Consider the following 72,089-nt stretch of genomic DNA (forward strand, 5'->3'; position numbering starts at 1 on the left):
GTGGGTGTGCCAAAGTCAGGTAAATATTTATCCGGATATCATTGTAAGTGTTGTGTACGCACTTGCATACATTCATACCCTTGTCAGTTGTGCTAATAGGTTTTCCGTACCAGAGAAGAATGCCTGTAGTTAGTTATTGCAAGAGTTTCAAAAAGTCCAACATTACTTTTCACATACTTGGATAGTCCCTCCATGCAAACATTGGGTCAGAACAAATATATCAGAAGCTGTAAGGTTCAACCCTTTTCATGCATAATACGGCACACTGGCCCCCTGACTATTAGGTAATTTTTATGTGATTGGAAGGAGTCACCAACGGTAATCAGTGTAAGTCGCGCCCAGGTCAAACCTCATATTTGTGATTTCGATTTGAAGAGCGCATTGGATTGTGTGAAAATCAATGTTTATCAACACAAATGTCGAACATTCGCAGCGCGACGACTACCGCGCTTTAAAGCTGGGATGGCTATTGCACTTCTTAGGGTTGACACAGATAAGGTCTTACCATTCAATCTCCAGCAGGAATCCTTGGCGGATATAAATGAAACCATTGTAAATAATCATAGTAATGAAAGTTCCAGTAGTCTTGGTCCCAAAAAAGATGGGACACAAAAACTGTGCATAGACTATTGTAAACTAAATTCAGTGACTGTCCAGGACAGCTTTCCTCTCCCAAGGATTGACGATGCTTTGTAATCACTCTATGGGTCGAAATGGTTTTCTTCATTAGATTTACAATCAGGTTATTGGCAAATTGAACTTGCGCCGGGGTCTAAACCATACACTGCCTTTTGTACGAAAACTGCGTTATACCAGTGGAAGGTGCTTCCACTTGGCTTGACCAATGATGTAAGCACTTTTGAAAGAATTGTGGAGCGTTGTTTTAGTGGTTTGTTATGGAAAATCTTAATCTTGTATCTAGGTGACATTATTGTATTTGCCAAAACGTTTGAGGAGGAGTTAAATTAGTTTTTGATGGGCTACAACAGACAGGGCAAAAACTAAAACCTAACAACCTAGCTGTTTGCCCCTGTAGTTGAATTTTTGGGTCACAGAATTTCGGAATATGGGGTTGAGACAGATCCTGAATAGGTGGACGTAATACGGCATTGGCCTACACACAGTTCTGTGACAGAGGTTCGTTCTTTCATTGGTTTGGCCTCATACTACAGATGTTTTGTTAGGGGGTTTGCAGAACTAGCACGACCCTTGCATGAGTTAATGAAGAAGAACGTTGTCTTCGATTGGACAATACAATGTCAAAATGCCTTTGATAGTCTGAAGGATGCTTTGACATCTGCTCCCGTTTTGACATTTTCATCTGTAGATGGAAACTTTATACTAGATACCGATGCTAGTGGTTGTGGCATTGGTGCTGTTTTGTCCCAGATACAGAACAGGAAGGAACGGCCCATTAGTCATGCAGGTCCGGCTTTGTCAGCTGCAGAGCGCAGATATTGTGTGACCAGAAGAGAGTTGTCAAATACTATTATTTGTTAGGAAGAAAGTTCACACTTAGGACAGATCATGCTTCTTTAACATGGTTAATGCGATTCAAAAATCCTGAGGGTCAGCTGGCTCGAATTATTGGATTGAATCATTGCAACAATTTGATTTCACCATTGTCCATAGTCCGGGCAAACGTCATGGCAATGCAGATGCATTAAGTCAAGCACCTACTTATAGATGTAAACAATGTGGTCAGATGCATGCTAGTACTAGTGTCTTTAAATTTGATTCAGATTCGGATAATCGATCTAGTCAGAAAGCTTCCTCATTGAACCCATCAGCTTCTGAATATGTACTGGTTGGTCAGGATGATGTAGGAGTCGGTAGTTGAATGGTATGAATCCAAGCAGGGAGGTTAGACGAATTGGCAGTCAAATTTTGGTGCAATACCCGACATGGAACAATAGTGAACAGCATCAGTAGGCTGGTATGAGTATAATTATAATTTCAGCTGTTGAGCATGACATCTGATATCAGAGCATATATCAGGTCGTGTGATGTATACGCACGTCGTCAGATGCCACAAAGACGTAAGAGAGCCCCCTTACAATCCTACCTGGTTGGCTACCCAGTGGAAAGGACAGCAATTGACATCCTTGGTCCTTTCACGGAAAGTTTTGATGGTAACAAGAAAGTGTTAGTTTTTGCTGACTACTTTAGTAAGTGGTTGGAGTGCATTCCAGTGAAGGATGAGAAGGCAACAACAGTGGCTAAAGCACTGGTTGATATGTTCACTATGATTGGTATGCCTATGTACATTTCTAAGACCTACACTACACCACGCCACCCTCAAAGTGACGGTTTGGTTGAAAGACTTATGGAGGTTATTGTTGGATCCATTAAGACTTATCTTGATCCATTGGCACAACAACAGGACTGGGATCACTATTTACCCTATGTCGACATGGCTTATAGGTCATCTGTTCATTCCTCTACAGGAAACTCCTAATTTGTTAATGCTTGGCAGAGAGGTATGTTTGTCGGTGGACTTAATGTTTGAAAGTAATGATCCTGATGCCAGGGCACAGACAGACTATGTGACAAATATGAAATCTAAGTTGCAAAAAGCGCATGACTGGGCTAAAGAACAGGTGGCAATAAGTGCCCGTGTCCAGAAGAAACACTATGATCGGCACTTGGACAGACAAGGTTTTCAACCTGGAGAATTTGTATGGTTGAAGAAAGAAAGAAAGAGAAAGGGGTTGAGTCCAAAATTTCAGCTAAACTTTGAAGGGCCTTACTTGGTTATAAGTCGACTTTCAGATGTGGTGTACAGGATTCAAAGTAGCCTTCGCAGTAAGTTTAAGATCGTCCATTATGAGAAGCTGAAGAATTATTAAATATCCTGGTTTAAGCATGTGCCCATAGTTAGCTTGGATCAACGTATACAAAGTGGTTTACCAGAAGAGAAACTGTTGGACGCTGCTGCCATTGTTGAGGAACTGGTAATTGATCCAAAGACAGATCAGGTGGACGAAACTACACCTTCATCAGAAACTCATAGTGAGATGTGTGAACCGGCAGGAGTTGCTGGTGACCATTCAGAATCTGTAAACCTATATGTTGAAACTACTTTCGAGCCAGCATTAGAATCACTGCAGCCAATATCCAAGACAATTCTGATTCTGCTGATGATGGAAATGTAAAAGTGGATGCTACTAGGAAAGAGACATGCACTGCAATTTTAGAACCACCTAATGTTTCGCAAAGATATCCAAGAAGAGAACGTAAACCGACCAACTATTATGGATTTGGAACTATCGGAAGAATTAACCTATATGATGATGATGTTAACCATATTTGATTTGTTTAGCTATTCAAACTCATGGACAACGGACATTGGTACATTTTAACTCTGAACTAAAAACTTGAAACTGTAATATGAAAGAGCATTGATTATGAAGCAAATAATGAATCAGAATGATATTACTTTGTTATTGTTGATTTTTGTAATGACTAAAACCTTACTTTCCAGGTACTTGTAGTTCGATCACATATGTAAGTAGATTATAGAATCATTTGTAATTTCTGATAATTTTATTTCATACTTTATTTCACTGTTTTGTACTCATAGTTGATTGTATAGTACGACGCAAACACAGGATGTAGTTTGGTCTGGGAGGGAGGAATGTCATTATTTAGTTACTCGGAGGTTCGTATAATTTCGTGTATATTCGAGAAACGTCTTTTCGCGGGAACATTGCAATCCATATATGGAAATAGTACGCGTACAATTTCTCTTAGCCTATTGTGTGCTGACTGAAGTCACGTGATCGAATTATGAGGTCATCTTTATTATTCGCTTAGTTTTTCTTTAGTAAGCGTGTGTTGTAGTTTTGAAGCGGTACGATGAAGTATACAGTTCTTTGCTGTTTCATTCCTGAATGATGTGTGTGTCTTCATTGATTTCGTCCCCGTTACGGATGGGAGTGCACTGGTTGCTTGTGGTAGTCAAAGCGAGATTTGTGTTAGTGTTGAACGGGTGTCGTCCGTGAGAGTCGATATCGACCATTGATTTGCCGCGAACACCGTCAGTTTGTTACAGGGTGATATAACTTGTGAGAGGCAATCCCTGAAATACCCAAATATTTCTCTTACAATATATACTAACTATATCAATTGACACGTGGGTTGATATTACGTTGAAATAACAAAATGATGATAAATGATGACATGGTTGTTGTTATGTTCACAGGTAAGTAGACAGTATAATTCAACATTCACACATCTATTCAATATAAAAAGGAATTATAATCATGCCAGTTTTGAATTGCCGGTAAATAAATAAAATTTAATTGTATGTACAGAAATGTAAGTTAGGTAATATCAAAACTAATGTAATATCATGTTTCTTAAAATTTAAACGGATAGAAAGTAGATAATAATTGCAAATGTTATGTTCAAGTCGGCAAATGTATTTTTTAAACAACTAGCATTAATTTTGCTGGTCTTATGATTTCTGTTTTTACTGGGGCTGGCACAAACCGGCAATAACTTACACACTGTCGCAGTAACTGAGAAAGATGTCCATTAACAGGACATCTATGTATCTTTTGTGGTACTCTAGTGATCTACAGTGTACAGTTTTTGTAACGTGCAATCAAGTGTCTAACAGGAAGTGGCCAGTTCATCGGAATTTGTGATTAGCTTCTTCATTACGTATTCAAATATGCAAGCACCTATCATCTGGCTTACTGCCTGCCAGTCACGTGAACGTTTTTGTTGCCTTATATTCAAATATGCATGAATTGCCAGGTTACAATAAACATACAGTTTTTCAGGGGTCCGATGTACGTATGAGACACAATCCTCATATATCGCAATACACTAGCCCTGCATCTGGGTAAGGCCAAGCCACATATACTTTAGCCGTTTATAACAAAAACATCACGTTGAGGGGGCGGTGGTTGTCCCAAAACCTTTTTATGTGTATATTTCAAGTTACATGTCTTCCAACTTTACGTGCTCGTTTGGAGAAGGCCCCATACGATATAACATTGTGATATAACATTGTGTGTGTCATTCTAATGCACTAACAAATCTTCACATTCAAACATTGTTGCCCAATAGTTCTGAATTCAGCGCATATCACGTCGGCACGTTCAAATTAAACATGGAAATAAAGACTCTACTAAATACAATTTAACTGATGGGCACCAATATAGTGCAATAAAATCATATGCATATATTAACAGAGACAGGAATACACATCAGTAAATCTGATATGAGGTAACACATGAATTACGTGAAACCATAGTTATGTACAACAAGATTTGTGCTTGGTATGGTTATTCGGATTTGGCAATTTCCTTTGCCTCTACGATAAAATGGCCGAAGACTAAATGAGCAGTAATTTTTGTTTCGTAATTTCCGAGTTCTATTCGAAAGGGAAATGTACGTAGGAATAAAAGAGTGATTATATGTTATTAGAAGTAATTATTCTGGTATCGCATCCTACGACAACGCGATAATAGGCGCGATATTATGTAATTTGTGTGTAATAACCTCTTTATCATATATGGTTGCAAAATCTGTATCTGCTTTAAAACAAATTCAGATGATTTCATTGCAAATATAGTTATTCCCTTAGGAAATAGATGTGGCGTGCATTTTGAGCAACACGCAGACACAAACTTTTGGTCAAGATTTATTAACATTTCATAGTTGATTTTACAATCACTCAATTACAAATTGTCAGAGCAATTTTGTTGCTTCTGACCCCTTATGAAGTTTATTAAATTATTTTTGATTTTGGATATACCAGTCCAAATAATGAAATGTCTGAGTGAACGTAAATACAAAGATATATCGTTCCAAACGTTATGCGGTAATTTGCTGTGTTCAGTTTTCAATTTCAAAACCCCCTTGTTTTCTCTTTTATTACTTGTTTTTAGTGGTCCGTTGAACACTAGCTAGAACATGCCAATATGCAAAATATACGGTTGGTCAGTTTGAATGAACAGTCGTGTGTACATTGTGGGCGAGTTGTCAAGGCGTGTAATAAGTTCAGGACGCACATTTGTCTGTTTCACTGAAGGGTTAGATGGGCAAAACGTATGTATGATTTTGTTACACACAACATTGTTCCTCAGCCGTCTACTCCTAATTCAGCAACATTCGGATGATTTTAATGTAACTGAAAATTGGAACTTCATGGGGCGGAGATCCGGGATTATTATGCTCTGATCATCAGTTATATATATATGTTAAATTCAACCTATGTAATTATTTGCATTCGTTACTATAGTAACGGGTTTTTGCCTTTTCTTTGCATAATCGATGAGATCATTCTAGTCACGATTCGTTCTCATGTTCAGTAGATTTAAAATCACAACCTATCGAACATGAAATTCGAGATTCAGATATGCGGGTTCGACAATTTCGTATAAAAATTTACGTTTACCGCAATCCGCAATTGATTTGGAAGTCTAGGAACAGGTTCTGTAGCAGGTATACTATGTTTTCTGACTTATACTGCAAAAAACATTGCATTCATTTTGAAGTCATTTGCGTAATTCTGAAATTTGACCCAATATAGAATCATAGTGTCTTTCATTACGCGCTTTGTATTTTGCACCCTGCTGTGGGTCATTCACATTTGGAGTCTACTTCTAAACACGGAAAACTGATGTGTTCATTTAACCACGGGATACATCGTTAAATACGCTATCGGCGTATTCAGGCAGTTAAAACGCTGGAATAATACAATGTGAGATACGTGGTTATATCTAATATATCATGGCAGTTTGGTGCAATAAAACAGTGTAATATTTTGTTTATATATTCACACTATGTAATAACAAACCAAATAAATTATTATTTTGAATTACATTAATTTCAACATCCTTGGCAGGTTCAGCTAAAAGCGATATAAAGATATATATATATATATTGGATCACATTTCAAACTCTCCCAACCTCCACTTCTCGGCGCAAAATGTGAAATATGTACATGGGAATATCAAACCAATGAAATTCGCGTCCTTACAATAGCAGGATTATTAAACTAGTGTGTTAATTTCATGGAAATTACTATACGAGTTTAATAAATCCGATATTGTAACGTCACTCATAGGATATCCTCTATTACTATATATATTCTAGAAGTCAGTGAATTTATTATCTATTTTGGAAACAACGACCTTGTAAAGATGCAATGTTAGATCTTATCTATTTCATCTATTACAACTGGAAACGTTTGACGAACCATGTTTGATTGCGCAATGTTTTGTATAAATTACAGTGTACAGTCACAGTTATATTTCCTTGGCGCTCAAACAGCTAACTGAATTCTAAGCAGGGGTTATATAGGTAAGGGTAATAGTGGCTGTGATATCTACAACTAGTTGAGATATGTCACAAATGATGTATACATCTGTGTAGTGTAACAGTAGTGTAGCCAGCTAATACTTTATAACACTGAATCCTTTTTGAAAACTTAGTCTTTATCAGTGTGTTTTTATCTATTCAAACCCTGAGTGGATTAGTCTCACAGAAAGGAAGAGCAGCCTCGTCGCTTTCTTACATTTTAGATCACAAAAGGTAAGTGATGGCATATGTTTTTATTTACAATGAATACACGCAAAATTATTAATGGGTATTTGGTCAGCATTAAATTGTGATTTCGTGGCGATATTACATGTCTAACCGAATTCTTGTGTCTTATGGGGAAAAGGCAAGGATGTGTATACATACGTTATCACATACTTGTATATTGTACGTACATCGATTGTAAACACATCAAGTACAACATTGTAGTTAGTCATCAGATGTCTGGCAAACATTTATTATCAAATAGCAATAACACAGTGAAGCTCAGGCATCGAATGATGACACAGGATATTAAAACGGCTTTTTTTGTATTTAAAACAAAAATTTTATTTGGATCTTTGTAAAGAAAATTACACATCTCATATTCCTGCTTTGTACAATAAATTTATGCAAAATAAAATCCACAAATTATGAAGCGACCTGGACCATTTTTTTCAGTAAATTCCCCCATTTCTTAATATGAGTATTTAGCTTATTTCTTCTAACAGCTATATTATACTCAATTTCTTGAAAATACTGTACATATTTGTTGTAAGCAATAAAATCTGGATTCTGATTATTATACTTACACAAATATATGAAACGTTTTGCAACCAAAATAAGGAAATTTGCTAAGTATGTATAAGATTCATCCCCAAGTAGTATTTGTTGTGCATCCGGAGATGCATGAAGACCTAGATTTCTACCCAAAGCATATAACAAGTGTATGATATATTGAATTCTGGACATTGTCATAGTTTTAATGATTATTATCTTCCCTGATAAGGTCAGATCTATGGATTTCCAAAAGTTGAGACTTTTTTTCATATTTTCTATTACATTGGCTAGATTAAGCTTCAAGGATGCATCCATTTCATGTGAAAATATACACCAACAATCTTATCTAGCTGAGTTGGCCATCTGATAGGGAGTGGTTTTGACATGTTGTTCTTACATTTTCCTAACCACAATGCTTTATTTTTATCCATGTCAATCTTTAGACCTGATGAAAGTGAAAATGTTTCAATCAAATCTAGTAACTTCATCTACAAATGCCACATATTTCACTTCAGTTTCTGCACATGTGATACCACTAATTTTATTTTTTAGAGCGTACCGAAATTAACAGCATTTCACGTGCTACAATAAAAAGCATGGGTGTCTCACTCCCTTGTGTAAATCAAAATAACCTGTGCTACTACCTTTGTTCATAACACAACTCATAATATTAAAATACAGAGTTTTCATCCACTAAATAAAATGTTCACCAAAGTTAAAGGCTTCCAAAGATCTAAACAAAACGTGCCATTCCAGAGAATCAAAAGCCTTCTCAAAATCAACAGTTAGGCCACACCGACTTAATTTTATGGATGACATCCACGCGCGCATTAGTTTTCGCCTGTTCTCAAAAAAAAAAAAAAATCTCCGACGACGAGTCAGCACAGATCGGTTTTCTGTCCGGAACTTGCCGACTCATATTGTCGCAAAGCGCCGGCTTGTCGTAAAACTTTTTTTGGACTATCTAAAAACGTGCCAATTTTGTCGTAAATGATCTTCTGCACATGCGTATTGCGTTACCGGGAATACGTGAGTATAACAGTTCAGAGGAAAAACTGAGGGATTGTTGTAGACTGGTACGCAATTGACGTCGTCCAGGGAGATGTGAAGTTTACACAGCTATACGAGAGATTGGTTAAAGCTAACCCCTACTGTGTAGAGAGGAGCAAGCAAGGACTTTTCTGTATCATTGCAATTTTTTGTTAGTTATTGTCATAAAGTAGTGATATGTACATTCCGCCTTGACTTGACTGAAAATGATGTTCATGTTGTACCTTGAATGCAGTGTTTTTGACTGAAGGTACTTCATCATGACTACATGTACTAGAGCTTGTCTGAAATGGATATACCTGTGACAGTAATACAGTACGAGATGTGTATATCAACATGTGTCTCCTACAAATAAAGACGTCTTGTTTTTTTGATACATTGTGTTCTGTGGTTCAATTCGTAATAGCAGCTCCGTAGTCCTGTGGTTTTAGCAGGATTTTTTTTTACAGCATTTTTTTTCGCCCTCTCGCATTAGTTTTGGGGTCTCCAGAGGATGTCATTCATAAAATTAAATCAGTGTGGCCTTAAAAGAATTCCTGGTAAATTACATTCATCTGTGTAGTCCATTACACCATCGATGAGTCGCACAACATCCCCAATATCCCTATTTTTGACAAATGCCGATTGTGTCTTATGAATTATAAATGGTAACACTTTTTCCAATTTTATAATCAATATTTAACAATGATATTGGTCTCCAATTTTTTTATAAACTGTCTATCTTTACCCTTTTTTCCAGCAATGTTATCACGCCCTGTCTCTAAGATGGTGAAAATTCACCCTTCTCTAAGGCAAAATTAAGGGAATTAACAACATATGTACCAACCAATGGTTAAAACTCTTTATAAAAATCTGATGAAATACCATCATTGCCAGAACATTTATTTGATGCAAATGACTTCAGTGCAACATATGCCTCATCCAGGGTAATGAGACCCTCACAGATATCCGATTGCTCTGTTGTTAATTTTGGGATATTAGAATTCTGAAGAAAATCTATACCCATCCCAGGATCGGAACCTTTAAGAGTGGAGGAATACAATTGCTCATAAAATAACCAGATTTCTTTGTCAATTTTGGCCGGATTGCTGATTAATGTATTATTGCTTCCAATAATTTTATTGATCTGAGATCTCGTTTGATTTTCAAGCTGCAAAAAATAATTATTGTTTTTCTCACCAAACTCCAATTTGAATGTGACATAATAATACATCCTTCTGCAGCATAATTATACTTGTGTTGCAATGCATCCCTGACACTCTCAATTTGTTGGGCATCTACAGTTGTTTGGTCAACAATGAGATTCAATTCACTTAGCTCTTTTTCTAGTTGGGCTACCTTTGACCTGCGTTCCTTTGCTTTTCTCTTACTGAACTCAATTGATGCCTGTTTGATCTTGTATTTGATCCAATCCCATTTCACTCCATCGTCTGTTAGATCACTGCCTTCAGTTACCCAAGTATTAAATTTATCGTTGATTAATTCAAAATATTCAGTATCATGCAACAAACTGTTATTTATTTTCCAATATGATGGTCCCCTCTTAGTTTCATCTCAGGATAATTCCAAAATTATTTCCACATGATCTGAAAATGCGCAAGATTCAATATCTGCTTGTAATGTGTCACAGATTAAAAAAAATCTATCCTACTTTGAATAGTTACTGGGTGAAAACGTTTCCATGTATATTCTTGCTTATCTATGTTCATTACTCTCCATACATCGATCAAATCGAAAGCCTCAGAGTTCAATGGATTAAGTCCAAGGTTTAGGATTTCCACCCCGTCTATCTGATTGAGTGTCTAGAGCATTGTGGTCACCACCCCATACAAAATGTGCATCCGGATCAGAAGCAAACTGCCTGAGCTTTTCAATTATTTCTTTAAGAAAGTTCACATGGTTTGTTTGGTCATTGGATGCGTACGAATTGACAAGTATAATGTGTTTCTCTGCTACATGAGCATCAATAATCAAGTATCTGCCCTCTGGATTCGCACACACATTTTGCATGTCATAATCACTATTTCTAACTATTGTAAGAACCCCTCTACTGCTGTTAGTCCCATGCAAGAACACTATGTTAACCAGTATCTGTCTATCCCAATATTTTGTAAATTTATTACTACTATATGTCTCTTGTAACATTATAATATCTGCCTTAGTATTAGTTAGCCATCTAAATACAATCTTCCTTTTATTGTAGTTACCAAGTCCCCTCACATTTAGCGACAATATTTTCAAGTTAGACATTGATTGCATAATAAATTGCATTTCCTTTGTATTACGAATATTAAGCAGGTTTTAAAAAGGTTTTGTGATCCATAATATTTGTAATTTTTTAAAACACAACACAAAAACACCAATAACATTGGGGTGACGTTAACCTCCATGCTAACAAGAACCCAAACAACTAACCAAAAGACAAACAAACCCAAAAGGCAAGTCCTTACCATAATAAGGACTAGCAATACCCCCACAGAGGCCTAATCAACAAACCCATAAACATCATAAAATGCTAATCAAACAGACGAATGTTACCATTAGCCCCAGACAAAACTTATCCCTTCAAGGGTAAACATCTACTTTGTTTTAACCCAGCATACATAATCTTTAATGTTACCTGTCCCGTGAACATTGTTTGATAATTGGTTCTATAGTTTGCTCTTAGAGGGTCTACTGTCCAACTATAACATTTTTCAGCGAGTTCATGGTAATGCTGTGCTCTTGATTTCAACCATGTTAAACTCTTTCAAACAACAATTTCAGTCATTCTGTTCTTCATATGGTTTCTCATCAATAAACAGTGTGCCATTCTGGAACCTTGGTTTTTTCCCCTCGCTGTAGGCTTTCTCCATAATTGTTAGCATTTCCCGCCTTTTATTTTAATCATGTTGACACCAATCTTTCTTCACATATATCGCAGATTCTCCCAATACTTTTCTGAATTTAAACAGTATGCTCCTTCTAACCGGACGATATAAAAATTTGGCTATGACAGGACGAGGTCTTCTTTGCTTGTCGATTTTATGCGGCCATGCTGGGACCCGATGGGCATTTTCGACGGCGTGTGGATCCATTCCAAATTTATCTTGAACTATTTCCCTGATCTTTTTCAATTCTTTGCCTTCCCCGTCTTCCTGAATACCATAAAACCTTAGATTGTACCCATGCGAATACGGCAACATTTTGATATTCTCGTTTTGAATCGTTCCGTTCTCACTGCGCAGATGTTTCACTTCTGCTTTCAGGTCCTTCATCTCTCGGGTAATTTCATGAATCCCCGTTACATTTGATGTCACTGACTGGTCTAAGTCTCTCTGTTTCTGTTCTATAGATTCTATTCTCTGGACCAACTTAGCCACATCTTTGAATCCTTCAACTACAGTATGTTTTAGCTTACTCACATCTTTAAAACCCTCGGTCACGATTCTTGTTAGGTTTTCAATGGGCCGAACGTCATTGCGTCATCACTCGATTCGTTTCCTACGCCATGTTGGTCTCCTGTGGCAAAACTGTAATCTTCTTTTGGTCTACCGCTTTCTTATCTTTATCTTTTTCTTTCCACCACCGGGCATTCTTGTTCTTGGTATATTTATAGTACCGCTAAAGTACTTTACATCTGTGAGAGAATATTTCTCTCGTATGAATTTGTAAATATCCGGGAGCTAACAGCAGACTACCGAAGCTACACGAATAACATCACGTGACCATTAATCTAAAACGGTTTATTTATCTTTATCTTCAGTTTATATATGTAAGTATAGGCTAAAAACACACAATATCGAAATGTATGTAACCTCAGGCGCTTCAAGCAATATTATGTAAGTAGTTTAAGGGCTAATTTTATACGCAAAATAAATTTTTCAAATCAATAGTCATGGAAACTGTTACTAAAGAACGTCGATTTATGTTGTCTTCAAGTAATGAACGGAATCGAAATTACAGACATTACAGACATTTACGCACATGGAAATATATTATTCGAATCAGTGTGTTCGTCTCCAGATACCAAGCAATATTTTCGCAGACAGGCATTGATTTGATTCTTTCAAAGCAACAATAACTTATTTAATTGATTGAAAACAAACAAAATATATGTTCTGCCATTTTAATTATGGAGACATTGTAACTGAAAAAAGAATTATTATCCACTAACCTGTGTCGTCACACACGTTTTAGTGAGAAATTTCTTTCTCTGTGCCTGCCAATTTCAGGTAACTTGGTAGAGACGATTTCATTAAGTGTAATAAAGTACTTAAAACATGAATGGAATAATAATCTGTTTAAGACTGTGGGGCGAGATCGCGAATTAAAATCATTTTAAATGAATCACCTAAACTAATAGAGTTTTATTACTTATTTCTACGTATTGGCCAAAATAACCAAATCCCTTGATTTATATTTATTTATAAGCAATACAATTGGCGTTGCTATAGAATTAACATTCATTATTTTGAATTACACATTTAAATATCGTAATATTTTATTGTTACATTCAGACATAGGTTACACTATATGAGATGTGTTTTCAGGGCGTAACTCCCCGATGTTCTGATGTATTAATTACATTATATAATGGCTGATTTAATTCAGATTATAGTAGTCGGCAAAGTCAACATAATTCCCCATATAATAATTCTCTAATTTCCTCCACCTCTTGACACCATCACTCAGTAGCCAGCACCACGCCTGCTTTACGGCTTAATTTCTCTAAATTACTCAACAATAACAGCAGTGAAACTTCAGGGGCAGAAATTATAACATGCAGCGGAGAATCGTTGGCCAGTAACTCAATTACTTTTACTTCATTACGGCTTCAAATCACCAACAGTTACGTCATCGCTACTCCCGCTGTGATCTTTATCAATGAATAAATTGGGAAATCACTGGCTTCTATACATAATGCTTCGTATCTTGACATTTGTTTTAAATGTTGGCATACAGTACCATACTCTTGAATCAACGATTCCATTTGCCAGAGTTATCGTTGTATACAGTTTCATTCTCTGTTACGCACACGTAATTTGCATATGCCGAGGCGCATAATGACTACATTTTATGTGGTTATCAATAGTCACTTTTATATAATAGTCACTTTACATATTACCCCCCCCTCCCCCAAGCAGTGTTTGCATGTATGCGCATATTCCTTTGTCTGTTGGCATGATAACTAACAAACGTGTCTTTGATGCAAGGACAAATCCATTGGTATATTGGTATAGATGTTGGCCCAGGGAATAGTAATTTCAAGAATAACTTTTTTTTTTATTTATAACGGAAAAGGTTATTGATTGATTCTCATAAAAAGTTGATGCCCTGGACATACGAGTAATCGAAAATTTATTTGATACCATGGTAACGGTAATGAGTAATATTAATTGAAAGTAACCATATGCAAATTAATAAGCAAAATAGTTAAAAAATATGATAGAGAAAGAAACGTTGTTTTGATATTGACAATCACAACGCAATACACATGGCGGTACCAGCATGACGTAATCGAAATAAGTCAAGAAACCCATTGTACGATATAACGCCCCGCTACGCCATGTCTAACCATGTAACATTACTCTCCGCCACGCCATGTCTTACTGTACTACATTACTCTTTGCCATGCTATGTCTTCAAGTTACCATGTCACATTACCCTTTGTCACGGCATGTCTTACCATGCCACATTACCTTTCGCAGCAGCATGTATTACTGTGCCACATTACTCTTCACCATGCCATGTCTTATCATGCCACATTACCCTTCGCCACGACTTACCATGCCACATTACCCTTCGCCACGCCATGTCTTACCATGCCACATTACCCTTCGCAATGGCATGTCTTAACATGCCACATTACCCTTCGCCACGCCATGTCTTAACATGCCACATTACCCTTCGCCACGCCATGTCTTACTGTGCCACATTACCCTTCGCCACAGCATGTCTTACCATGCCACATTACTCTTCGCCATGCCATGTCTTACTATGCCACATAACCCTTCGCAACGCCATGTCTTACTGTGCCACATTACCCTTCGCCATGTCTTACCATGCCACATTACCCTTCGCCACGCCATGTCTTACCATGCCACATTACCCTTTGCAACGGCATGTATTACTGTGTCACATTACCCTTCGCCAGGCCATGTATTACTGTGTCACATTACTCTTCGCCACGCCATGTCTTACTGTGCCACATTACCCTTCGCCACGGCATGTCTTACCATGCCACATTACTCTTCGCCACGCCATGTCTTACTATGCCACATAACCCTTCACAACGGCATGTATTACTGTGCCACATTACTCTTCGCCATGCCATGTCTTATCATGCCACATTACCCTTCGCCACGACTTACCATGCCACATTACCCTTCGCCACGCCATGTCTTACCATGCCACATTACCCTTCGCAATGGCATGTCTTAACATGCCACATTACCCTTCGCCACGCCATGTCTTAACATGCCACATTACCCTTCGCCACGCCATGTCTTACTGTGCCACATTACCCTTCGCCACAGCATGTCTTACCATGCCACATTACTCTTCGCCATGCCATGTCTTACTATGCCACATAACCCTTCGCAACGCCATGTCTTACTGTGCCACATTACCCTTCGCCATGTCTTACCATGCCACATTACCCTTCGCCACGCCATGTCTTACCATGCCACATTACCCTTTGCAACGGCATGTATTACTGTGTCACATTACCCTTCGCCAGGCCATGTATTACTGTGTCACATTACTCTTCGCCACGCCATGTCTTACTGTGCCACATTACCCTTCGCCACGGCATGTCTTACCATGCCACATTACTCTTCGCCACGCCATGTCTTACTATGCCACATAACCCTTCACAACGGCATGTATTACTGTGCCACATTACTCTTCGCCATGCCATGTCTTACCATGCCACATTACCCTTCGCCATGTCTTACCATGCCACATTACCCTTCGCCACACCATGTCTTACCATGCCACATTACCCTTCGCAACAGCATGTATTACTGTGCCACATTACTCTTCGCCACGCCATGTCTTACCATGTCACATTACCCTTCGCCACGCCATGTCATACTGTGCCACTTAACCCTTCGCAACGACATGTATTACTGTGCCACATTACTCTTCGCCACGCCATGTCTTACCATGCCACATTACCCTTCGCCACGCCATGTCTTACTATGCCACATTACCCTTCGCAACGACATGTATTACTGTGCCACATTACCCTTCGCCACGCCATGTATTACTGTGCCACATTACTCTTTGCCACACCATGCCTTACTGTGCCACATTACCCTTCGCCACGCCATGTCTTACTGTGTCACATTACCCTTCGCCACGACATGTCTTACTGTGTCACATTACCCTTCGCCATGCCATGTCTTACTATGCTACATTACCCTTCGCCACTCCATGTCTTACTGTGCCACATTACCCTTTGCCACGCTATGTCTTACTGTGCCACATTACCCTTTGCCACCATGACGCCATGTCTTACTGTGCCACATTACCCTTCGCCACGCCATGTCATATTATCAATCGCCACGCCATGTCTTACTGTGCCACATTACCCTTCGCCACCGTGACGCCATGTCTTACTGTGCTACATTACCCTTCGCCACACCATGCCTTACCATGCCGTATTATCATTCGCCATGCAACGTTTTTCTAGGCAGCACTCTTCCTTGGTGGTCATAGTTAGTCGCTCGATTATTACACTGTCATGGGAGACAATTCTGTATTTGCTTATGAATCTCGTTAATTCATTACTTAATCTCAGCAGCATGGCAAACGTTGAAATTTTGCTATATATGTTTCTTCAAATCTGCAGTGTGTTACCATAGCAATGAGCTACAAGGTGAGTTTACTGTTTTGAAATGAGTTTGGTACACTGTTCAAAAATGAGGTGTGCAGTATTTTGCAAAACGCTGTATCAGTAGTAGAAATAATGTGTTTATGATCGTCTCAAGTTTTGTCTCCAACTTGTCTCATACTTTATCTCTCATCCGCTGTCTGTCTTTGTTTACTAATATGATGTTATTATGAGAATCCCGAAAAGTACGCACTTAGGCAGTAAGATGATTAAATCGACGAATACATAGCGGTCAATGTAATTATTAAGTGCCCGAGTGCATACTTTGCGTGATAACCTTGTTGCCCGAAAATCCAACGAAAAGTATTCGTGTCTGAGACATTGTTTAATTGAGTGCTGTTATTTATAGCGCCCTGAGGTTTGTAGTTTGAGTCTAAATTACCAATGATCGTTAAAACTGACGTAACATTTCTACGTGTACCATTTCGTACATCATGATAACACAGCTGAGGTTTCCGGTGGGATTGTAAAAAAAAACATAATTGTTATAATAACTGACACTAAGATGAACCGATGTCTTAAATGTCTACATGTCACATGAATTTAATTTCGATGTGGAAAAATTAAAATTTAAAAATTAAAGAACAAGCCAAACGTGATCGTCTAAGATTGTGAGTTATACAGTAAAACTATTTCTTTTTGAATGAACATGTCAAATCAATCAATCAATCTTCAAGATTAATGAAATCAGTTGCATTTTTCATTAGGATTCTCGAACTGTGTGGTATTGTAAAGGTTTCCAGTCAGAGTTAAATTATCTAAGCAGTCAATGTTCTCAAGCCTCGTCCATCGATACTTCACCTGTGCCAAGGACATTCCATGAACTTGAATGCCCTTACAAAGTTGAGCATAATTCTATATATATTCCATCCGATTGCGATTTAAATCAAAGCTTCTTTGTGATTAAGGGTTTCCTAGGAACACATAACATTGTGAGCGATAAGTGATCCAATCAATGGCGATTACCAATGAACTATTGAGTAGAATTCAAGTATTGAACATTGAGATAATCAACCTTGATAATTCCTAAGCGACCTTATTAAATTTGTTCATTAGCGATTCTCCAATTATACATTTGACTGTCTACTTAATTACTGTTTATTTGAACGTTTAATTATACGCATTATACAGGTTAATATTTGATTCTTTAGTGCACCACGTCTTCACATAGGCATATTGTTGTATTTTATAATAATTTCTATTATTTACATAGATGGAGGATTATACGAGTGTATGTTTTTATAGCGTATACATATCACATAAACTAGACATATGATACATATTTGTATCATGATGCGTGTTTTGAAGCACGAGCTTTTTCAGCGTCTGGTAATAAAAAATAGTAGGTATTTCACAAATTATGCTATTCTATAAAGCAAATTCCAAAGGCCAGATGATGTACGCATATATGAAAGACTGTCTAATTGTCAGTCTAATGTGACAACTTCAGTATGCATATTTCAACGTCATTTTGTAAGTTTGTGCAAACATTCTTCTTAGGTATGCAAATTATTCCATGACATAATAAACTTATAAGGCTCAACATACAATTATTGCAATTTTATGGATATAATTTATATATATATATATTTTTTGGTAGTTAGGTAGATAAATTATTTCCAGGTTGATATTACGTAACGCATTTGACAGAACTTGGTTGCAGACACATGTTCCATCATTTTCGTTTCCATCGTATTTAGTGTCGCGTACGACTTGTTTGCCACTTCCGTGTCACTGAGAATGTTCTAGAACCGTACTGTATCTGGGTGGAATATTCTAGATTTTTAGAAACTGGTTGAATAGGTAATAGAACACTGTAGAGGCAATAGAAGGTAATGGAACATTCTAGAAATTTGTAGTAAGTTCCAGACTCATTATGTAAGCTGATGTAATGGTCTATTTATAGACAGTGTGGGTATATATAGGGGAGTTATTCAGCACTGAGATCAGATCGGAGATCTCGTTGAATTGTATTGGAGTTTAAGTATCTAGTTATTGGAGTAGTGGAGTTTTACCGCTTTATTGTACTTGATGTTTGCAGAGTATAATAATACCAGTACCAGTTGAAACCTCATCTGTTGGCTCCGTGTTCGTATGTTATCATCGCCGCCAGGGAAGTCTTTCTGTTACTGTTGCCATTTTGGTATTTGAACCATCACACCTGTACTATACCAAATACGGTAATATTACGTTGCGTGTCCGGGAACAGTGAAGACATATAGAAGAAAACATGGCCAGCGAGATGAAAGATATGTCGAAACAAGAGTTGATGGAATGGGCGGATGAACTGGGAATGACTAGAGAAGACAAGAGGGAATTTATTTTGGAGCAACTGAGTTCTCAGCGGGCTGACAAACAAGCGGCGAGGGAAGAGAGAAAGGCAAAAATGGTAGTGGAAGCAGAGGTGAGGAAAATGGAGATTGAGGAAAGAAAGGAAAAGTTACCGCTGGAAGCGGAAGCAGGCGAAAGAGAATTTGAGTTGAGGAAATTAGAGCTGCAAGCAGCAATGCCGGGGCTCCAACAGGCTGATTTTGGCGGTCAACGAAATGTGGTCAGTGATGCAAAGTCACCAAAGTTGCCTGCATTTGTTGATGATAAGGATGAACTTGATAGTTATTTATTGCGGTTTGAGAGGTTTGCAACGAATGCGAGTTGGCAGAGAGATGGATGGGGCACAAAATTGAGTGCGCTGTTGACTGGTAGAGCACTGGAAGTATATTCTAGGATGTCCGACAGTGATGCAGTTGACTATGATCGTGTGAAGGTGTCGCTGTTGACAAGATACGATTTCACAGAGGATGGGTACAGGAAGCGATTCCGTGAAATCAAACCTGAAAGTTCCGAGAGTCCTGACCAGTTAATTCTTCGGCTTAAGAATTATTTTGCTAAATGGGTTGAGTTGTCAGGCACTGCAGCAACATATGATGGTGTTACCGACCTGATGGTGAAGGAACAGTTTATTGGTGCCTGTACAAGAGATCTTGCAGTTTATCTTAAAGAGTTGGCAGTAATAGCAAAGCAGTACCTAGTGGCACATGGTCGACAGTTATCCACGAAGGACCAGGTGAGGTTTAATGATAATAAGACTGCCATTAGAAATACTGATGTGGGACAGGGCAGTAGTATCCGGTGTTTTGTATGTCAGGGTGTTGGTCATCGAGCAGTACAATGTCCATCCCGCGTTACTGATGTCAACCATGACAAAGGTAAACAGTGCCTTCAGTGTGGTGCCATGGGACATGTGACTAAGTTCAGCCATGGTGGACAACACAGGGGTCAAGAAAGAAAGAGTGTCATACCCAGCACTACTACTGGTACAGTTGCAGTGGTTAAAGAGGAGTCTAATATCAGTACTAGCTGTGCTGTTAAAATTAACAGTGATGTGCCTAAAATGATTGAGAAGGACCATTTGTTATTAGCATCGAGGGAGCAGTTAAAGGTTGTGAATGGTGCATGTATGAAACAGAGTGGTGTTGTGGAGGACAGGACTTTGCCTGTGGGTCAAGGGAAGGTTGGTGACACAGCTGTGACCATGTTGAGAGACACTGGGTGTAATGGCATTATAGTCAAGAAGAGCTTGGTACCAGATGACCAGTATACAAAAAAAGATGGGTCATATATTGATGGTTGATCGTACTGTAAGAAGGGTTCCAGTCGCCATGGTGGAAATTGATACGCCATATTTGAGAGGCAAGGTTGAAGCATTATGTGTGCATGACCCAAACTATGAGTTAATTGTTGGGAATGTGCCCGGAGCAAGACCACCAGATGACCCGAATCCAGTGTGGATCGTGAGTGGAGCAGTAACAACCAGAGCGCAAGCGAAGAAACCTGGTAAGGTGAAGCCGCTCAAAGTGTGTGATGTAAAGACTGGAGCACATGTAACAAAAGACAAATTAATCGAGATGCAGCAAGCAGACACATCGTTGAAGAAGTATTATAATAAGAGAGAACCAGAAGTGAGAGGGCACCATACAACCGAGTTCCAGGTATATGGAGGCTTGCTATATCGTGTGTATCAGGATGGTTCAGTTCCAGGAGGCAAGACGGTACGTCAAGTGGTTGTGCCGAAACTGTTGAGGACTCGTGTTATGGAGATTGCCCACGATTCGATATTTGGTGGACACATGGGGATAAAGAAGACAGAGGACCGGATTGTGACTAGCTTTTATTGGCCTGGGTTACATCAAGATGTTACCAGTTTTTGTAGGTCGTGTGATGTGTGCCAGAAGACTGTTTCAAAGGGATCAGTTGTGAAGGCCTCATTAGGTAAGATGCCTTTAATTGATATGCCATTCAAGCGTATGGCTATAGATTTGGTTGGACCAATTACGCCAGCCAGTGACGGGGGTCATCGATACATCTTAACTATGGTGGACTATGCTACAACGGTATCCAGAGGCGGTTCCACTTAAAAATTAGATACGGAGACTGTAGCCGAGGCGTTGATTGACTTGTATAGCCGATTGGGGGTTCCAGAAAAAGTACCAAGTGACATGGGGACTCAGTTTGTGTCAGAATGCATGCAAGAAGTATCAAGATTGCTCAGCATTAAGAGACTGATGTCTACGCCCTATCTGCAATGGACTCGTGGAAAAGTTTAATGGTACTTTGCAGAAGATGTTAAAGCGGTTGTGCCATGAACAACCAAGGCAATAGCATCGGTATATTAGTGCTTTACTCTTCTCATATAGAGAGGTATCACAGGAGTCAACTGGTTTTTCCCCATTTGATCTGTTGTATGGTTGAAAGGTTAGAGGCCCAATGAAGATCCTTAAAGAGTTATGGACCAAAGAAAGCGATACTCCTGAGATAGTTAATAGTTACCAGTATGTGTTTGAGTTGAGAGAACGGTTAGAACAGACTTTAGAGATTGCTCGAGAGGAATTACAGAAGGCACAGAACCGATACAAGTGTTACTATGATCGTAAAACGAAGAAGCGAGTGCTTAAGGAAGGAGATAAGGTGTTAATTTTGCTGCCAACTGACAACACCAAGCTGTTGATGCAGTGAAAAGGTCCATATATGGTAGAGCAGGTAATAGTCGAAAACGATTATCAAGTGAGGGTAGGTGACAGTGAAGACGTATCATGTAAATATGTTAAAGTTGTATGTTGAGCGGGAGACGTCACCTCAACCAGATGTAAGTGAGACAAGTTACTCACCAAATACGGACATAGACCTGATGAATGCTGTGCGCGCAGCTACAGCGGGGTGCAACGAGACAGATGAAGAGAATGCTGTAGACGAAGATGATCTTCTAGAGTTAGGAACTTGTAAACCCTAGGAGTCAGGTAAAGATGTTCAAATTGGTACAGACCTGACAGAACACCAGAGAAAAGAACTGGTGGGTTTAGTCAATACTTATGATAAGGTGTTTACTGACTTGCCAGGAAAGACCAAGATAATCAGTCATAAGATTGATCTGACAAATGATACACTAATACGATATAAGCCATACTCACTACCATATGCAATTAGGGAGAACCTTAGGCAAGATATTGAAGATATGTTTAAAATGGGAGTAATCAGGAAGTCCACATCACCCTATGCGTCACCGGTGGTTATTGTAAAGAAGAAGGATGAATCAAATCGCATATGTGTAGACTATAGGAAATTAAATAAGGTCACTGTAACCGACCCTGGGCCAATGGTAACAACAGGGGCTACATAATAGTAAGTTCCTGTCAAAAATTGATTTAAATAAGGGTTATTGGCAGATACCAGTAGCTGAAGTAGATATGCCAAAGACAGCATTTGTTACTCTCGATGGAACTGATGAATTTTTAAAGATGCCATTTGGAATGAAGAATTCGGGAGCTACTCTGGTGCGGGGAATCGGGAAATTATTGTCAGGTATGGAGGGGGTTGGAAGCTATATAGATGACCTGATAGTTTATTCAAGCTGCTGGGATGAGCATGTTCAAGTATTATCTGAGTTGTTACGAAGACTGAGGGCAGCGGACATAACAGCTAGACCATCCAAGTGTGTTCTGGGTGCAACATCAGTAGAATTCCTGGGTCATGAAATTGGACACAATTGGGTGAGTCCAAGTCACAACATGAAGAAAATTCGAGAAGCGCAAAGACCGGCGACCAAGAAAGGTGTCTGATCATTCTTTGGGCTGGTCAATTACTACAGAGACCACATCCCCTTATTCGCAACTATTGCAGCACCCCTGAGTGACCTACTAAGGAAAGGACAACCCAACAAAGTTGTATGGGGAGAGGCCCAGGAGAAAGCATATAACATTTTGCGGGAATACTTTTTGGGCAAACAAATTATGAAGTTGCCAGACCCACAGAAACCATGTGTGTTGCGGACGGACGCGTCTCAGGTAGGAATTGGAGCAGTACTTATGCAGAATCATGGTGAGAAGCTTCATCCACTTGCTTATTCAAGTAAGAAGTTGTCCGATGCAGAAAAGAACTATTCAACTGTTAAGGGTAATGTTTAGCCATTGTATGGGGCGTGAATAAATTTCGCCTATATTTAGCCGGTGTGGAGTTCATTTTGCAGACGGATCATAAACCATTGTCTTACCTGGATAAAGCCAAGTTTTCAAATGACCGAGTGATGAGATGGGCGATGACTCAAGGATATAATTATCGTGTTGGGGATATTCCTGAATGTGGTGGCGGTCTACCTGAGTAGATTGATGGAACTGAGGAACTTTTTGAACAGAATAGTAGAATGTTATTCGTTTATGACTATATTTCATATTTTATTATATTCTACTGTATGTGATTTTCGAATTTATGTACTCAGAGCTTTATTCAGTTCGATTTTATATATTGTATTGTTGTTTTATTTGAAATTGTTATCGTATTCGTATTATTGACGTCGTTGCTAGTCATGTAATATTATATGTTATAATATTCTTGAGAGGGGAGGCATGTCGCGTACGACTTGTTTACCACTTCCGTGTCACTGAGAATGTTCTAGAACCGTACTGTATCTGGGTGGAATATTCTAGATTTTTAGAAACTGGTTGAATATGTAATAGAACACTGTAGAAGGCAATAGAAGGTAATGGAACATTCTAGAAATTTGTAGTAAGTTCCAGACTCATTATGTATGCTGATGTAATGGTCTATTTATAGACAGTGGGTATATATATAGGGGAGTTGTTCAGCACTGAGTTCAGATCGGAGGAGATCTCGTTGAATTGTATTGGAGTTTAAGTATCTAGTTATTGGAGTAGTGGAGTTTTACTGCGTTTATTGTACTTGATGTTTGCAGAGTATAATAATACCAGTACCAGTTGAAACCTCATCTGTTGGCTCCGTGTTCGTATGTTATCATCGCCGCCAGGGAAGTCTTTCTGTTACTGTTGCCATTTTGGTATTTGAACCATCACACCAGTACTATACCAATTACGGTAATATTACGTTGCGTGTGACATTTAGTTTACTGTTAACGTACTCGCCCTAATAACGAACACATATCTAATTTGCACTTATTGATTATTAATTTATTTTTCGGAAACCGTTGCAAATTTCCTCTTCTATTTCTACAGTACTCACCCAGATTCAATTATCTGTCTATCAATCTCACGTTTAGTTATTGCTGAACAGTTATATAAGAGTAACATAGTATACCAAGTATTATATGTAAGAGTAATATAGTATACCAAGTATTATATATAAGAGTAATATAGTATACCAAGTATTATATATAATAGTAATATAGTATACCAAGTATTATATGTAAGAGTAATATAGTATACCAAATATTATAATTCGCAGTGATAACATTGCATACACGAACACACATTTAATTTCGTCTTCGATTAAAGAACGTTTTTATTTGTATATAATATACTTGTACTATTTAACTTACGCAATGAAGATAACGTTAAAACACTTTTTCTGTTATAATATTGTATTTCTTCGATTGGATGTACAAATGCGTAGATGTTACAAAGTTAAAGCGCGGTAGTCGTCGCGCTGCGCATGTGCGAGATATATGGGTCTCATATAAACAAAGATGGCGACTTTGATTGTTGCGCAGATCAACGAGTACGAACTGAGACGTTAACAAGCTTTAATTAAGTAATTTTCATGTTATTGGAAGGTATCGAAGGAGTCACCGGCGATAATCAATGCAAGTCGCGTCCAGGTCAAACCTTATACCATTTGAAGAGCGCATTGGATTGTGGGAAAATCAATGTTTATCAACACAAATGTCGCACATGCGCAGCGCGACGACTACCGCGCTTTAAACAAGAATGGTGTGATTTATTATAAAGTGTCGGTTTAATTTTGACGAAATGATACTAACGTTTATGTGTATAGAGACTGTAAACAACACAGAGAAATCGTATGAATGATTCATGCTGCATTATTTCAATTCTATGTAAAACTGCAATAGTGTGTTCGTAATGAATAGATTTATTCTGACTAGTGTTTTGTGTCTCTGAACTTTCCCCATACATGTACCTGGATGTTCAAGCAATGTAGCTACCTCGGGTATCATGTTTGTTTAGATGTATTTTGTTAAGGCACTATCTCATGTTTATTTCAGAAAATCTCACGAATCTGAAGTATTGGTGTGCAGGGCTAAACTACTATTCTTTCCATGTGACAGCGTGACATAAAACTTATCCGTTATCCTATGAAGACTATGAACTATGTATTACTTAATAATTTGAAAAGAAAACGGAAACTGACAGCTTTGTGAACTTTTTGTTATTACATCAATTACAGTCAATTTGTGCAGTTTCTTGATTTATTCTGCAGATATCGGTAAAATGTAGGTAAGACTTTGGCGAAATTTGAAGGAGCAACTAATATTCTTCAACCTGGTATTTTTTCTAGATTTTATTTTTCATTCTTTTCGTTTGTTTTTTCGAGTTTAAAAAATGTGAGCTGGCTGGAGCCTTCATCCATTGTCTAATTCTTACACTAGATACTAGCCGATACCCCCCCCCCCCCGCGCTCATAGAGGCTGTGTTCAGTTGATTATAGTTCCTGGGCTCCATGTGGTAATAAATACGAACTCATTATAAACATTCTTTCTTAGGAATGAACACTACAGTCCAGCTAAGTTGGTCATTCATTGACCGTCCAAAAATACATAACAAGCGGACATTTTCTTGGAGCTGATGTTGTAGCCGCAGGTAGAGACAGGTTGATTTCACAGTTGTTAAAAAGTGTAGTTGGTGAACGAGAAACAATTGCCTGACAAGAAGCAGTTTGGTTTATAGTTCTAGACTCGGACGTAGCTCAACTAAGAATATCTGAATTCCCGGATCTGAAATGCGCCGATGATCTTCCGTGGAGAAAGTATCGTAGTGCCGTAAACTTGACAAGTTATTGTGACCAGTTATCTTTATAATTGGTTGTGGTGAAATGCAGGCTTTCGTCGGGGTTATAATGAGTCCAACTTGTCTTTCGGTATATTTCCCATTCACTGAATAATATCGTCAGCCAATATCGAAGCGCAGACGATAATTTCAAATTACGCGCGTAGTTCCAGGAAATAGACGCGTTTACCAAATATGGTAAACGGGGTCAGGGCGTGATATGGAATCTTATTGCACGGCTCGCGCATCGGGATTCCCATAGCGTGACGAGACCGGGCAATACAAGATATATGATAATATGTAATAATAAATTTAATATATATTCAAATGAACTGTAATCTTCAAAATGACATACTGGGTATGTATCATGAGACAAACTTAAATAAAGAGTTATATCAAAATTCTTCTCAGCCAATATTGAAAGGTTATTGCCCTGTTATCGCGTCGTATTTACGAGTCATCTGATGTTTTGAAGAGTCAGAGATAGAAAGTAAAATGTCGTGATAATACGGGTGGTCGCGTAATACCCTTTTTATCATACATTTTTACGATCTAGATGTACTTCGGGACAGCTTATTTTGTTATCTTCTCTGGGACTAGATGTACTGCGAACGACACACGGACCGCACGCTCTTTCATCAATACTGTGAAAGTTAACCTGACACAAAATAACTAAGCCACATGTCGCTTTACGATTACACAAATACCGTTCCAAATGTGATACAGTAGTTTGCACTTTTTTAAATTCCCAATCTCCGCAAACTGTCGTGTTTCCTGTTTGATTACTCATTCGCAGTCTCAAATGGGACATTAGTCTTACAAATACATAAAATGAATAGTCGTCGAAAAAAGAACCATAATTTTTTGTGGGATCAAAGGGACCAGCGCTCTTTGTACCTACCTTTAATTCCGAAGATACGACAATGTTGTGTGTGTCATAAATAATCGTTTAATACTTTGAGTGTTACGCAGCACATACACTTCACTGTAAAGAGAGACTTATAAAAATACTATAAAGTAATAAATGTTGGTTATAATGTCGACGTAGCAGTAATAAAATAAAAGAAGACAGCTTCAAGTTTTTCATCATCAACACTATGGCCTATTAATGGCACCGACGCCGCTGGCGTTTGTATCAAATAGTAAATTATTTGGGTAAACCGCGATATTTGAAGATATATGTGTGAGTCATCAGTAGAAATCGAGGTTTTCTTCAAGCAGAGATAGCTGCTGAAGTACAGCATGTTTATTTCACATTTCGGGAATGACTTTTCATTATAGCTTCAAAAAGTATAGATGGATTCTCATAAAAGATAAAGAGTTTCCCTTGAAATCAGGACCAATCGGTTAAGAGGGGGATCATGTTGCCATGCCTACAATAATTTTTATTTAACATTCAAAAAGTTTCAGGGGGAATTTCCCTTCACAATTATCGTTTTCGTTTTGTTACATTTTGTTTCTGTGGTGACTGCAAGTTTGTTTGTCGATAACACAACAAATTATGAACGATTTTTGTTACAATGAAAACAGCTATTTTGTGAATGATTTTGCATTAACACATAACAAAATTAGTAAATAATTGATTTTTCGCATAATATTATAAAGCGGGATTACTGTTTAACGGTTGTGGAGAGATCTGGAGCTCGTTACTATGTACCAATGCTTGTATTGACTTACCATTACAAGACAACTCGAACAATTAATTTTTTATTCTTTTAGAAGTTTATCAAACTTTTTTTTTCAAATTGTGAGTACCCAACCTGTTGTTGAATAGCATTTTGAATAGTTGTCTATGGGGAGCTTAAATGTAGTACGAGACACGAGTGAAATAAGCATGTACGAGGGGTATAATGCAGTCATATGAAGCTATGGTATTCATAATAATAATAATAATTTTAAATACATCAGCTATGCTGCTAAATCAAGATAAGGTGGAATTAGGATCAGATTAAACTCTGTTTTGTTCAACAGGAAACAACAAACAAAGCATATTTTGCCTACGCCGTGTCCGCTCTCTTAGACGAGACTCATAATACCGGAAATGCTTAAAGGTCACGTTTGAACTGCAAATGACAGTTTCATATACCACTCAGCTTATGGGGGAAGTGAAAAGTGAAGAGTTATATAACACTCAAATTTATATGTCAAGATTGTGATGTACAAACACAACAAGTTAGCTATATTTATATTTATTCTTTGGTTTCAAAAGCATATATTGTGAGTATCATCACGTTGAAAACACAATTTCCGCACATATTAAGTCCATGTTGACCTTATTTATTACAAAAAAACAATCAACAGAGATATATTCTGATAGTAAGCTGATCTAAACTTATTTCATTTCAAATGACTTTTGACTGTTTTATCGTGTTTTCATGAGCTGTGAGCTGAATGATGCGTCATAGTATAAATGACTATATATCCTGCTGTGTTCATTGCCTCCGTCTATATGGCATATAAGGTTTGCATCTGTGATAACATTTAATATCCTGTAACCTTATTATGCCGATACAGATATACACTGCTCGGTACAGTTGGTAACTGTGTGCTGCACAGCGGAATTACCTGTGAGAGCCGGCCGTCACGACATAAAGATGAGCAGCGTCGAAGATATTAAAAGATATCCCCTTTGAGACAAAACTCGTGCTTTGCGTGTTTATATGTTTGTAATATGCCTGCAATTATATATGCAACTGATTTCCTGTATCATTATTATTATTACACGAGCACAATCCAAATACCGTCACTGTAGGAAGTCATATTTAAGCCTTTGCTATCAATTATCGTGCTTTAGTAATTATATTGCATGACTCAAGCATGTATTTGTTTAATAATCTGGACATGCATGGATGACCTATGATATGTAAAGGAAAAACATATGCAAACCATATTGCCACCCCTAATAACCCATAGTCTTTATTCAATATTGTTGGGGTACTGTGTTACAGTATGTATTTGTCCCTGGCTTAATTGTTTGTAGAGACCCCCATTTCTGCCTCACTAATATAAATATAAATTAGTGAACTCGCATTCAATTTTTGTGATATGATCAAAATATTTTCGACATTCAGTAGAATGTCCTTGACTGGAACACCTAAAGTGCATTCGACCATATTTAAAGATCATCGTCATTTATAGATTTAGTAATATTTTGTTATTATTAGTACTGTGAACGAACTACGAGGTAAATACACCGCCAGCTATACATAATTGTGATGTGGTTTAATTCATATTTTAAAAATATTAAGCACGTCAACGTATTAAATAATTCCTAACTAAGAACAGACGTGTGCAGTTCAAATATGCTGGAATTGCCGTTAAATGCGATAGCATTATTACTCATGGAGTGTCATAAAAGTCAACGCTGATTGTACATCATTTAACGCTGATTGTACATCATTTAACGCTGATTGTACATCATTTAACGCTGATTGTACATCATTTAACGTAACATTTTTACTTTTTTCATTGTCATTCCTTGAAGCAGCTCACAGTTATAACATCTTTTCTATTGTAGAACATAAAACGGTTAGTCTCTCTTTTCTCAGTATCAAATATTCAGAATATAATCGTATTAACCAGAATATTTCATTTTGATCGCTGCTTACTGAGCTATTTATATTTGCTAGAGTGCCTTGATTCTAATGAAGACGTGTCAGCCTCACGTAAAATGCCGAGGGTAAAATGGTAATATTATCTCTACTTTGCGAACTAATGCAATATAAAGTAGTTAGCTTCTGAGTATTAAGTTACTTCAGGGAAACGTGTTCTTTAATCTGACTTCAACAGCTAACTACGGGTGCGATGAAATCATGAGAGAACATAATGTTTTGAAATGTTAAGTCACTATGTATCTCGACTTAGTGCACAACTTATTGATATTGTACATACGAATGCATAATTCGGACATTGAACCGTAACAACTGCATACATATTGATTGCATACAGATTTGTAGACCTTGGTTGTCATCAATTTAGAAGGTGAGCCGCCATCTGGGGATTCATTTATAAATTGGACAACTCAATTACATCGACAAAACACAATTCCATCTCTATTTATCTTACGTGAATGATTTGTTTTCAACATTGTCAACTTGTGCCTATCCATAACATTGCCACAATTCGATCACTCAACAATCGTCATCAATAAGTGTTAATATGGCTTGTACTTTGATCACGATTCGACGAACACGACAAACTTTGTCCATAGATCATTGGGTAAATAAATCATCCAATATGTTGCCCGAATGCAAAGTATTATGGGATATCCAAGACAGGAACTGTGGCCACCAGTTAGTGAATCGTTTCCTCATCCAAGACGTTACAGAAAGCGACGAAAATGGTAACCTGACAGAGTAGCTGTGTCACGATTTGCATAAACTATTCGATGCAATTAAAACGCTGCCCGTTTGACTTATCTTAACCATAAACGACAACACCAACTCGTCATGGCTATGGATCTAGCGGATTCCCAATCCAACTCAAAACACACCTACTCATTTTTAAAAATATATCAAGCAATTAAATAATCTATTTGCTGAAATGAAAATAACCTAAACTACGTCGGTGAAGAAACATATTATGATGATGTTAGACACGCTGACTACTTCTGCTAACCATGATCATAACCATGTTGCGAACACGCGTAGGGCATTATCAGCATAAATTTCTCATCTCAGTTTTGGTTTGTCATGTGCCACTGATAGCTGATGATGTAATCTATAGCTTACTTCATATTGGAAAAACGTTTGACGACAGCTCCTTGGAGCAAGTAATTACACAATTGCTTCACAATCAAACTGGTAAAATACCACTTGATTTTTGCATGTTTTAGCCAAATATTCTCCACAAATGGCATCTCATAAACTTGAAGTATTGCAAAATCTTTACTCGGCTATGCAGTATTCTGCTTGAGAATCATCAAGGATTTTGCTAGAATAACCCGTCTACTATGACTGCTCAACTGCGATAATGTCAATTGGCAATGAACTGAGATAGAATCATTTTAAAAGATATATCTTGGGTATTTTGGTCTGAAAACCTACCATATATGTTGAATACAGATTCCTTTGAATTGGTGCAGTTCTGAAGATGAAACCTGCATTATTATGATGACATTAAACAAGAGATTTGACTGAAATAATAAATGACCATATATGGTCATGTGAACTTATTAATATGCATAGCAGTAATATCTGTAACACTGTTGCAGAACGGGACATGTGCAACCAGAACCTTAATGAAAGCATCAAACAGAACATGTACATGAGATTAGAAATGGTCGTATATGTACCCTCATTAATATGCATACGTACATGGCTCATTATATATTCTCAAATCAATATCTCGATAAACAAACCAGGTAAATACATGAAACCAACTTTATTTTGACCACATGGTACTGATCATTTAAACTACCCCTGAATAAATGGATTCGATGAACCTTCAACACAATAATGTCAAACATTTACTTGCTCTCTGTTACATTATTATCAGGTATGCATATATCATGTTATTTTTTATTTTACTTCTTTTTTTTTCTCTCTATACTTTATTGTACACTTTTGTCAAGATCCTAATAAGGATACGATTACAATAAAGATTATTATTATTATTATTATCATTGTCATAATTATTCTGAAATTAAATAATGCGTAATTAATCCACTCCATTAGATTAAAAGTGCATGTACATTGTGATTTTTATAGTGATAACCTTTGTCAATCAGTCTATACAGTCCATGACACTATGACAGAGACGACTACAATACAAACGAGTACATATTAAATACAAAATGCATAAGCTTAATCGTTGCATCTTAACAAATACTAATGTACTAATGTCATTTTTTGAGAAAGTTGGTCATAAATCGCATGAAAATGTTCACTGGTTTATTATGTAAAATCATGAAGTTATTGTCTCATGGCACTAAGATTTTGAGAAACTTGACCTACTATTTATCTTTAAATGTTTATTTTTAGAACAATACCATAGAGCACAATGTTAAATACATATTTTGTTTTTTCACACTTTTTAAAACCCAGATTTTTGAAATAATTGAGGACAACAAAAATTATCTTATCATTCACAATATATAAAATTCATGAGTAGGCTTCTACAATAATTGTGTCATTTAAATTTGTCAACATATTTCTGCAATATGTTGTGTTTTCAATGTTACAATATATAGTGAAAAAAGAGTAATCGTAATGAATGAATCTAAGGTTTTTGCGGATAAAAAAATTAACCAAAAATCATATTCTATTCGTGAGCAGAACAGTGTTAGCAAGAACAGTTTAAATTCACCTGCCACTGTTTCAATATCTCCACACTTCATTAAATGCATTTGATATAACAATATGCATTCTGCTACCCGACACATGAATAACACGTTAATATATTATTATTTACTATTAGCACCATCTGCTCTGTCATTTCTACGCAACTAGACGATGGTGGATTACCTTGCTTTAATATAAATATTTCATACTTGATATTTGGGGTTATATTATCTCTAATCCAATAACATGCAATATACATGTGTTCTAAACAACATCATGACATATCCATAGCAAGACATTTAGGTGACATTTGTGTAGAATACTGCAGTCATTTCATTGCCTGCAATGTAATGTACCATTCTGAATAACAAGCGACGTTCAGCTAAATAATTTTTAAACATTAAAGTTGAATGATGATTTAGCTGTTTTGAGATTACATCAATTTAAAAAAAAAATTTATTTAAAACTTGACTTATTATTTTTTTAAAAATCTGTCATTTATAATTGTGATTCCAAAAGTGTCATGAAAAATCCCATAAAAAGTACTCATTTAAAGTGTATTAAAAATCTTTCTTGTAACATATCTTTGTCGTCTAACAGTATAGTTCATAAATCAGGAATATAAGAATTTCGAGCATGCATGCTGCGGATGTGATGCAACACACGCTTTCTGTTCAGGTTTTGTTGCTTTATTCCGATCGTTGGATACTACCAACGTACCACCATAGAATCGCATGTGACTTTCCGTATTCGAGTGAATCAAATACAAAAGTACATTGTGGAAAATCGTCGTCATAGCAACATTCGTCTTAAAAGGTATTAAAAGCCTGAACTGTGTACGGCGACCGATACACAGCTATACAATGCGCACAAACTTATCGTATTGCATACAAATTGTATTTAACGTCTCAAGTATGGTATATTAGTCACCATTTACTGGGCTATATTACCTTTGCATTACCCTAGGAGCAAACCAACGCAAAATGAAAAATTATTGGACAATTTGCCCAAGATGTAACATTGCACGACGTTAACAATTTCCAACGGAGTCCTGTAAAATTTACAAGATGTATCAATGAAAAAAAACAGTCACGGTCCGGACATTTGTGACATATATCTTCTTGTAGAAAGTATTCCATTCCCAAAGTATCTGAACATACAATTGATACGGTACGAACAGTTCTATGTGATAAAGCGCTTCCCTGACAAATTAAATCATATATTGTGTACAATCTGTTATCATGGAGAAGTCTGGGTTCATTATTACGTGATTGAAAACATTGGAACAAGGATAAACATTCCCAAACTTACGGTAAATGCACATGTAGCCTCTTAGACAATACGTATAATGACTTGGTTAACTTGTTTAAATTTTCGTTTGACTGACAAAAAACATTTCACATGACAACATACTGAAATACGTACTATGTCTTCAAATGTAAAATATGACACATTGTTGTAATCATGATATGACTGCACAATGTAGTGTAATCATTGTAGCACAAAGTTATAAATAACCCATATACCTCATTGTCAATTGCGTGGTTGATGTTACAGTAGCAGGGTCATGATATCATGTGAATGTCATTTGAAGTATCCCATATTTTTACGGAATTATTGAATAAATCTGGAAGCATAGTCTATGGAAGGAATTCGTGGCAGGGTAATTGGACTGTATGTGTACAGTTATTGAGTAAATTCAGTATCATGTTCCAAAACCTCAAGCGTATAGAACAAAGTAGTCACTATGCAGTATATAATTAAGTGCGTAACTAAAATAAATATATAGTCATGTTTATATTTGCCCTAGTACATCCGTATATAATTAAGTAGTTATAAAAACAAAATGACATATGCTTGTTCACAAGTATCCGATTACGTCACAGGGAACATATGCATCCCGGGTACGTCGTCATTCCGGATATAACTACGTCTGACTATGTCCGAGTAATTGAAAATATGTAATTCGCAGTTGTATAACAATAAATAGTCTTAGACTAGTACATTGCGATTTAATAGATGAATGTATGATCGAAGTTATAATTGAAAATAATTGTAATCAAATGGTGTGACGTGCGTGCACAGTGTACCTAGTTATATCTAACCATTATATTAGTCTATTTAAATAACTCACATTCACATTGATGAATTTTTTGTTTTTAAAATCAATGAGCTAGTTGTCGATGACTTTTACGTGAATATGTTAAATCCTAGTGTTTTCCACTCAAACAATTTCTGTATCGAACATATTAATCGTAGTTGTAATGTTTCCATGTGTTGGAACATTTCATAAATCAAATGATGAATTTTTTGTTTTTAAAATCAATGAGCTAGTTGTCGATGACTTTTACGTGAATATGTTAAATCCTAGTGTTTTTCACTCAAATAATTTCTGTATGAAACATTGTAGTGGTAATTTTCTTAGTGTTATTTACGTATGAATTCTTGTTTGGCGGAAATAAACGTGCGTGTGAAATACAATACTTCATTTTAAATATATGGTAAAGTGAGATCGTGCTTGGCGTGGCTCATTTACAAACAATTGGCAATGTGTTTTATATGAGAAGCCGTTCTTTCAAATTCTGCTGTATGATGAATATATATACATTCACACGTACACCATTATACTAAACTTTATTAATATGATTTGATATTAATATTACTGAACCCTACAGTTCTATGCACATGACTGAGTTTACATGGTAGTTGTTGGGGTCACACTTTCTGTAAGGAACTACTGGTCCGTTTCTCCGTCCACTGCATTGAATGAACGACAGCGTCTGTATATAATGACGACACAAGAGCGTATGCAAATCATGAATAGAAAATTCTCACGTAAATGTATTTTTAAAGATCATATACATTTAACTGTGTCATTACTTTTGTCTGTGTCTTCTCTGATATGTATTTGCCCACATCACAAGCAATGCGCTCTACACAGTTCTTTTAAATGTAATATGACTGTAAAGTCACTGTGCTTAACACATCTCCCGGTTGCTACTACAACTTCGTCAATCCGACACATAAATTGGCTTTGTCAATGTGTCTTGTTGTCTTTACTAGCTACCTGCCCATCATGCTTACAGTATCTCTCTGAAAAAATGATCGCTATATAACAATTTTGGTTATGTGAGCCTCATCGCATGCGCATGCTCAGCTACGGCGAGATTTCAAATACAAGAATATTTTTCTTTTGATTGTATTTTATATTGATTATTGAATTGCAAGAAAGTGTACACGACATCCTCGAATCGTATGAGACGTTGGATTGTGAAAATTGATAAATATGAATCATTAAAGTAGCTTTGCTTGAAATATTAGTATGTGCAATATTATCACAGCCCTAAGGAAAAGGCATTTAAAATCTTGAAAACTACATTATATTCCTGCTAGTAGAAATTACCATACCCGTCATATAATAAACGTATCACGCTTCATTTGAAGGGACACGACTGGTCTCGGTTATAAAATTACACCAATTTAATTACTATAGATTGAATATATTCAAAGAGTTAGGGGAATACGTTCATGCTGCTCAGTGTTCGTATCTTGATTAGTATATAAATTATCGTTTATTTTTTAATTTTTAATAACGCAATTCCCAATCCCAATTTGACTTTTATTTTTTAGAACAGCAATTAAATTATTATTCATATCAATTGTGTAATTGAATACGTATATGTGAAATAATGTAAATTACCAGTACTCAAAATAACATAGTCTTGTGTATTTAGAAACATTCGAAAATGACTTGTACTCAACGGGCCCTTATGCGGTGTATAGCACCATTTAGAATCAAACGATTAGAGATAATGACTAACGTCATTAAAATAAAGCCTGAAACAAGAAAGTAACTATTGCGTTATATGTTATGAAGAAAATACGGTTGAAAACAGACCTAATACTAGTATGAATAATACATATGGTGATTCCTAGTATCATATTTCACAAGCAGCAAATCCTCTTAATGGAATTTTCGTATTCAACCTCACAACTTGCCATCAGTAATATTTATTGCATGACCAGGGTGCATATCACACACAGCTGTGACGTTAATCGCGTCATTGCAGAGTAAATGTCACGATATTTGTACGGACGAATTTTATGTAAGAAAACAAACAATAATTGTTTGCCGCGTATTATATGTTGCGGGTGACAAATATAAACACGATGCAGAGTGAAGACTATATCCTATTTATGTTTACAAAATCCTTAACACTTCCCTCGTATTGTACTTTCTTGTGCATTTCCGTGAAGCTTGAAATTTTAAGATATCGGTTCACTGAAATTTCAAATTCAAATAATGACAAATTGAACCTTCTGGTCAAATTGGATTACATGATGTTACGTTATTGGAAATTGTGTCCATTTAATTCATTAGTTATTAGTGGTTTAAATTGTTTGCACATATGCCAATGTAGACACGTGATTTGTATGTGCAATTGATGACCTATGGAAACGGTAATAATTTTGTTCACTTGATATGCTGAAATATACTTGACTGTCATAGGTTGAAAACTGATGAAATCGCGACAACAATCGAACAATTTCTAGCAGAGCTGGTACATGCAAATTGCCATGTTTGACATGTATTTGCGACTATGATAAATATTTAATACCTCACATTTATGTATAATACGATATCATCTTGAACTGGAATTAAATATTGATGTTTCATATACAGGAGGATTATATATTGATGTTTCATATACAGGAGGATTATATATTGATGTTTCATATACGAGAGGATAATATATTGATGTTTCATATAAGGGAGGATTATATATTGATGTTTCATATACATGAATATTATATATTGATGTTTCATATACAGGAGGATCATATATTGATGTTTTATATACAGGAGGATTATATATTGATGTTTCATATACATGAATATTATATATTGATGTTTCATATACAGGAGGATCATATATTGATGTTTTATATACAGGAGGATTATATATTGATGTTTCATATATGGGAGGATTATATATTGATGTTTTATATACAGGAGGATTATATATTGATGTTTCATATACAGGAGGATTATATATTGATGTTTCATATATGGGAGGATTATATATTGATGTTTTATATACAGGAGGATTATATATTGGTGTTTCATATACAGGAGGATTATATATTGATGTTTCATATATGGGAGGATTATATATTGATGTTTCATATACGAGAGGATAATATATTGATGTTTCATATACAGGAATATTATATATTGATGTTTCATATACAGGAGGATTATATATTGATGTTTCATATACGAGAGGATAATATATTGATGTTTCATATAAGGGAGGATTATATATTGGTGTTTCATATACATGAATATTATATATTGATGTTTCATATACAGGAGGATCATATATTGATGTTTCATATACAGGAGGATTATATATTGATGTTTTATATACAGGAGGATTATATATTGGTGTTTCATATACAGGAGGATTATATATTGATGTTTCATATACAGGAATATTATATATTGATGTTTCATATACAGGAGGATTATATATTGATGTTTCATATACGGGAGGATTATATGTTGATGTTCCGGATGGGATTTCAGGCACTTATACGAACATATAAACATAAATTATGAGGTTGGAACTCTCAAGAATCCTCACTCCCCTTTATGCTCACACACTGTCCCAAAAGAACAGCTTGAATGACAATGGTTAGATGGACATGCACATATATCTTAGTATAATCATGGTCAGAACGACTTATCATCTGCGACAAATTACAGTTAAATAACAACACACGCTTGTGAGGGTAATATCACGATTTGTTGCCTGCCCAAGGGATTATGGTCATGACCAACAGCCCGAGGGCAGACAACAAATCGTGATATTGCCCGAATAACCATGTGTTATTTATTTTATCACATCGAACGGACATCCATCATGCACAATCACATTTGCCATACATCACCCACACCCGCTTTCCCACAAAATAACAACACTTATATTGAAGTATGCAATATTTTATCTATTATAACAAGTTTCACATTACTCAATAACATACATACATTGTTTGCTGAAAAAACAACGAAATACACTCAGTAAATGTTATTTTCAGCCATGGATAGTCTTTTTATTTGAACCGTGTTTCAGCAGTGTGGATCACCCAAATTATCGAGAATAACATTTTTGAAATGAATTGAGAAATTCTCAAACGCAAGTTATTTGATCATTATACAGATAAAAATGTCAGAGTGCCATGGAAGTGACTGAAATTACCTTCTCACGAACGTACCACACCTACAAGCCACACAGCTTTGTTTAGAGCGTTTTCGCTTAGCATCCGCGTGGAACGCGTTGCAGCGACCCCGGCTGCGACGTTTCAGTGGCGGCTTTGCCGTACAGTTTCGCTCCATATAAAAAATACCTTATACATCAAAACAGAGTATCTTACTTAATATCCATTTTGGCACGTTTACTGTCTATTTCGGATGGCTAAAGTTCCTTCAAAACCCTGAAAGCAACCCCGAAAGCAACAGCGGCCAGAGCAGCACCAGTGCAGCGAACGACAATTTGTTATGCGCAGTATCGTTGCGCAGTAGTTTCAGTGACGTCATCCAGGTGATATACCCATGTAATATCCACTTGGCGGGCAATATACCATGTAATATCCATTTTTATTCCATGTCATGTGACCGAGTCTCAACCAATCATAGCATGCGTAAGAGCAGTGAGATGTGATAATCACATATAACATATGCACATGACAGAATTACACCTCGCCACTGTAACCAAACGCCGCGTCCCAATATTTGTGATCACCTAGCCGTCTTTAATTTAATTGTTCACTGATATATATTTACACAAAGATTGAAAGAGAGTAACGAAGCGATGATTTAAGTAAATTGGCGCTAAATGACGGATTTCCCATGTAAAATAGCCCCTTTATTCATACATGGTTTCATTCATATGTTTATGATGATGACTTTGGAAATGAGTTAATGAATATATTATAACGCTGGGTAATAATATAACAGGTAATAAATATAACAATAGTTGAGTTGATAACAGAGAGAAAATATTTCTCTAATGACATACAAGATCATGTTTGTCCTGGGATAGTGAATAAAACGAATACGTCATGAGGAAATTAAACTCACCATCACCAATGTACTAGTCGAATATTGACTTTTAATCCAGGATAAATATGTAATTAGATCTAAATGTAGTTACTACAAATGAATGTAATGTAACCTGTTCTGAATCCCCATTAAATACAGATACGTAATGTCAGCATTGTTGTCGAATGGCATATTCGTTTAACCGATTGTATGAGGATGTCTCATGAATGCAATACTTGTCTTAGACAAATAAACAGTCATGTGTTCTCGACAGATAGATATTGTATTAAATGTTTTATCCCAGAAAATGGTATAAATGTTCCAATACACAATATGTAACAGAAACTAGTTCAATATTATTTTATCCAAGAAATAATACAACTTCATTACATGAATAACAATGAATGAATAATTATATAACTTTATGCAAGAATAAACATGAAAGCTATTTTTTTAATAAATGAGTTAGACATGAAGTAGATATATTGTTTGCATTCTGCGTATCACTGCAACTAACAACAGCAATATCCGGATGTCGTTCATAGGCATTCGGCTAAATAAATAGGGCGAACATTTATCATAATTATATTTCTGTGTTTTTTTCTTCAAAATTTCACATAACTTTTAGCCAACAACTCATTGAAATAAAAACTATTTACAAAGGAATTCATGGAAATAGTGTTCATCACAATTCCCTAATATTTCGTAAGAAAAAGTCTTACAATTTTACCCATCTTATAAGTTTACTTCTCTGTACCTTTTTTATTTCTAAAATCAGTCTTTTCCTAGTCCGTTTTATACATACGGTAATGGAATAGCCTTCACAACTTATAAATGTTGTGATAATCATAGTGATACACCCTGTGACTGATCGTCTTCTCAGGTGATCTGAATATTGTGCAGCATGTTATGCTTTGAACGCTAATAGCATGTTCGCCACAATCAATTCGTGAAATGAATTTGTGGTGTAATTTTTAAACCAATATAGACTCTGTCAATAAATGGCCTAAACGGGAGAAGGTTCGTTGAACCTAACACACTGCAATCATAAGAAGTCAATGCTGTTAGACGTGTAATGTATTGGCGCATTCACATATTTTATTTTAGTAGACCAACATCTACATTCAGTGATCTGGAAGCACGCATGTATCTTGCTTTTCTCCATGACGAAAATATTATTTTGCGTGACGGTAAAGTTGCCAATACTATTGTGTTTGTAGTAATAACGCCAAAACTAAGATATAGAGTGTGTAAGTTGAGATACAAAGTTTGTAAGTACTCAAGTACGCAACCGTTGAATTATTTTTTATGATTTGCTAAGGGGTACTGTCAACTAAGCTGTAAACTGGCTGACATTAGAATTCTTTCCGGCTGCTTCTAATTGGATGTTGTCAGATAACTCCAAGATACAACAACCAACACCAACTTGCTATGCTTACTTTATATTACCCGGCGTTATAATTCGTAAATATAATTTCAATTTCAACCGAGATCTTGACGATATACATTTTTAGCTTTATTAAATTATATTCTTCATGAGATATTATGTCTGGATGTCGATAATTTGAAAACCCGTGTTTTTATTGGCTAAACTATGAGAAATGAATCAGTAAACTATGTCGAACTAATAATCGACATATGCTACTTCAATATAGATTATTACAATACTTAATTGTAAATGTGTCAATCACTCTTAAATATTGGGTGGATTAACATTAATATTCACTGCATTTAATATTCTCTACATATTACACACATTGCCACGTGATATTGTGCACGGTGTTCCCGCAATAATCTTATTTTGTTTGTTGGATGCTTCTCACATAAATATTACAGCAAAATGTTTAAGAATGATCACATTCTGTTGTGACCTTTCAACGGTACTATTGAACTGTATAAATAAAATGGATTATTTTGTAATGATGAAAATAATAATAATTATATTTTTGCAAAAAAGGTGTTGGATAATTGCGAGGAATTATATAATAATACATTGTGAACAAATAAATATATTTGAATAATTGTCCAAATATGAGTGACTATGTATAAAGACTTCCAAAGCAATATTTATGTTGTATGTGCAAAACTCACGCAAGACGACAACACATTTTGCGTTTACAACTCGTTTAATGTTTTACAACCCAGCCAGACTCAGATCAAAGGTTGGATAACCTAGTACTTTTGACACGTTAATTCTTATTATAATTGACATACCACATAATTACTTAGTAATTTGACTTATTTTTCAAATAGCTGCAATTCACTTTGATTTACTAAAATTCGATTATATGAAGACAATTAATATTCATCAATACGGTAAACATACATTGTACCAATAGAACAGACCCCACTGATCCGCTAACTACTAATCCCAGGCGCACAGCAAATCGTTTGGGGAAAAGCTGGTGATGCAAGACCGTAAATCGGTGTATAAGAACAAGCGTGTTTACGGTTTACTCAATTTTACGTTTACATGACAACATGCACAGCGCAGAAGTGCATTATGTCTAGGTATTGAGGCATGTCGAATTAATGCCATAATATGACAACAACATCACAAGATAAATAGTCTGTGTGCCCAGCGTATACTTCCTATTATATCATGTGATATATTAATGCATTAATAAACAAATATGTTTATATTATATGTCATAGCAGTCCAATGTAATCATTTTCAACATTTCCATATTTAATAATGCAGGCGACGAATTGAACTTTTTATATCATGAGTAATAATTTATCTACATGTGTTTTTCTCTTAAAGGCGTGTTAGATATGGTATTAATTTAATTCCCCTGGTAGTTTCAGATAATTTCGATACGGGTTACACCAAATGCTAATGAATATTTATCAAGGGTTGTGTGAACGCAATGTGTTAAATTTATGCAAAAATTAGTAATTACGTATAACATGACGGTAAGCAGTGAACGGCGATAGTTGACGCAAATTAGACGGATTCGAATTCTTATACAGCACTCGAACATTACACTGATAAGTAACAATATCACAATGTCAACTATGTGATCCCATAATATCAAATTTATTAAACTTATATAATATTTTTATAGTGATGATTGCAAATGAAAATTACTCCACATATGTTATATGTACTACTAGTATATTCATGTATATTAGCGTAAGTGGGGATAAGTAATTTAAACCACTTTGACCACTGCTTTACTGCGTATGTTTTTTTCAGCACACCAGCTACACAAGTTTGCGTATGATTTACACATGGCAATATTCTTAGCATTGCAGACAAACAGACAAATCGAATGATCGACAGAAAGATTGAGTAAACTATAAGTTGCCTTTCATCAATGATAGCAAATGCAAGTAACTTTATGGTTGGCATACATAGCTGTTTACTGTCAATTGCCTGAATAGAACACTGAAACGTCGTTTGTATCGAGACATATTAGGTTAGCTCAAGTGTGTGGTGAATAAGGGCGAGTCACGTTATTATGTTACTATCAGATTTTGTTTGTTTTTTGGAAAAGTGAAATGAGTATCGAATTAGAATTAAATTTCGGAAATCCGTAGAAAAATGTTAATATAGCTGATGGTTACTTTTAGAGGTGAAGTGACATCAGTGCGCACCGCAGGTGAGACAATCACTATCTATGTAACAGTTATTGTATCATCGATACTTCTCTTTGCGTAATGTAACAATTGTTGATGAACGTACATCGTGATATTGATCTTGTCGTTTTCTTTTTCGGTGTGCAAATCCTCGTTATATCAGTTACCCGATATAGTATTCTATGCACGTGCAAAAAACACATAAATATTTGAGAGTTTTACGAGTAATGATGCTTTGCTCAATAACTAAGCAATATGGCCGTAGGTAGGTAGGTTATTTGTTGCTATGAAATGATTGTCCTCGTGTAAACGTCAATTTATATTAATACTGATGGCACTCTAGTGATAATTATTACCTTATTGCTACGTCCTTAACATTCAAAGTAACAACCAATGGGAGGAGTTATATACAATTATAGCTTGTACATTATACATTAAATTATCATCTGCCCTTTTAAGTCACATAAAAGTACATTCCAATGTTTGTTATCTCAATACCCCCCCCCTGTGAAATACTACACATAGTTTATACATAAACAAAATCAGGTGTTAAAAACCGTAGCATGAAATAGTAACGCATTAAAATCGACAAAAGCAAATGTATTACTGTAGTACAAATACAAAATCACTGACATACAATATATAGATATCAAATGTTGGAAGGCGTCTAACGCAATATTATAATAATTATAGTAATCATGTGACTTTAAGCAGTATACAGTACTCACAATTATATCATACACTCTTATGTTCTTGTTCTTGTTTCCAAGGAAAATTTCAAAATACGTGCATGAAAGAAAAGCTTAAAGGGTAAAGGAATGCTATTCCGTGACAAGAGTTTATTTGCTGAATGCAGGAAACAATTCAGTTGTACTATTCTGGTTAGATAATTATTTTTCATCTCATTGAACAGATTAGGTTACCATGTTACAGTTCTCAACATTGGCGTTTCAATTTAATGTAGTCACAGTATGGATTGTTTGCATTAAAACAGCAAACATGTTCTTGATAATTATCTGTAGTAAATATGTTAGAAAGTGCTCACAGTATTTGAAGACATTCTACTCAACCATGAGAAGGCACATATTTTATAATGTTTTGTATAGCTATGTCGACAAAGATATGACAAACAACAAAATTATGTTTATTGGAATTGGAAATGACATCATTCATCACATTGCTACATGTGTGATATGTCGCTCATTACAATATGCCACATTCCAGTCGTATGTTTGGTAAATAACGTGATTATAATTGTCTGCTCAATGTAGTGTCAATGTATTAATTAATAACAAATAAAAGTATGAGGTATGTGGAATCGTGGAATGTGCACCTTTTCTTGAATGTCAAATAACTAAATGCTGTTATTCATCAAGGGGAAAATAAAATAAATTTGTGTGCGTGTCCTTGAATAAACTGTACTTTAACAAATGGCGATGTGAAATTAATATATATGGTTGTAATTATACAAGATTGATCTATGATACGTTTTTGCACATAATACCAATATAATTTAAAATGTCTTTTATAATTCCTACCACGTATCAACTATTTGATGTACCACCTATTCTTTGGACAGGTAATTAGTTAAACGTGATTAATCGAGAAATCTTGATTGCTTGTATGTGCAGAAGACGTTTTTTAATAAACGGTCGAATTTAGGAATAATAATATTGATCCCATAATCCAATAATGCATGACTCTGGCAAAGTTATTTAACATACGTTATGGGGAATATGTATTCTGAATTCCCAACACGTATACCACAATACAATTCGTATTGCAGTATACTGCAGTTTATTTGGCAAACCACAATTTTTAGTTATTTGACATCTCCATTACGATGAAAAATCACATTGCGTGTCACTAAAACCAGTGCCACATGCTGCAGACTAATGAAATAATCTCATATCAATTCAAATGCTGGTAATGTCATATTCTAATTACTCAACGTCTGCTTTCAATTGTACGCACAATGGATTAATTTTAAAATTATAGTTAGCTTTGCAAAATCGACGCCAGAGGTACTTTGATGATTAAAATTGATAGTAGTAAATATTGAACAATGACATCTTATGACAGATACTGTTGCATAATACCGTGATATGTTGCCATTTCCAATTCCATATATATTAATATTGAACTATCACCATCATTTCTTCATCTGTGTTTCGATTCAGACGTTGTGTATTGTGTAACACAGTGCATTAGCTCTTGTAAAGCACTACGTCATGTGTTGCCTCAATTATTATAATATGCAATGTTTATTTTGTACATTTTATGATTGCTGATATAGAATACAATGAACAACTTATACAACTGTTTGAATGTAGTCACTCTTCATATTACTGTAGCGTATGGCAGACTGTGAAGTGCTACTTCATGTTAGTATTTCTTTAAAAGATCATACAGGCTATTGTCAAATTTAAACAACATTTACTCACATTGTAACAATCATGCTGTAATCGAACAATTAAACCTGATTATGAAAGGGCTTTGGCAATTAAAATTGTATAAGTTGGTATATCATAATATACAAAATTTTAGTTATCTAATCAATAAATTTTAAATTCTGACACATTTTATTAATACAAGACCGAACAGTTATTCATTCGTGAGTTAATTGCTGAAACATGATTAAACACTAACATATTGTGTTTAAACTGAAAAAAGAAGAACAATATTACAAACAATGATGTTTACTTATGATGAACAACCTACGAACAATTCATTTCTTTCTCCACCCATGTCTTATTGGCTTTCAAGCATTCATAGATCTGCGGCTTACAAGTATGAAATGCTTCTTTGATGAGAAACGTTTCGTGGCAGAGACCCATTACTTCCTCAGAAAGCAAACTGATATCTCATTTGACCTTCAAGGTGATGAGATACTAGATGACAAGGATGCGATAATATTGAACGTGTCATTATTATTGTGTAGTTAAGTTGTTACTGTTGCATCATTTAAGTCATTGTACAACCTTATCAAATTAAACACACTCTGACGAGTCGCTGTCACGGTAAAAAAAACTATCGCACCAACTGGAGTCCTAATGTCTATACAATAATAGACATGGCAACCATATGTCACGTTCTTTACCTTTCTGCCTTAGGGGGTCACGTTCTTTACTTCCCTGCCTTAGGGTGTCTGCATCACTAGTATAGGATTATCCATGATATATCTGCGCCGTAACACTGTCTCCATTTATTATAGGTGGATTTTGCGAAGCGGCGTATTAACAACTACAATTTGAGTTCGGCAATTCAATTTAATATTGAAATGCTAGTGTGGGAATACGTGAGCAGATCAGAACAGCATTTTATGGTAAATGTACATCTGTGAGTACATTATTTGCTTTTAAAGTGAGCAACAAGGGTACTAATACATCTTCTAGAGGTAGGTGAATACTTGTCCTGAATGCCGCTATGTTTAATATGCAGTATAATACTTTACAGGTAAACGAACACACATATATGAAAAACAGGATTCTAACTTGCGATCACTTCAAAGCGCCTCACCACATCAGCCAGACGCGCTACCAACCACGCCGAAATGGCTGGCAATGAACATATCCAACAGTTAAGGTAGAATGCTGCACAAAAAGAAATACTATTGTTATTTTCTTTATTTTTACATATTTAATATATTTCATTTTACAAGAATGAAGAAAATTTGATATTTGATTGCCGTGCTCAGTTCAAAGCAAATCGATAAAATCAATAAAATAGTGGGAAAATAGCATGTTTTGTCTGTTTTATCATTCTTTCCTATGGTAAGAATATATCACATTATGGACGGTCACATAAAAACAAATATATAGAGAGACTTACAAGGAACTTATGATGTCTAAAGGTACCTATACAATTGTTAACGATGTTTTCATTGCAGTCTATGGAAATCACTGCTAAAATACAGTTTTGTACATAATATTGTACTGTTTTTCTCAAAAAAGAGATTGACAGTGAACCAAAAAGGCTCGCGTATTGTTGACTAATACTAAATCGAATAGTTGTAGACAGATTTTGACACGAAATATTGTCAATCATGAGAACTTGTGTCGTAATGAATGCTATCAAACCAATGTCATTTATTGTATTTTTCAGTAAGGAATATTTGTTATAGGCACTACAAACGTCACTACCCATAAATAAAGGATAAATTGCATTTTAATAATTTGTGCTATTCTGCAACCGACTCAATGCATTTTTTATTACTATCCGTATTGTATAAAATTGAGAACGGTGATATTTCTATTCTAAAAATAACTACACCAATTCACTTTTATAACATCAGGCACACACACATAACTTATTGTGAGTTAGTGTTTAATCAATCGCAAAGGCGAAACGTAAGGTTTGTATTATAATTCATAAAAGATTTCTCTCATCTGTATTCTAGTTGGTAAGCCACCTTTCATACTTATTCGCATGTGTCATTAAATATGAATTATGTGACATTGTTGATGTGACCATTAAAACGCTTATTGGATTAGCCCGAGACTTCTAAATAAAGACAGTCTAATTTAACTGAACTTATTTAGTAAATTGTATTTCTCGAAATTATCTATACTGTCTTTTTGTTTGTTTTTGTGTTTTTTTGTTTGTTTTTTTTGTTGTTTTTTGGTTTGAAGTCAATACATAGCTTAATATATACTTAATACACAACGCGGCGAATAGGAATTGATTTGACAACACTATCTTTCGTATTAGGTTATTATTACATTACAGACATACTTTATTGAGTGGATATCAAAAATGATTAAATAAATATTGGTGCAGATCAATCTTGCAAAAAGCGCTCTCCGATTCAATCCCTGTGAAACGATGTTTTGAAATTAACCACAATAAAGTGACCTAAAAAGGTTCTTGTTATTCCCTTAAGCAATTCAGTGAGTATTTGGATTTCAGTTTTTTTAATAATGTTATTAAAACCAAGTATGATATTTGTGTACAGTACAGTAGAATTTAATTTCCTTGTGACTCATATCTAAATACAGTGGGTGTACTGTTACATATTAAGCAGGATGTTCATTGACATAAATATTTGATTATATACTTAGGATACATGTATTTTTATGTCTTCATTAATTGAACATGTATTATGTTTGTCTACTGTCTACTGGAATTGTGTTTTAAGAAATTTGAATTTGTGTGTGTGTATGTTTCTTCTTACCCCTCCCCGCAGAATGTTTAGATTAACAAAAGTATAACAATGAGACAATAACCCATGATAGATCTGTATCAGGAAAATTCATAGGTCAATGACACAACACAAGTGACTGATTGACACATATCGACAAATCAAAAACCACAAGAACAAAACAACTGATGAATACACTACACTGCATGGCCAAATCAGTAAGAAAAATATATATGGTATATATAAAGTGATTTTACGGATGGGTACTGCTCTATATTCACCATGTAGTCATAATCAAAGAGAGATGAAATATGTCAGTAATACTAATAAATAATAATAATTAGATGTTCTGAGAATTGCAGTTTAGGAAGGAATACGATGTTTTAGAAGGAATACGAGTCAACAATATAACGAACTATTACTCAAAAGCCACTACACAACACAGAATATATGCGGGAAAATAATGACATTTTTTGAATAAAGAATTCTCTGCTTGTATACAGAGGTACGCATTTGACTATGTAGTCACATGACAGACTAAATGCTATACCCTGTCAAAATTACTCAATCCACGATTTCCAGAAAACATTACAATATTTCTGACTAAAATTTGCGGGATGCGAAAGTCTTACTATGTAAATAAAAAAAACTGAATACGTGATTATTCTGCAGAGTGGACCTTGATTCATTGCTGAAGACTGTGAAAAACACTGTTGACGTGACCAATGATGGCGTTTTTGAAGGCTAAACTATGTGCTCGATGGTGTGAGAGAAAGACTTGTCAAAGAGATTTGTATATACATCTAATATTTATCGCCCTCAGATAATTCTACTGAATTTGGACACTCACTTTGCTATGAGTTGCTGTTCTGAGAGTGCCATGTAGGGCATTTGAAATAATCTTACCATATCAGGCCAGTCAATAGCAGTATTAGATTGCCAATAACACTATGTCAGCAGACGTGTACAATGCTTCTTATGATCAAGCAATTCGAGATGAAATGCTTGAAGAGGTTCCTGTCTCTTTCAATAGCGTTGGATACATTGAAAGGAAACTTACTGAACCATTCAAACAAGACTACAGTATTACAACAACAACATCTTAGTATTACTATAAACAATGTTACTTATCTAGTCAGGTCAGGAAGAAATTCAGTAAAGTCAAAATTGCAGCTTCAACGGCTTCAATAAATAAAATATTTTACAATTATCTGTAATCAAGAAAGACGCAACATACAGGTGACGATATTTTATTTTTACCAAATACTTGACAATGTATCATCTGACAAATCTACTAATTCGGATGAGATTATTGAATTCATTAGCTAGAACATGACGTTGTTAACATTAACAACACACATTATCAATGATTTGTGACTATGACTACGTTTTAAAGATTATTACTCTTTGATAATGGTGACATTGACATTGATAGATTTATATGTTATATCACTATTTATGGAGGTAGTCTCGAACCATCAAAATTAGTACACAAAACATTAACATATACTTCGTATTACAGGATCCTAAGTTGATGCAAAGGTCCACTAATGTGGCGCGTGTCCCTCGCAACCGCTTTAAACCCTACACAGCGTATTACAGTTGCATAACACTAGCGTTTTTAACAAATCTATTATTCATGATTGATTTATGCACTGTCACGTGAGACAATTCCATCTTATATCTATCTGCATTCACACAGTGTGTGTGACAACTGTGTACGTACACGCTACTGTTTTAGCTTTACTGTGAAACAATGTTCTAGCAGGCGGTGACTATATTGAAAGTGGTGAATGTTATAATTCAACCATTGAAATTAAACTATTTAAACAAAGCAAAACAATCGGTAGACCTATTGGTATCGTATGGTGCCATCAAATATTATTCTCGGTGTTACAATGGCGTGTTTAAAAGAAAAAAAAAACTTTAAGAAAAAAAAACGGATATTATCAGAACAATAAAAAACAAAAAAATTGCTTTTTTAGTCACTTATTATTATTATTTCCAGCTTATTTTCATCACCAGCCCTCAATTTCAGATATGGCATAGTATCTCCGCCATATGAATCGACGATAAAATGGTTTATGATACTGACAAAATAACGACTAAACACAAAAATACAACCAGTATTTGGTGATTGCCCGGGGATATGCATTATTGCAATATGAATGTAAATGACCGTGCGAAAAAAAGAATCACATTCCACGCTCAAGCTATAAGTGGTCCTAGGTTCTGACAACTGTTTATTGTGGAAAAGGAAATTGGTATATTTTGCTTACGCTAAAATTGTAATTAATTGCCTACGTATTGTGCCATAATCAGTAACTACTTCTCAATATTACCCGTTATGTCTGTGTGAAACTATAGCATTTCTGTGTGAAAATACAGGACCACTGTTAAATAATGTTGTAATGAGTTCGGGACAATAATTGAAACGCAATTACTAGAAGTGTACCACATGTAGCCCACAGATAACACGTGATTGGTTATACTATTGAAAGATTAAAGATACAGCAAGTCTCTTAAAAAAGAATAGAAACGAGCAAGTGCATCGTGCTCCTAATAAACAGCTGTCAACGCTCTAAAATACAATCTTGGAACGCCTCTGTTAACGCGTCCATAGCATCTTACTATTTACATCTTACTTTCGCCAATCTCGATAACAGGCTTTTACTGAGAGGTGGGAAGAGCCAATGAAATAACAGGGAAACTAATCAGGATAGCGTGTACAATATAAACTGTACTGATTCGAAAGGGCTACGAACCGGCAAGACCTACATACATATTCTTGAACATCCACGGATTCAATTGTTTTCTGTTTAGTGTTTGTCTGCGTCTGCTTATTTGTAAAGAAACGAATGGTCTATTGTGGTCAGTCGCATTCAAATGTAGCATATAGTATAGATTCAGGTGCACCTTCTGTGGTGTGAAATTGCACGATCATGACAAATACTGAAGTACATCTGGCCCATAGGACGAGCGTATTGAATATAACCATTACTTAGATTAGTCTCCATTGAGCACCTTACCAATGTTAGAAGTAATTGTTTTGGTTTGTTTTGTTTAAAATTAAAACTCGTCGTCGCATGGGAGTAGAAGCAAATCAATTGTGAAATATTTGTAAAATGTTTCAATTCACCCCTTACTTTGCTGCTTCTTCCCTGACAAATTTATCATCAAATAAGCAAGTAGTTAAATAATTTAACACAAAGAGTTGACTTAACAATATAAATGAGATGGTTCTGAAAATAATACACCATAAATCTTACAGATTTGGGAATGCACTCCACCCAAACGATCTGTCTAAATTAGAATCAGGCCTGGACAACTCGAAATCGTCAACAATGAGCCGGAAACAAGTTTTTCTAGTCAAGGCTGAACACAAACTGACTCAAAAGCACTTGGCTGTAAACGACGTTGATTGCCACCTGTGCAACTTATCTCAGCTAATAGCGGAGCGCTAGTACTTAACCTGGAATATGAATATTGATTAGGTATAATGTTATTTCTATTATACACAATAACGTTAACACTGTGCCTACTAGAACGTGGCAACAGTTATTAAATAATAGTGTCAGTTCCTCGACAAATATTCTTCTATCTGTGTACGTTATGTCATTTCATAAAATAATAGGTTTAGATGAAATACACTGTGTTGGGCATTCTCATTCATTGAATCAAATGATATCGTGTCGTCGTCAATCGAAAAGGAAACTGTTTACAAGAATAGGCTGCTTTACAGAGCGCATATACAATATATGAAATATACTTACCCAATAGTATGTACATAACTGTCGCAATGATGCACTTTATTGTGCAAAGCCAATGAAAAAAGTGAAACTAAATGATAAATATATATACATATAGTGTGATATTACTAAATAAATACATGTTAATCAAATCAACACTAGTGACCCTCCTACCTAAGCAAATATACAATAATATTCTTTCATACGAAGGTGAGCCGAAAGGTCATTAGCTTATTTTATGTAGGTTGACACAATTAGTGAACACAACGCACTTATCATCTAACTGTTCCTTCGTCCCAGTCATCCTGGCTAGACACTCGGGAAATTAATAACGTCGTTGTCAAATAGAGATGAGAATATGCAACATTGTTAAACGATGTCACTACATCCGTCGTTGTTCGCCTAAACGTACAATGCTAAGATTTTCCTAATAATCAACTAAGTACTGTTTCAGTATCTAAAACATGTATACAACCATACATTAGCAAGTTCACCAATTTTTCCTGTCAATATTAAACCAAAATTAGCTTCATTTACGCAGCTAGACTTTATGTCGAATTACTGTATATGGATGGCTGAACCGAATTACGATAATATAGTTGATCTAATCAGTGTATCACAGGAATGGCAGTAACGGGCAAGGATATTAATCATTATAATGGCTGGTGTGTACATTAATACATATTGATATAGCTTCCTGTAGACGTCTCACAACGTATCTTGACAATTTCAGGTAATTTTCAAATAACGATTTTCACGTGTTACTAGCGTCATAGAATAGTGTGTTGGGGCCTTAGTGTACTGAATGTATGTATATACTAAATTTGGTTGGTTTATGACACACTCGGTTAGGTAAAAGATGATCCACGAATAATTACATAATTAGGTAATTATTCATGTATTGTAGTGTGTTTGATTAGTAAACAATGACGTCAAAGGGAACTGTTCATAATAATATTCTGAAAATAAAATGCCGCGTGTATATTTTCAAGCCAGTAAAACCAATGTGCAATCAAATATGTATATAGGATTATAATTATCTACGCATTTGTGGAACACGACTGTATTTAATATATACTGTGTATAATCATGAGTTATCGCGCTTTGTTTTGTTTCACAAATACAGGGTCATGTGTTACTATAAAACACACTTTGTCTCTTTTGTAAATACAAGTTTATGGAATACTAGAGAACACTTTATGTTTTGTTACACTGTTGCAAGATCGAGTGTTGCTAAAGAAAACGCTTTATTTTGTTTCAACATTAATTATCTGAGTATTGTATAAAATGGTGTTTATTTAAAGAATGTAAGGAATAAGGTGCTTGACCACCCTGTATATTGTAAATGATGTGCTTATTGTTTTATTCGCAGGCATTCTTTGTTTAACGATGTGTGGAGCGTCCTGACCATATTTGGCTTTATGTATGTGGTTGTCTGTGACGTTAAATATTCCGCTTATGTATGTATATGTAATTGTTGTAGTTCTGCGTTAATTACACGAATATTGGTGTGGTGTAGTGAGGTGTGCGTCTACTTACATTGACGAGGCGGTTTGCCGTTGTCGCCAATTCGAATCTCGTATATTCCTGTTAAGTTTAGTATATACTGTATGTTTTTTGTGTACTTTTTCCCTAAATAATATTGATGATAATCATGGTCACACCGAAAATTGTAAAGTTATTATACTCGGTTGGTTGGTTGGTTGGTCTACTCCCACTCCCCATTCCACAGCTTAGCTCTACGTCGTGCATATGATCGGCTGTTTTTGCGTGCAACATGTTCTTCCATTAGCGAACAGCCTTGCCTTAACATTCATGATGTAGTGTAAACAACCCGTTTCTCACAGGAATGGTGTTTGGTGCAGGATGTACGTGCGTTTCGATTGGTAACATTTTGTCTGCAAATATACAAAAGTAATGTTATCATCAAAACTATACATGAATATGAAGTCTGACAGCAAAACGTAAAGCTAGACTGTCTGTCAAACGTATATATAATATGTAGTATGTCAGTAAATCATTAAGGTGTTTTACCTTATTTACTTATGATAGCGCTTGATTTGTACACCTTATAGTATCAACAAATTCAAGACAATAAATGCATATATTTATAAATTTTCGTTCTTTGGTCGGCTAGTTGTTTGATTTAAATAAGATTTGTAATTTGATATGCTTTTCGTGACTTGAACACTGGGGAATATGCAGACAGAAAGGAATCATGTGAGTAGCAATTACATATCGCTGTATAGAAATATGACTTTACACCCGCATGCCATCGATATCACCTGGTTCAGCATTTACATTGCATGACCTTTCCTTGCCAGACTTCTTGAATTGAGAAATAGAAATCTCATTTCATTCCATGAATTGAATTATCGTGTAGCATTTCTTGTAACTATATTAAGTTATACGATTAGTGTCATACTCGGCTTACATTTTATATGCCTAACAATATTATAAATATGTTATCAGATTTGTTCGCGATTTCATCTGAACATTTTCAGGAAATTATTTATAGGCGACTAAATTGTTCTAGTGAAAACTTTTATTGAGCGTGTAAATATACGAATACACGGGTAGTTATTAAGATAGACAAATGTATTTGGTCAGTAGTTGTAAGTGACAGCTAAACCTTTATGTTGTAACGTATTGTTTAATTTGTAAATGGACTTTGTGACACATAACACACATTTCACTGTCACTGACATTTCACTATAAATGACGTTTTCACGCATCCACAAAATAATGCTCTTGATTGATCTACTTGATTTCCGTATGAAAAAGCTGTACAGGTGGTACTTTTAAATTACAAGATATGTAAATCATATCTACAATTCGGCGACTGACACAATTATCCTTGACATTGGCTGAATATCTTCAATAACATCAATGGCATCCAGAATAGCGCCAATTCCTTGGTTAGTCTTCTCATGTATCCCAGTTTGATCTAATGACAATGGAGTCGACTGCAGTTGGTTAGTACAGTACATATCAGTCCTGCGTTCTGAAGGACTCCTATGCGACATGTACATTGCTGTTTAGACATATTATCTATTTAATATTTATTTCTATATTTCTGATATTTTAAATTGTAATGACATAGATTTGTCTGTCGGTAAAACTGTTCGTACGGTTACTAATAAATAATGCCGACTGCGTACCACTGTAGGCGGATGCAATGGCGATTTGTGCATATCAGACATGTGGAAACAGCATTATTCATTATTTCTCAACTGTATAAAAGGCTGTGCACAGAAAGATAGCATGATGACATATTACACGACATTAAATTTGTCAATGAAATGAAACTCACGCCAAAGGAAATCGTGCAGGCGGTGAACAGGTTAGAGAAAGGTAAAGCCATGGGGATGGACAATCTGGTCGCTAAACACGTGATATAAGCCAATTTAAGCCTTTACGCAATTCTTATCATGTGTTTTACTGCATTCCCTGCCTGACGAATGCACTTTTTTGTTCCTATCGTCAAAGACCAATCCAAAGATGTGTCGTTAAAAGTAAATTATAAACCAGTGGCAATTGAGTCCGTTTTATCAAGTTTCGCAATCGAGTTTGCTTACGCGCCTTGCGAAGTATATTCATACCAGTGACTATCAATTGGGCATCAAGAGCAGGCACTCGACAGATATGTGTATTTTTGTACCAAAGAAAATTATAGAATTTTATAAATGCCACCAGTCGTCGCTATTCACTTGTTTCGTGGACTCGTCTAAAGCGTTCGATCGGGTGAATCACTGGACAGTAAGTTTATAAGGTGTTCCATTGTTTATAGTGCGTTGTTTAATGGTTAGCTACAGCAGCCACTTTTTCTGTGTACGCTGGACTACAAATCATTTACATTACGGCGATGACTTGATATTAATGTCTCCGTCCGTGAAGGCGCTATTTGAAAAGTATGGTACATGCCATGATAGTATATATCATTCACCCTTGGATATATGGTGTCTGCATATAGAGATGATGCGCGGACGACTCAGGTCAATTTATGCAAGGGCAAATCTTATTTTGAGGAATTTTGGGAAGTGTTTAGAATTTGTGAATTGTACTCTTTTCCGCTTAAATGTATGGAGCAATTATTGTTAAACAGTTGCGTGCTCTGCATGTACCATACAACAATGGACATCGCTTGATTCTTAACTTGCAGAGGTCGAGCACTACAAGTGGTGATTGCGTCAAATACAAAATATTTTAAATTTTTCAACACTTCGTACAATTATAAACAGCGTTTATTTCAGAGTGACAATAGTATAATTGATAAATGTATAAACAAAAAGGTCAAATTTTTAGCGTAACTATAGACACATTCTTCATAAATAATGTAATTTCTAATGCAATTCTCTATAATAATAATAATAATAATAATAATAATAATAATAATAATAATAATAATAATAACAATAACAATAATAATAATAGCATGTTTTTATTATTATTTTAGCTCCTTGATCACGTGGTTAAAAGAATGATAATGGGTTCACATTCAAAGCGCTATCAACTCATATCAACTGTGTTATTATATGCTTTAATACAGGCTAGATAAATATTTGCGCCCTTAATTTTGAGTCGCTTTGCTGCTTTGCTTAATTGTTTTGTTTTTTTCGTAAAACCATTTCGTGTTAATCCAAACTGAACGCAGTTAACCTTGAGTGGTTTTGCACGTATTCGCATTTGCAATTCACTGCGCATACTCGACTGAGGTTGCTTATTACTTGTTGAATAAAGTCTCCCGGCTTACACGATAAAAAATAAATCTTCTTTAAATGAAGTCATTCAGAAGTATCCCGCTCTGTTGAATATGGTAAACAACCACAGCGTTTAAATGCTTAATCTTTCATTACGCCAGAGTTCCCAACCTCTGTAAGTAACTCGTCTAAATTCTATCCTAATGTACGTACTTCATAACAGTTAGGAAAGGATTTGAGAATATTCACATTGAAGTTGAAATATGACGAAAGTAATAATTATGATTAAATCCAAGAATACAGTTCTCCACAAATAATTTGAAGCAGATGCCATAATATATACACAGATGACATAAATATACATTTAGTACGACTTACATAATTACTATATATATAGTCACATAATCTGTTCTGTCAGTGTTGCCCCACACAATACAATTGTTTTGTTGATTTCTAACTGATTTAGCATTTATCCATAGGCTTTTAGTGTGTATTGATTGACAGTGTTCGTTAACGAATGTTCCACGCTTTCTTTTATTTATATCTCGTTTGAAATTACCAATATGAGACGGGTTATGAATTACCTACCTACGCAGTGGCAATGCCATTACATATGTTCCAATTATTCAAAAATTATTTTCAATTTAAAACAGCATCCAACGCGAATGACACGTGTGAAATTTTCCGCTGCAGACACTTTCAGAAAATGTATAGCAAAAACTCGCAATCAACATTTATGTAATAAGGCTATATTTCCCTACAAATATAAATATATATTAAAATATGACTGATTAGGGGATTCTTTTTATAAATGTTGATTAGCGGCAATCCTAGAATATTAAGTGTGCTTATACAATACAACCGTTAAGGCGTACACTACTCGGTGACATAACTAACTCCATCGATTGCCCGCTCATTTACATTTTGTTTCATTGCAGAACTCTTATATGGATCGTTCGAAATCTATCTTATTCTAATAAACGTAACTAATAACATCCATGGAAGTGAATACGGAAGACGACGAAATGCTAATCTTATCAGACGAGTCGCAAGAGACAGAGAGACGGCGACGAAGGAGAAGGAGAAGGCACAGAAAAAAACATCGAGGATATTCAACAAAACTGACGTCATTTGAACTTAAGATTATGTATGGTGTGATGTGTCTCATTTTAGCAGCATCTTCGTTTTTGCCAGCTTTTATATTCCTCGGTGTTGGGTCGGCAATGTCGCCAGTTCACGTACATGGTATCAACGTGTTTATAGTGGTTGGCAGTGTTTTCCTCTCAATAGGGTGTCTCAGTGGTTGGACAGGCGCCTTTCTCTGCTGGCGTGCACGTAAAAAATCCAGGAGACCGGGGGGATGTGTTTGTGAGAGAAACAGTACGATATGCCAGTGTAGAGCTTCATATGAACCCATTGCAAAGGTTTAAACTAGACTTTTCATTGAAAACAACTTATAATGTATACACATTATAATATCTCATATTAAACACATTATAATATCTCATATTGGACACATTATAATATCTCATATTAGATGAGACATTTCCCAATATAATCCAATGGTGTATTTCATTTGAACTAATGGAATGGACACAGCTGTAACGTGGATCACAATATTGTTATCATTTAGATACGCTTACGTACAGAAAGAAGTCATTTCATGAAATAACTGTATGTCTATATATGACATTCTTCTTGTGTATGTGTAACACTAGCACAATTGTTTAACATATCCATAGTTATGTAGCTGAACATATCCAATGATAAGCTATGTTCTGTTATACATTCCAAATGGCGCATAGAGTTAACACGTGGTGGCGCACTTACGTTTGTGCTATGTGTACAATTTTACGAGAACTGAAATACAACAAAACCAATAATCGATGAAAATATCGATATCTTAATTCTCAAAGTTGTATTAACATATACATTTATTCTATGTACATGATATCATAACATATACGTATAATAACATTTATTTAATCTCTGTTAAATATTATTCAATCCAAAAAAATCACTTATAAAATTTTACGCAGACAATTATATGTCATATTATAATATGTCATACTATTCGCTGCCAGTCGTCAGTTTTTATTCACACATAAAGTGAAATCACCGAACTGAAGTATGGATGGAATATTACATTACATTATTGTGATTTTTCGAGATGATGAATGCAGAAAATTTAACGTTCAAACGATGTGAAAGTACCATGTATTCGTGATATAACAAACACGTAATTAACATTCATAATATGACGGCTGTATTATTTTGTCCAAAAGAGTACTGCTTTCCAATATTTGCGTTGGTTTTTTAATGTTAACTACTAATGACCACATGACAATTTGATTTAGTTTTGAATAACTAAATATAATCAACATAGGTTTGAATTATTGATATTGCTCCGCCATGTTTTACTGTTATATATACTGTATGCGATTCATATTTAGAGGCCATATTGAAAAAATAACGAGATGTCAGTATTTCAAAACAGTTTGTATAAATTTTACGTCTATATGCCAGTCTGAACAAGTTAATTGTGAGAGGAAAATAAAATCGTGATCTAGTAATATGATTTTTAACACGAATGGCTACCTCGCATATCATCCCACCTCGGTGTTTGAAGTTTTATATTGTAATTATAACATTATAGAAGCATACTACCAGTTTACAAGAAATGTTTTATATACGAATATATTAAGTGTAAAATTTAGGGCAAAAAAGCAATGAATAAACTACTGATTTTCACGCGATGTCACATGACTATGCTTGCCTATTCAGCAATTTTCGGGCACAACAAAGCGATATGATAGTTATATCTGTGTATTGTACACTTGTGTGTATGTAGGTTCGTATAGGTAAATACTGTCTTTACATTTTAAAGTTGACCAAAAAGTCACATATAGGTTGATTACTGCTGCCTTTCAACCAATCGCTCTTGGGAAAAATCTATGTTCATTTTAGAACGACTACTTTACCTCACGATAAAGATACCTATTAGTTTCTAGGTTATATGGGTTTAGTTTATATGCTACAGAACGTAGTTCTAGTACCGTGTACTCAAAACAGCCTATTTATCTTTATACAAAGCATGCATGCTTCTATACAGACACATTCTACAGATCATGCGTACGTACAATAGCTGATTCAGTACTACGAAGCCGTTACACCAGTTTAGTAGCCTATGTGTTGAGTTTAAAAGTAATTAATATAAATGCCCATTTCGCTGCAACTATTCGTATACACATACTCGCTTACATGCTGCTTTGTTGTCGTCTCTGTATACAGCTTTTGAATAAGGTATCGCAGTAATTGCTACTCTACACTTCGTACTATGAATGCAGATCTTTAGAAATCTTTATAACATAGAGCTAACCCTTTGTGGTATCATATCCAAGCACAAAAGACTGAATTATACCTCAGAGAAACAGAAGATAAACATATACACTTTGGAACGGCGGACTATGTGAGCACGCCCTCAATCATGCAAACACGATTTAATTCTGATATACATTCAAACGGATTATGAAATAATTAATAGATGAACTATCAAATGATTTGCTACCAATTCTGAGAACTAATGTGTGTGTGTGGTTTGCTGGCTGGGGGAAAATCAGTAGCTTAATTTACATTTGGAAGAATCGTTCTTGATTGTAATTTTCATATATGTATTCAAATTTATGTGGATAATTATACTATTAAAGTCAATAAAAATCCTGGAATAAACTATAAAATAATCGACTTCTTTGAGTAAAATATAGGGTCACCTATATTTGACTTGTATTACATAACTGATTATCATTATAATTTCACAAATATCTAATCGACTTAATGCCTGTGAATATCAATTTATCATTATTGCGGACACAGTATACATTATAAGCAAACGTACTGGTAAAATTAAACTTATCTTATATTAGAAGTACGAACCATATTATACAGCTTCGATAGTTCTTATTTTAGGCTATTACATCCTCGTGAAATGAATTTACCAAAGCATGCAAATATCAAATCTTGTTGGTGCAGTTATTTCGGTAACAGAAAATCATTAAAGACCCACACTGCATGTTATTTCATTTTTCAGTCTCCATTAGAATACTCCATTAGAAACTATATCAGAAATACAAAGAAATTGAAATTGTATTTCACAAGTAACATAAAATTAAATAAATAGTAGTTTACAGAATACATATACAAAGTATAATGAGAAGTCAAACGCATATACATGTATTTGTGTGAAATATTGTTTTGCAGGAATGCAAATTGTTGACGTCACTATATTGGTCACAACTGCGCTTGGCATTTGCCTACATCAATGTATATTCAAATTTTGTTTCATGAATGACTATCCTCGCGACTAAATCATATTTTATGAATTATTTTGTTAAAATGTGTAGATGGCTTTAACCATTAAAAACAACCTAAAAGGCTAAATAAACTTTCACCTCTCCAAAAGTGGATAAACTACTGATTTGACATGACTTGTAAACATTGTCAACGGTGTTTATATCTGTTTTTGTGTGCTAGAGGAAGTGCTAGGAACACATATGTGTTATTTAACTACATGAATAAAATATACAGCACCCTCAAAATTGCTACACATGTTCCCATGAGATTTGTACGACCTTGCTACGGTTTTGGATCAAAAATCAAGGTCAAAATATGAATATATGTAGGTCTGTACAGGAGAATAGCTAGGGTATTCAAAATTAGCATACATGTTATCATAATACTTGCATTTCAAGACCACTATTCAAGGTCACAGTATTTATATATGTGTGTTCACAATATATTTCAAACAAATAGAAGAATTTGTACCACATTTAATCATCACATGTTTCCCATACGACTTGCAAAGCCTGATTGACACAGGGTCACCAAACACGTTTCCGGCTATAACTACGCAAAGTGTTGAATTTGGAATATATCTACGGCAGGTTGGCATTTTTCTAATGTTGTCTTACTGATTAATTGTATTTAGAAGCAGAACAATGAATAGACATGCCGGTAGTTGAAGCATCTCGTCGAGATCGATATAGATCCCATTTCACGTACGACGCGCGTATGACGCTATTACTACTATTGTTGTTGTGATATGCATTTGTGTTTCGACCTACCAACAAATGAAAAATACTATAGGAGTTTAATAAATCTGATTTTGTACGGTCACGACTATGATATCGTGATTATCCTATACAATCCTATTTAAGAATTTTAATAATGCAAAAAATATCACACAGGAATTACAAGTGTGTTAGAACGTATCCTAGAATTACATGTGGCGTTATCGTGATGTTATGATATATGGGACAAAGTGATTTATGCGAATGTGATTTGATTCTCTTGCTCGTGAATGATTTCAGCAGCCATATTTCCTGAATCAAATTTCATAGTAACATTAAGAGCGTCGAAATGTCGTCCTGTGACATGAAACGGAAGCAGTTCTTCGATTACTGAGTGATTTCTGACTTGAAGTCATTCATTAAAGCGACTTCAGCAAGCCTAGCATAACACATGGAACGCAAATATGTCAGAATCTGAGTGTATGCATTCAAGAAACATTAGAGGAGTTGAGATATGTGAGTACCATCACATCGCATTGAAAGCCTTTGGAAAGTGAAATCGTGTTTCCATAGTAGAGCGCCCTCAATGTACATTTTCGAAAATTGAACCACGTTCCCAATGAACACTCTTCTTGATATAAAATATTAATAGCGCCCACAAGTGTGTCTTTGTTTGTGTATACTCCATCGTTGAAAAATTCATGCCAACATTTTAAATTATCAATTGAGGATATTGCGCACACATCGATCTTGAACTTATTAGAAATTATTAGGTAGTAATAATGTGTACGTTGTGACATTTGCTGTTCATTTGAAATTGATCCTAAAATACCATTGCTAATATGTCTAATTGTACCTCATTAGGTGTTATTTGTTTCAACTTGTTTTTTTATTTTTCAAAGTAAGTAATTTATACGCAAATTATTCGACATATTTTTTCCTCGCTTATAAAAAACATGGATGTTTAATAGTATATTTATTATAAAGACATTTTGACAATCTTATAAATATCAAATTTTTATCAGCTTTCATGAGCTCAAGTTATCAATCATATATAAATATATAAAGAAATATATTAAGCAACACTTATACATTTCTTACACGGTTATATTTCTTATGAGAAATCTATAAGAATGTTGCTATATTGTAAAAATATTACAAGCCTATCTATCCAGACTTGTGTTGCTGTTGCTGTTTCTTTTGATGCGCATCTCCTATTGTATTGCTTGCACCTAGATTTACTACCGAATTTCACCTCGTCTTAGGAGGTTGGTGGTCATATTGACAGTACATCACATCATCTTCACTGGAACTTTTGTCAGACACATACCTAAAATTCAACGAATACGAACAATAGCTAAGGTGTTAATAATCAAAGGACAATATGTACGGTATGGTGTATCATGGCAACCTACAAAATAGGGATTTTTGAAGTGAAGTGTTAAAAGAACTGTCCAAATCTATGACATTGAAGTCTGACACCAATTCTTACCACTGAATTGAAAAAATGCGAACAATGCACTCATCGTGTATTCGTTTTAGTAGTGGGGAAGAAAAGCTAAGGGTCATCTCATCAATCAATCAACGTGAACTGATCTATGTATAAAATGTCACCACACATAATCTACTAACTAATCTCAATACTTCTTAATATTTGGATAGAAACCAACACTTTCGATGAATCAGCTAGAATGTCATAATAGTAGTCGTGTGACATAAATGGGCTGCAGGTCATGAGGTGAAATTACAAAATGCTTTTCCAAAACGTAATAGCAAAACAGAATCGTCACAATAGAAATGCAATCAAATCAGTTAGTACCAATAATTCGCGGTGGAACAGTACAATGTATACTATCACATAGTACAACTGGTAATCACTCTAATCCCATTCTTATCTAGATCCATATTACACACTGACGTGGTAAGCGCGCTCATAATCCAGCAGTTAATAATAATCATACAAATCACAGATTATTTTCAGATATTATTAAGCCAGAGTTGAAACAGATGTTTTACAACGTTGGATGAAAAGTGTGTACAGACAGAGTAAACTTTGTGGGTTGTTGACTTTTGGGAAAAAGAAGTGTTTATTTGTTGCTAGCTACTGAACAATCTCTGAACTGTCTAAAGTGACACCGAGTGAGAGACACTATAGGGTTCGTGTGGTGAGATGTTGGTTAGTAACTCTGTCAGGAATATTCAAATAACCGCTAGAGATTGGATGACATGGGTTTATTTCACCATAAACATGACAAATGTAATTTGGTATCATTATTTCCAGGAATTGTATTTTTGAATTTTCGGGGAGGAGCAGTTTTCTACAGTTAACCTATTCGTATATGCATATGTATATTGATATTATTTTTTTATTTAGTGCAATCGTATTATTTTGTAATTTCTTATTGTAGTGTTATTTTGATGGATTAAAATAAGCCACTCCAGTCATAATTACCGTAGCAGCAATTTTGAAAGTAGGTAATATATCACACTCATGTGATGATATGAACTTTATGATATGTATATCTGCACATTGTGACGTTAAACCTAGGTGACGTCAACAGACACGAGTGATTAATCATCAGAATTATGTTTGTCACTACTGTGAGAATCATGAGTGTTTTTACGACAAGTGAAAATATCGTGGGATAATATATTTATAAAATGGATATTTTCACAGTTTGAAAAAGTGAAACGGCGAAGTATTAACAGTGGGACTATTAATAACGCCGAACACAAATATATCCTTGTGCGCACCTCGTATGCTAACGTAACTATTGACTCAATAGTGTTTTATTTCACAGCTGGCGTGTGCTGTGTGTCGATTCTCTGCTCGACCATAATATAGGAAAGGTAAATTGGAAATCAGTTGTTATACTACGCCACATTCGTTATGTTTGTGTGATAGGTATTTTTGATGGTTAAAAACCTTTCACTTAGGTAACCGGGATTCGGTCGTTTCCACGCTAGGCTGACAAAAACACACACAAGCTTCGTTCATGTTCCCAAACGATTCTCTGCCAAGTCCCTGGTTTTCACCCGAGACAGCATTAAATCCATCTTTATTTCTTGTCACCCCTTAACCAATTACAATCAGTATAAGAGACTCCAAGGCCTTGCCTTCAAACAAACAACCAATCACATGAAAGTTTTACACATCATAATCAATTAATTACTCGTCAAGCTGTCTAGAAAAAACACTTCTATATATTGTCAACACTAACTAATATTGATGGGGTAATAGTCTCGCACTAACATTCCACAAAGATACCACCTTAGTTAAAATCGCAAACAACATTGGTTTAGAATTACAGCTACTGTATTATATCTTAAAAACTGCAGAGTCATAAGATGTTTTTGGTTGATTTCGACCAGCTCGCCATCTGGTCTTGTCATTAACCTTTATCAGTATATGTCATGGCAACCACTGTCAAACTGACTGAAATATAAATCATGATATTTGCAATAATATTCAAATCAAAATGTTAAGTTATTTTGATTGAGATTGGGTAAATACAGGTTTTAAGCATTCGGACAAATCAGGTCAACATATAGGTTCTAAGGATGCTGATTATTTTATTATACAATGCTTAGGGTCTCTAGTTCAATAACTGATATGTATATATGTATAATGTATAATCACAATTCTCATTGCAGAGAGCTTATACACTTCTAAATAGTGGGAAAGCTATTAATTTGACATGGCAAGCAAACATTTTTTTACAAAAAATAATAAAACATCCTGCATGGATCATAACTACCCTCGTCTGACCCAAAGACAAATAGGCAATGTAATGTATACAATGTATGAATATCTGCTGTCGAGTAATGTGTCATACTTCAAATATAAGTGTTGTTATTTTGTGGGAGAGTGGGTGTCAGAGATGTATGTTAGGTGTAGTTGTGCACGGTGGATGTGTTTTCAATGTGATTAAATAAATACTAGTAACACATATTGATTCGGGCAATATCACGATTTGTTCAAGTTGTTTGTCCTCGAACTATTGGGCATGATCACCATCCCTCGTACAGCCAACAATCAAGATATTGCCCTCACAAACTTGTTATTATTTAGCTATTATTCAAAATGCAATACACAAAGCAATATCCAATTGTATAAACAATGTTATACGCAATACGTAACATTATGCACAATATTTATATATACACAGTGTTATACGCAATGACATACAATGTGATAATCATACACAATATGTACAGCTAAACACATCATTGTACACAATGCCATAACCCACAGGATAGATAGTATATTGTACTACGTGTTCCAATATATTCACTCTATACACACAGGATAGACAGTATATTGTGCTACGTGTTCCAATGTATTCACTCTATACACACAGGATAGACAGTATATTGTACTACAGGTTCCAATATATTCACTATATACACACAGGATAGATAGTATATTGTACTACGTGTTACAATGTATTCACTCTATACACACAGGATAGACAGTATATTGTACTACAGGTTCCAATATATTCACTATATACACACAGGATAGATAGTATATTGTACTACGTGTTCCAATGTATTCACTCTATACACACAGGATAGACAGTATATTGTACTACAGGTTCCAATATATTCACTCTATACACAGGATAGACAGTATATTGTACTACGTGTTACAATGTATTCACTCTATACACACAGGATAGATAGTATATTGTACTACGTGTTCCAATGTATTCACTCTATACACACAGGATAGACAGTATATTGTACTACGTGTCTCAATGTATTCACTCTATACACAAAGAATAGACAGTATAATGTACTACATGTTCCAATGTATTCACTCAATACACAGAGGATAGACAGTATATTGTACTACGTGTTCCAATATATTCACTCTATACACAGGATATACAGTATATTGTGCTACGTGTTCCAATGTATTCACTCTATACACACATGATAGACAGTATATTGTATTACGTGTTCCAATGTATTCACTCTATACACACAGGATAGACAGTATATTGTACTACGTGTTCTAATGTATTCACTCTATACACACAGGATAGACAGTATATTGTACTACGTGTTCCAATGTATTCACTCTATACACACATGATAGACAGTATATTGTACTACGTGTTCCAATGTATTCACTCTATACACACAGGATAGACAGTATATTGTACTACGTGTTTCAATGTATTCACTCTATACACACATGATAGACAGTATATTGTATTACGTGTTCCAATGTATTCACTCTATGCACACAAGATAGACAGTATATTGTACTACGTGTTCCAATGTATTCACTCTATACACACAGGATAGACAGTATATTGTGCTACGTGTTCCAATGTATTCACTCTATACACACAGGGTAGACAGTATATTGTACTACGTGTTCCAATGTATTCACTCCTTTCACACAGGATAGACAGTATATTGTACTCCGTGTTCCAATGTAGTCACTCTATACACACAGGATAGACAGTATATTGTACTACGTGTTTCAATGTATTCACTCTATACAAACATGATAGACAGTATATTGTATTACGTGTTACAATGTATTCACTCTATACACACAGGATAGACAGTATATTGTACTACGTGTTCCAATGTATTCACTCTATACACACAGGATAGATAGTATATTGTACTACGTGTTCCAATGTATTCATTCTATACACAGGGTAGACAGTATATTGTACTACGTGTTCAAATGTATTCACTCTTTACACACAGGATGGACAGTATATTGTGCTACGTGTTCCAATGTATTCACTCTATACACACAGGATAGACAGTATATTGCGCTACGTGTTCAATTGTATTCACTCTATACACACAGGGTAGACAGTATATTGTACTACGTGTTCCAATGTATTCACTCCATTCACACAGGATAGACAGTATATTGTACTACGTGTTCCAATGTATTCACTCTATACACACAGGATAGACAGTATACTGTACTACGTGTTCCAATGTATTCACTCTATACACACAGGATAGACAGTATATTGTGCTACGTGTTCCAATGTATTCACTCTATACACACAGGGTAGAAAGTATATTGTACTACGTGTTCCAATGTATTCACTCTATACACACAGGATAGACAGTATATTGTACTATGTGTTCCAATGTATTCACTCTATACACACAGGGTAGACAGTATATTGTACTACGTGTTCAAATGTATTCACTCTATACACCCAGGATAGACAGTATATTGTGCTACGTGTTCCAATGTATCCACTCTATACACACAGGATAGACAGTATATTGTGCTACGTGTTCCAATGTATTCACTCTATACACACAGGATAGACAGTATATTGTACTACGTGTCTCAATGTATTCACTCTATACACAAAGAATAGACAGTATAATGTACTACATGTTCCAATGTATTCACTCAATACACAGAGGATAGACAGTATATTGTACTACGTGTTCCAATATATTCACTCTATACACAGGATATACAGTATATTGTGCTACGTGTTCCAATGTATTCACTCTATACACACATGATAGACAGTATATTGTATTACGTGTTCCAATGTATTCACTCTATACACACAGGATAGACAGTATATTGTACTACGTGTTCTAATGTATTCACTCTATACACACAGGATAGACAGTATATTGTACTACGTGTTCCAATGTATTCACTCTATACACACATGATAGACAGTATATTGTACTACGTGTTCCAATGTATTCACTCTATACACACAGGATAGACAGTATATTGTACTACGTGTTTCAATGTATTCACTCTATACACACATGATAGACAGTATATTGTATTACGTGTTCCAATGTATTCACTCTATGCACACAAGATAGACAGTATATTGTACTACGTGTTCCAATGTATTCACTCTATACACACAGGATAGACAGTATATTGTGCTACGTGTTCCAATGTATTCACTCTATACACACAGGGTAGACAGTATATTGTACTACGTGTTCCAATGTATTCACTCCTTTCACACAGGATAGACAGTATATTGTACTCCGTGTTCCAATGTAGTCACTCTATACACACAGGATAGACAGTATATTGTACTACGTGTTTCAATGTATTCACTCTATACAAACATGATAGACAGTATATTGTATTACGTGTTACAATGTATTCACTCTATACACACAGGATAGACAGTATATTGTACTACGTGTTCCAATGTATTCACTCTATACACACAGGATAGATAGTATATTGTACTACGTGTTCCAATGTATTCATTCTATACACAGGGTAGACAGTATATTGTACTACGTGTTCAAATGTATTCACTCTTTACACACAGGATGGACAGTATATTGTGCTACGTGTTCCAATGTATTCACTCTATACACACAGGATAGACAGTATATTGCGCTACGTGTTCAATTGTATTCACTCTATACACACAGGGTAGACAGTATATTGTACTACGTGTTCCAATGTATTCACTCCATTCACACAGGATAGACAGTATATTGTACTACGTGTTCCAATGTATTCACTCTATACACACAGGATAGACAGTATACTGTACTACGTGTTCCAATGTATTCACTCTATACACACAGGATAGACAGTATATTGTGCTACGTGTTCCAATGTATTCACTCTATACACACAGGGTAGAAAGTATATTGTACTACGTGTTCCAATGTATTCACTCTATACACACAGGATAGACAGTATATTGTACTATGTGTTCCAATGTATTCACTCTATACACACAGGGTAGACAGTATATTGTACTACGTGTTCAAATGTATTCACTCTATACACCCAGGATAGACAGTATATTGTGCTACGTGTTCCAATGTATCCACTCTATACACACAGGATAGACAGTATATTGTGCTACGTGTTCCAATGTATTCACTCTATACACACAGGATAGACAGTATATTGTACTACGTGTTCCAATATATTCACTCTATACACACAGGATAGACAGTATATTGTACTACCTGTTCCAATATATTCACTCTATACACAGGATAGACAGTATGTTGTGCTACGTGTTCCAATGTATTCACTCTATACACACATGATAGACAGTATATTGTATTACGCGTTCCAGTGTATTCACTCTATACACACAGGATAGACAGTACATTGCACTACGTGTTCCAATATATTCACTCTATACACAGGATAGACAGTATATTGTACTACGTGTTCCAATGTATTCACTCTATACACACAGGATAGACAGTATATTGTACTACGTGTTCCAATATATTTACTCTATACACAGGATAGACAGTATATTGTACTACGTGTTCCAATGTATTCATTCTATACACACAGAATAGACAGTATATTGTACTACGTGTTCCAATATATTCACTCTATACACACAGGATAGACAGTATATTGTACTACGTGTTCCAATGTATTCATTCTATACACACAGAATAGACAGTATATTGTACTACGTGTTCCAATATATTCACTCTATACACACAGGATAGACAGTATATTGTACTACGTGTTCCAATAGATTCACTCTATACACAGGATAGACAGTATATTGTGCTACGTGTTCCAATGTAATCACTCTATACACACATGATAGACAGTATATTGTATTACGTGTTATAATGTATTCACTCTATACACACAGGATAGACAGTATACTGTGCTACGTGTTCCAATGTATTCACTCTATACACACATGATAGACAGTATATTGTATTACGTGTTCCAATGTATTCACTATATACACACAGGATAGACAGTATATTGTACTACGTGTTCCAATATATTTACTCTATACACAGGATAGACAGTATATTGTACTACGTGTTCCAATGTATTCACTATATACACACAGGATAGACAGTATATTGTACTACGTGTTCCAATATATTTACTCTATACACAGGATAGACAGTATATTGTACTACGTGTTCCAATGTATTCATTCTATACACACAGAATAGACAGTATATTGTACTACGTGTTCCAATATATTCACTCTATACACACAGGATAGACAGTATATTATACTACGTGTTCCAATATATTCACTCTATACACAGGATAGACAGTATATTGTGCTACGTGTTCCAATGTAATCACTCTATACACACATGATAGACAGTATATTGTATTACGTATTATAATGTATTCACTCTATACACACAGGATAGACAGTATATTGTACTACGTGTTCCAATGTTTTCACTCTATACACACAAGATAGACAGTATATTGTGCTACGTGTTCCAATGTATTCACTCCATTCACACAGGATAGACAGTATACTGTGCTACGTGTTCCAATGTATTCACTCTATACACACATGATAGACAGTATATTGTATTACGTGTTCCAATGTATTCACTATATACACACAGGATAGACAGTATATTGTGCTACGTGTTCCAATGTATTCACTCTATACACACAGCATAGACAGTATATTGTACTACGTGTTCCAATGTATTCACTCTATACACACAGGGTAGACAGTATATTGTACTACGTGTTCAAATGTATTCACTCTTTACACACAGGATGGACAGTATATTGTGCTACGTGTTCCAATGTATTCATTCTATACACAGGGTAGACAGTATATTGTACTACGTGTTCAAATGTATTCACTCTTTACACACAGGATGGACAGTATATTGTGCTACGTGTTCCAATGTATTCACTCTATACACACAGGATAGACAGTATATTGTGCTACGTGTTCAATTGTATTCACTCTATACACACAGGGTAGACAGTATATTGTACTACGTGTTCCAATGTATTCACACCATTCACACAGGATAGACAGTATATTGTACTACGTGTTCCAATGTATTCACTCTATACACACAGGATAGACAGTATACTGTGCTACGTGTTCCAATGTATTCACTCTATACACACATGATAGACAGTATATTGTATTACGTGTTCCAATGTATTCACTATATACACACAGGATAGACAGTATATTGTGCTACGTGTTCCAATGTATTCACTCTATACACACAGGATAGACAGTATATTGTACTACGTGTTCCAATGTATTCACTCTATACACACAGGATAGACAGTATATTGTACTACGTGTTCCAATATATTCACTCTATACACACATGATAGACAGTATATTGTACT

At 35.4% G+C, this 72,089-nt stretch overlaps 1 long non-coding RNA gene across 1 annotated transcript; it reads left to right on the plus strand.

Moving 5' to 3' along the window:
* Positions 1-7,464: 7,464 nt before the first annotated feature.
* Positions 7,465-59,647, plus strand: LOC146739218 (uncharacterized). Its single transcript, XR_014930132.1, has 3 exons — positions 7,465-7,551; positions 46,517-46,699; positions 57,830-59,647. It is a non-coding gene; the product is annotated as an uncharacterized LOC146739218 (long non-coding RNA).
* Positions 59,648-72,089: the final 12,442 nt, after the last annotated feature.

This window comes from Saccoglossus kowalevskii, chromosome 8 (genome assembly GCF_978046115.1).
Source record: "Saccoglossus kowalevskii chromosome 8, keSacKowa6.1, whole genome shotgun sequence".
Taxonomy (NCBI): domain Eukaryota; kingdom Metazoa; phylum Hemichordata; class Enteropneusta; family Harrimaniidae; genus Saccoglossus; species Saccoglossus kowalevskii.